The sequence below is a fragment of the Lycium barbarum genome, chromosome 2, assembly GCF_019175385.1.
Source record: "Lycium barbarum isolate Lr01 chromosome 2, ASM1917538v2, whole genome shotgun sequence".
Lineage (NCBI taxonomy): Eukaryota > Viridiplantae > Streptophyta > Magnoliopsida > Solanales > Solanaceae > Lycium > Lycium barbarum.
This window is the reverse complement of record NC_083338.1, coordinates 6605159-6666106: the sequence shown is the minus strand read 5'-3', so window position 1 is coordinate 6666106 and position 60948 is coordinate 6605159. Positions and strand designations below refer to the sequence as shown.

The 60948-nt window shown below is 34.7% G+C and overlaps 2 protein-coding genes and 1 pseudogene across 2 annotated transcripts; all 3 read right to left on the bottom strand.

Annotated features, from left to right (window-relative positions):
• Positions 1 to 4462: 4462 nt before the first annotated feature.
• On the bottom strand, positions 4463 to 6130 carry LOC132626005 (pollen-specific leucine-rich repeat extensin-like protein 2). The gene is made up of 3 exons (XM_060340702.1): positions 5581 to 6130; positions 4845 to 5060; positions 4463 to 4712 (listed from the first exon to the last, which is right to left on the bottom strand). Exons 1-3 carry the CDS (start codon positions 6091 to 6093, stop codon positions 4683 to 4685), a joined length of 759 nt encoding a protein of 252 aa, XP_060196685.1. The 5' UTR covers positions 6094 to 6130; the 3' UTR covers positions 4463 to 4682.
• A 13054-nt stretch (positions 6131 to 19184) lies between these two features.
• Positions 19185 to 19676, bottom strand: LOC132628296 (probable pectinesterase/pectinesterase inhibitor 47; annotated as a pseudogene).
• A 28696-nt stretch (positions 19677 to 48372) lies between these two features.
• LOC132626004 (chitin-binding lectin 1-like) lies at positions 48373 to 50055 on the bottom strand. The gene is made up of 3 exons (XM_060340701.1): positions 49465 to 50055; positions 48729 to 48944; positions 48373 to 48594 (listed from the first exon to the last, which is right to left on the bottom strand). Exons 1-3 carry the CDS (start codon positions 49978 to 49980, stop codon positions 48586 to 48588), a joined length of 741 nt encoding a protein of 246 aa, XP_060196684.1. The 5' UTR covers positions 49981 to 50055; the 3' UTR covers positions 48373 to 48585.
• Between the last annotated feature and the right edge of the window lie 10893 nt (positions 50056 to 60948).

The following is a 60948-nucleotide window of genomic DNA, read 5'->3' as shown; positions in this document are numbered from 1 at the left end:
TAATTTTTTTTATTATTATTGATTACGTGGCATATTTCTTTCGGATGAAATTAAAACCCAACATACCCAAATTTATCATAAAACATAACAATTATTATTTATATACAAGAAATAAGAGATACCCTCTCGTTTGGAATACATACTTTTCTTAAATACTCAAATCAACCAACTTTTTAACCACGATAAGCGTTTATATAAAAGTTCATTCTGCCAGTAAGTATATTTTACTTAAAACAGATCTTATTTTGAAGGAAAGCATGTCAATTGTTTCCTGCAAAGTCACATGCAATCCATAATCTTTCAATTGTATATGTATGTTGATCAGTTAATTTCTCAAACAATTTTTTTGCATAGTAATCGGACACTATATATTCGAGTGCTGATCTAAAAATAATTTCAAGAATTTGACAACAGTCCCCCCCCCCCGGTTTAATTACGGGAAAAGAACTTACACCGCAGCCATAACGGAGGAAGACGCCAACAAATAAAATAATTGTTATGTTTTATGATAAAGTTGGTAGGTTAGGCTTTAATTTCGTCCACTATGAATATGACAAATTTAGCCTCAATTGTCACTTTAAAAGGGAAAAAAAATGAGCCAAAAAGGTGAGCGGAAGGATATTTTTAGCAAAATAAGTGGATGAATGATATTTTTAGACCTTTTGAGATAGTTAATGACATTTCTGATCATATTCCGTATATTAAATTAAAATTTGAACTCAAATACATTGTTTGAGTCTAAACTAGTGGGGGCCGAACCTGTAACCACACCTCCGCCCTTGAATGAGACGAGTGAAAATTTTACTTTCTTCGTTTTAAATTTCGTGACGTAATTTAATTAAAGTGAAATTTTCCGACCCAAATTCGTGACCAAAGTAGATAGCGCATTATTGTTATTATTACTACTATACAGTTAGTGGTCGTTTGGTTTAAGGTATAACATGGATTATACCGGTACTAATTTTTATACCACGTTTGGTATAAGGTATAGATTTATCCCGGGATTATTTTATACCTTGTACCAAACGTGGTATAAAAATTAGTGCTGGAATAACTCAACTTATACCTTCTTAACCCACTTATACTGGTATTATTTTATACCATCTTTCAGATGGTATAAAATAATACCAACAGATGGTATAAATTAGTCCCGGGATTGTAATCCCGGGACTATTTTGACCTCAAACCAAACGACCACTTAGGGTTAAAAAGTACACTTATTTTTATTGGTCGTGTAACATATTTCAAAGAATTTTATAATGTCTTGAACCACTTTATCGATTGTGTTTGAGGTGTTGAATTGGGTGGACTTTTGAAACAATTTTCAGTATTAAAATATTATTGAATCACTCAACTATCACTTCAAAAGTTTGTTGATCACTCATTCTATCTGACTCTTAATGTATCATAAATGGCACAAGCGTATAACAATAACTTCAGCCAACCAAATCATGATAGCCTTTTATGTTTATCATCACTGTCTTGTTGTTATTGCGACCATTATAACTTTAAATGGGTGAAAATGACCTTATTTCCCATTAGAAAGTTGTCAGAAATTAATTTCTATAAGTAGTAAAAACTCATAAGGTTTATGAGATTTAGAAATTTTTGTTAACGATAAAAGATTTATGGAGAGTTAAATTTAAATACAAAGAAGACGCGTAGCTAACTTACATTTTCATGATCGCCCTGAAAATAACTATATTGAAGATGTGAGTATTTATTTTAAAAAAAGGGTAAAAGTGTAAATATACCTCTCAACTTTGCGATTTAGAGCAAATATACCCTCCGTTAAAAAAGTAGTGTATATATACCCTTACCGTTACAAAATGGTGCAAATATACCCCTTTCGCTATCGAGATTTTTTTTTTAAAATCATTTAGCTTATCTTTTAATAATATAAAATGTCATGTGGCTTTAAAAAAAAAGTCTACTCATTTTTTTGAGTAGACATATTTTTCTAACGCCACATGATAATTTTTTTTTCTGGTGAGTCGAGTCTGGTTCGTTTAAAAAAATATCACCGTGGTTTTTAAAAAAATAAGTCTACCCATTTTCTTTTAAACGAATCAGATCCGACCCACAAGGAAAAAAATTATCATGTTGCTTTAGAAAAATATGTCTACTAAAAAAAATGGGTAGACTTTGTTTAAAGCCACGTGGTATTTTTTTAATTAAAAAATAAATTAAATGATTTTTTTTTAAAATTCCATCAACAAAAAGAATATATTTGCATCATTTTGTAACGGCAGGGGTATGTTTACACTACTTTTTATAGCGGAGATATATCTGTTCTAAATTGCAAAGTTGAGGGGTATCTATGCACCCTTTTTCCTTTAAAAAAATGATCTTTCTTCTACTGAAGGTTCATATAATGTATGAGCTTTCAGTTTTAAGAAAGTTTTTAGCTGAATCAATCGGGAGACACCCGTGGTTGATAATATTTTTTCACTTAGATACTTTAACTAAATCTTGTATTAATTTGACATCTGAAATATAATTCGACTGTGCCATTAAGACACTTTTTGCTGACTTGAATTGGTGAGTTCAATACACTCACGTTCAGAGCGCGAAGGTTTTTAATTTAGCCAAAAAAATAATAATTAAATTAAATCTCCTCTTCTTCTTCTTTTTCATCTTTCTTTGCTATAATTTCCTCCACCATACACCCCTCTTCAGTAAGAAAAATACAAATTTATAACCATAAAATAACCAAATTTGAAAAGAACCAAAAAAAAAAAAAGAAAAAAAAAAGAGATGGAGATTGGTGGTGACTGGCTGGTGAATGTAAGATTCCATATTTAAAATTAAAAGAAACTAAGACTAGAACAAAATAAATAAATATCTAAATAAGAGCTAAATCTAATGAAAACCAAAGGAGAAAAATGAAGAAAGGTGGTTTCAGTGGGCCGGCACCGGAAGTAGTGCCGTAACGGGAGGTCCTGGGAAGAAAGGGGAAGGAAGGTGGGGCACATGGGGGTGGGATTTAGAAAATGGCAAAATAACACTGTATATTAATTATGGCAAAATATCTACCTGGTTTAGTTCATCCTTATTTTATTACACACTATAGCCATTTTTTCACTCTTCTATTTTTTTCCTTCCTCCGCCATCTCCGGCGAGCTCCATTGAGCCCGACCAGCTCCTCCATCACGAATCACCACTGTACAGCCTATAAACACCCCTTATACATTATGTATAAACCCCTCTCATACATAAACACCTCTTGTATAAGTTTGTATGATATTGTATACTAGTCTTATACATTATTATACACTTTTATAAAATGTTTATATATTGTCTACAGTAGGTGTATAAAGTTGTATATCAGTTAAAAAGTGGCTATGCGGGTGTAATTTAAAAATATAACTACACAAATATAATTTTGTATGCTGAATCGTACATTACTGAAATTCCCCCTTAGAAAATAGGTACTTTTACTTTTTTTCTCTTTTTTGCTGAAAAATAGTTTTTTCTTTTCTTTTTCCTTTTTATTTATTTTTAAATTATTATTTTGTACCTCAACGCCGCATGTTCTCTTTTAGTTAGTCATCAAGCCATGTCACCCGCGTGTGCATTACACACACTTTGTAATTTTGGCAGATTGTAAAAAAAGTGTCTAATGAAATAAATTTGATATAGTTTGAGTGCTCAATAGGGTACAAGGTTTAGTTGAGGCGTTCAAGTGAAAAATCTTGACGACTACGAGGAGACGTCGATGAGTTTGGCCAAAGTTTTTCTCTTAAATGAGTCATATGTAAGGAAGTCAATACGAAAAAGTTTCGGGAGTTATGAAAGAAATTTCTATTTATCAAATTAAACTATGCAAATACAATCTATTAAAAAGGCATAGTCGTTAATGAGTTTTCATATTTTGTTTTTCAACATTATGAAAATGCGGGATCAACTAAGCGTTTTCTTTGTATATAAATCTAGTGATCCATTAGTCCTTTTTTAACCAAAAAAAAAAAAAAAACTTTTAATCTCTGATCGTTAATACACCCTCTGGATAAAAAAAAGTGTCCACTTAGTCTCTTTTTTGGTAAAAAAAGTATTCACTTATTAAATCAAGAAACAATTAACCTTATCTTTCCAGATTTATCTTTATAAGTGTTATGTGATCAAACCTCAAAACCTATTTAATTAGCGATAGTTTAATCAATTTACATATTTTCTTCTGAGAGTGATCAATACTTTTTTAAGGGGTGTATAAATAACTAAGTGAACTTTTTTATTTTTTATCTGAAGGAGTAAAAAGGGTGAAACTCACAGACCTTACAAGATTTCTCCATTTATGAAATTTAATTTCTGACAAATCCATTTGTTGGAGCGAGGTTATGTTTCACTCCATTATTATTGGAATGGGGACGACATTATTTTTATTGCCTAACAGATTAGAAACTTTTCTTCTACAGCTGTCTTTTTCATCTTGAAATAGTATAATACTTAAAAGTAGAGAACATTGGAGCACGAAATGAGTACGATAATACTCTTTTATTAGTACAAAGATTTTGATAGATACATATCACAATAATTATTACTAAAACACAACATTACAAGTGTACCCCTAAAAATTTAAAAGTCTTACAACAAGGAAAAGTTAAAACATAAATAACTAGAGACTTCTCAACAGAAAGATAAATTAACAGTAAATGCAGCATTAAGCATTAAGCACCTCATTTTTACTCCTCATCCTTGGGTAGCTCAATCACCTGAAATTAATTAACACAATGCAGCATTAGGCATGTGTCCGTATATGAAAGAATTACTAGTATTATTAAATAAGTAGTAATTTTTTTTTAATCAAAATTTTAAACAACAAATAAAAATGGTAATTAACTTACTTGTACTCTCTTGCAAGGGCTATTGACATCACAATAAGCTTCTAGAGTGATTAAGACTTGATTATCTAAATTCTCAGCATACTTATAGCAAGGGCAACTAGTGCCGAGTATGCTCTGGAATGTCGGGCAACATTCATCAATTGAAGTTGTGTTGAACATGCAAGTTTTTATCCTTTCTTGGTTACTAGCCGAGCAGCTTGATTTTGGAGTCGGAGGCTGTATTCATAAATGAAAGAGCTACTTCACTAATTCGAAAAATAATTTTAACTAGATTTACAAGAAAAGAAATATACAAGATACTTTAACAAAAAGATTTTTCAAATTAGAATTTAAAACTTGGAATAAATAGAAAAATCGGGAATAATCATTCAATTGATACAAAGTTAATGATTAATACTAACACCTCTAATTTATATATTTATTTAATTCAACAAGAAAAGAAAAAGGACAATATCTTATCTTCAAAACGTGGCCCTAAGTAATCTAGTCTGATGAAGGACCCCAGCACATATTCTTCTAGTCATTTTTATTGCAGCTAAGCAAATCGTCTCAAAATATTTATCATTTTAAGAAATTAAAAAAATATTTAAAAAATTAATTCTTGACTTCCACCCTTACAATTTCAAGAAACTATATAATCATAGCCAAATAATACACCTTAAAAAAATGATTGTAGATAGTTAATTTTTTAATGAGTGTGTCAAAATCTTAAACGATACATAAAAATTGAACTTACTGACACGCCTGTACAAGGGCTATCGACATCACAATAAGCTTCAAGTGTGATCAAGACTTGATTGTCCAAATCCTCAGCATACTTATAGCAAGGGCAACTCGTGCCGAGTATGTTTTGGAATGTTGGACAACATTCATCAATTGAAGTTGTGTTGAACATGCACTTCTTCACCTTTTCCTTGTCACTAATTGAGCAGGTCGAAGCAGGTGTAGGAGGTGGTGGAGGTGGTGGCAAGCGTCGTGGTGAAGGTGGTGGTGGACATGGTGGTGGTGGTGGTGGTGGGCATGGTGGTGGAGGTGGTGGGGGGCATGGTCGTGGTCGTGGAGGAGGGCATGGATATGGTCGTGGAAACGGGAATGGCCACGGCAAATAACATGGGATATCCCATGGAAAGATTTGTAACGCGTTCTCGTTATCAGCCACGGCTACTTCTCTCGCCACGACCACTTGTTGGTGGCTGCAAAATAAAATTGCAGCCACTATTAACATCATGAGCATTTTCATGGTAGCCATTTTTGCAATGAAGAATGGTTTGTGTCCTCCAGTGAAGAGATATGACATCTATTTATAATAATTTTTTGGAGTTACTATGGTAGGTAGGTTGGCTTTAAAATAAAGGGGTAGTTCAGATTTTTAATATCACATGATACACATGCAGAGAAAAATTAAATTATTGATTAATTTCATAATGGTCCCAACGACCAGTATCCGTTTCTTTTTTGAGGTACCATTTAAATATTTGTGAACGATTTCACTCCCATTTATTGCAGATAAAAAGTATTATTAATTGGGGACAAAATATATATGGAGTACAATTTACTGTTACAGAATGATGCTTTGATTTGTATAATAGTAACATTTTGGTATCATGTAAATTTTGTTTACTCATCTGTTTCTTTCACATACACACACACACACAAAAAAAAAAAGAAAAAAGAAAAAAACCAGTAAGTTGACTGTAAAATGTAAATCATGTCAATAAACAAGATAAAGGCTTTCAGTCTACTTGTTTTTTTTTTTTACTCGTTTTTTAGTCCGATTAATTAGAATTTGAAAAGTTTTATTTTGAGCGGTAAAACGCTCCATATCAAAAGTGATTTTTATTCTCAGGTTTTGAACTCAAAAAATCTGATTTTGGAGGAGCATTGATTGCTCCCGTCCGCCCAGGGGCGGATGCAGTAAGAGGCCAAGGTGTTCACCCGAACACCTTGGACAAAAAATTACAGTGTATATTTAGGGTAAGTTTTTTGTGTTCATGTACATATATTAACTTTTGAACACCCTGAACATATATTACAGTGTATATTTAGGTCCAGTTATTTTTTCGAACACCCTGAGTGAAAATTTTGAATCCGCCACTGTGTCCGCCACAAATTTCACTCAACATTCGTACTAAAAGAAAATTTGGATGCATTAAAAAAAATCGTTGTCTTGTCAAACAAAAAAGTCATTGAGCCTGTTTGGATGGACTTATGCCTATAAGCTGCAAACAACTTATAAGCTAAAAAAAATAAGTTGGGGTAGTCTAACTTACTTTTTTTTGGCTTATAAGCTGTTTTCAGCTTATAAACTGCTTTAGATAAGCTAAGTCAAATGGGCCTAATTATTTTTTTGAGCTTATTTTAAGCACAAAATGACTTTAAGCTGGCTAGCCAAACACTCAAAAAAGCTGAAAGCAGCTTATAAGCAACTTATAAGCCAATCCAAACGGGCTCATTGTCTTCTTGTGCTTGTCAAGCAATATTTCCTCTAATAACAGAAACTATTTTTTCTTTCTTGTATGTATATGAACTACTCCCGATGTCTCAAAAAGATTATTCTCTTTTCTTTTTAATCTATCCCAAAAAGATTGTTCCCTTTTATATTTAGAAATAATTTAACTTTATGAGATGATTTACTGCCACACAAATATTTAAGGCTTGTTTTGGACCACAGATTTCAAAAGTCTTCATTTATTTCTTAAATTTTGTGTCAAGTCAAAAGAGGACAATCCTTTTGAGACGGAGGAAGTAACTTTTTATCTTAAAATAAGAAAAGGATAAATAACAATAAAAAGAAGGGAAAAGGACACAAATGGCCATCCGACCCAAACTATTGACAACCGGATGACTCAAGAAGCTTAACAGATATTTTTTAATCTTTTTAAAATGGTTCCAATTTAGCCTTTTTTCAACTAATTTAAGCGTATGTATAGAAATTGTATTATTGTTGTATAGAAAATCTATCATATGTATAGAAACTGTATCATTGTTGTATATAATATGTATCCCTACAATATGTTTTTAGAAAATGTATCATTGTTGTATAATTTCAGTTTAATAAATGTATAATCAACGTATACTTACTCATTATACACATATTATATTATACATGTTTTGGATATTTCTTGAAGGCTCAATCAACGTATACTTACTAATTATACACATATTATACATGCTTGGCGATATTTCTTGAAAGTCCAGTATGAATTTTTTTTGTCGACTTTCAATGGCGACATTTCGATCTTTAGTTGCCACAAAAAAGTTTGATCTTTTTGTAGCGAACCTTTAGTGGCGGATTTTTAATCTTAAAGTCGCCACAAAAAAGTTCGATCTTGTTGTAATGAACCTTTAGTGGCGAACCCCAAAAAAAGTTTGATTTTTTTTGTAGTGAATGGGCTGCTGGGCTAGCGCCTGAGAATAGTTTGGGCCGAAAGGCCAAATCGCTGTATTAAGCCCAAACATGAGCCTAATAAATCCCTAATGGCTAGGTAGTGTCCTTTTCCCTAATATATATATATATAAAAGCATCCGAAGATGTGGCCTAACAATAAAATGCGTGAATGTTATACTCCATCCCTTTTGATTTACGTAATTTGATCTGGCTAGAAATTTTAAAACGAAGGAAGATAAAGCATCTAAGATATCGCCTTACAAACGTATATATATATATATATATACTCCCTTCGCTTCAATTTAGGTGCATATAATTAGATTTGGCATGAGATTTAAGAACGGAAAGGCATTTTTTTCGAACTAATAGTTTTAAACATGTTAAAATATTTATAAGAATTTTGAATTTTGCTATTTTAAATATGTCATAACATTTGTGTGTCTATAAAAGCTGCTCATTAAGGGTAAATTAGGACGTTTAAAGTAAAATGTTTCCAGATATAAAAATATATATTCGTTTGAAATGGATTAACAAATAAATAATATCACATAATCAGGAACAAAATGTAAGGAGTAAGAGAGAAGAGTTCAAATTGCAATAGACTAAAACTATTAGATAATTCTTTTTTCTATTTATCTAATATTAGATGATTTTTCCGCATTTATTTGTACTTTCGCGAGATGACAAATATTTAAGAAAATGGTTAAACTATGTGTAAGCTGATCTAAACACATCATTATAATAATAATAATAATAATAATAATAATAATAATAATAATAATAATAAAAGAAAAATTGAGGGAATTAATGAGTAATATAATTTTCTTTCATTAACATTAAGACTTTGACATATATGTCAAATTTATTGACGTAACATGATATTTGGCACAAATATCATATTTTGTGTCATATTACATCCTAATCTTATGACTTTTATCGCTTAATTCATGTTGCAATCGTCGTATTTGAACTTATGTCGTTGTATTTCATGTGTATAGGTACAATGACGACAAACGATGGAAACTGTGCTTAAAATGATTGGGTTTCGTAGCATATGACGATTAGATGAGGTGACGAGTCGAAGACCATAAAGGATGAACTAAAAGGAGATTAATTCGACTGAAGAACCTCGCTTTTCTTCCGCATCGCGGGAAGCCTCAGAGCATCAGGTCTTCCAGTCGCATCGCGTGAAGAAAGCGGACCAACCAACTCAGTGATCACCATCTCACGATCCTTCCGCATCACGGAAGGAAAGCGAGAACCCTCAGTACATTGCGCGATCTTTCCGCGATGCGGAAGGAAAGCGGGGATCTGCGGAAGTTATCCCAATTCGACTAGGATTTGGATTCCTTATTTGTTATTTTTACCCTAGCCTATATATAGACGTTTTAATAGCTGAGAACGGTGTGCTGAGATTATTCAAGGATTTGTAAGCCACCGTTCTATTTTTTCTCTCTCTAGGTTATTTTAGTTTTCAACTTTTTCAACCCTAGTTTATTCATGGCTTCTTTTGTCTATGATCGAATCATGAGTGGCTAAACCTCTTAATTCTAGGGTTGTGGCGAAAGACTTGAAAGTTGATTTGATGACAATTTTTATCTATTGATTTTCCATATTTTGGGTTGCTTATTTATTCTTGATCTTAATTGTTTGATTATCAGGCCAATAGTTAGACACTATCTGTGGTGCGTGAATTGAACTTGAGAAAGGGAATTCACGTACGTAATAAGAATAAATAGAGTTTGTTCGATTTAATTGTTTCGCTAGTGAGGATAGAGATGTACCCTTTAGCCCTACTTAGTTGAATACGGAGAAATAAACGCGTTCTTGTTACCTCTGATGACCATAGAGATATAGGCGTTATAGTAACATCTACAGGCTTGTGAATAGTTCGAGAGAATATCATAAAGCATAATTAACCCGTTAACTAGTAACTCAGGAAATAAAATAGGTGAAATTGTCTGAAGATGAATTGGATTGTCGAAATCCATAACCCTAGATCTTTCTCTCATCTGATAATTCTTACAATCTTTGTCAACATAGTCCCAGTCACAAAAACACCCATCACAAATTGTTTACTTTTCAGTTTTAGTTTAGTACAACAAACATCTTGATTTTCACTTTCTTGAATAGTTTCATTCGAATTTGAATTAGCTTAACAGTAGAATCTAAGTCTCTGTGGGATCGATATCTGGACTTAACAGTCTATATTACTTGTACGACCACGTATACTTGCGTATGCGTTTGGGAGCAACAAGTTTTTGGCGCCGCTGCCGGGGACTTAGAAAAATTTACTGTTTTTCTAATTTTTTTTTTTGTATTCAAGTCTTTACGTTTTCATTGTTCTACTTGTGTCACTTAAGGCTTCTCTAGTTTATGCCAAGCACTAGAAGTTCAGGAAAACCATTAGCTGATCTTGATCACGAAATCGAAAGAACATTTCATCGACAGAGAAGAATGGCTAACGAAGAAACAAGACTTGCTCTTGAACAAACAGAAAGGGATAGAGCCAGAAACGGCGCTGAACAGGGTGAAAGAGCAGCTACAAGGGCACAAGAACAACAGATTCTTTTATCCAGTTATGCTAGGCCCAGTCTGGCAACTAATTGCTAAGGCTATTGTTAGGCCTGACATTACTGGAAATTTCGAGCTAAAAGAAAGAACAGTGCGGCTGGTGCAACATACGTGCCAGTATATGGGTAAGTCTAGTGAAGACCCGCATAAGCACTTGATGCAGTTCGTGGAGTTGAGCGAAAATTTCCAATATAGAGATGTTCCCGATGATTATGTGAAGCTGTCCTTATTTGCGTTCTCACTGATTGGCGAAGCAAGGGAATGGTTGACAAATCTACCTGCAGGTTCTATTACTTCTTGGGAGATATTATCAAATAAGTTTATCGACAGGTTCTTCTCACCCAAGAAAACAAAGGAGCTGCGAGGAAGAATTGCTAACTTCACTCAGAGAGATTCCGAATCTCTACCACACACTTGGGAAAGGTATAAGGGCTATCTGCGAGATTTCCCCCATCACATGCAGCCAAAGGAGATCATTGGAAACTATTTCGTAGAGGGTCTTAACCATGAATCGAGGGCCCTGTTGAATGCTTCAGCTCAAGGGCAGATCTTGAACAAAACATATGAAGAGATGGAAGATCTCTTTGAGATGATGTCTGAGGGTCATCATGAGTATCATGAGAATAGCCGGGGGTTACCACAAAAAGCTACTGGGGTTCTTAAAGTTGATGATGTTGCAGCTACTCGGGCTGATATTGGTACTCTCACTAACGTGATGTTGAGGGTGTTTCCTCAAGCTCAGCAGATTCAACCAGTTCAACATATTCAGCAGGCAGCATATGTAAGTTGCGGTGAACCTCATGATTATAACAATTGTCCATTGAATCCAGAGTCCGTCTATTTTGTGGGACAGCAAAATCGCGGTATTGGTAATCGGGGAAACTATTATGGAAATAATTACAACACTCCTTTTGGGAAGCAGGATTTCCACAAGCCGAACAATTATCAGCAACCTCAAGCTCAGCCAGCTAACAATTTATAGGAGATGATGAAGCAGCTCATAGCTCAAAATCAAGTGATATAGCAGCAAAATCAGAAAATTCAGAGTGAGATGCAGAAATCTATTCACGAGCTTGAGCGTCAGATGGGGCAGATGGCTCTTATGCAGAATGTCAGACCTCCGGGTGCTCTTCCGAGTGATACTGAAAAGAATCCAAAAGAATGCAAGGCAGTCACCTTGAGGAATGGTAGAGATCTAGAAGAAGTGCTGCCGAAAAATAAGAACATAGCAGAGGTAGAACTTATCCCTGCTAAGTGAGCTGAACCAAAGCAAACACTTGCAGAGCAACATGTAGAGGAAGTGGTGCGACCACCTCCTCCCTTTCCACAGCGACTTCAGAAACAGAAGGCAGATTTGGCTTGCAAGAAATTTCTTGAACTCTTAAAACAGGTACACATCAACATACCTTTGGTGGAGCTTCTGCAAAAAGTCCCAAAATATGCGAAATATATTAAAGATGTGGTCGCGAACAAACGGCGTTGGACAGAGTTTGAGACTGTTGCACTTACTGAGGTGTGCAGTTCTAGAGTGAGGAGTAAAATCCCTCCAAAGTTGAAAGATCCGGAAAACTTCACAATTTCAATTACGATCGGCAACATTGAAGTTAGGCTAGCATTGTGTGATTTGGGTGCTAGTATTAATTTGATGCCCACCTCTGTGTTCCGAACGTTGGGTTTGGGAGAGCCTAGGCCAAACACTATTACATTGCAGTTAGTTGATCGATCTCTTACTTATCCTGATGGTATTATTGAGGTCGTTCTTGTGAAGGTAGGCCTATTTATTCTGCCGGTTGATTTTGTGATACTTGATTATGAGGCAGATAAGAGTGTTCCTCTCATCATGTGGAGAGGATGCTTGGCTATTGTTGATGTTGTGATCCGAGTGAAAGATGGGAAGATGTCCATGACGGTTAATGGGCAAGAGGCGACTTTTGATGTGTTTAAAGCTACCAGACTTCCAGCCCATTATGAGGAGTTGAAGATGATTTCCGTGGTGTAACCCGAGCTCACAAATTCCGAGTTAGATCACTTTCTAGCCTCGCGAGATCCTTCGGAGACAGATTTGGTGTATGGGGAAGATTTGAAAATTGATGCAGAAGTGGAGGAGTGTCTTAGCATTCTTGACACTTCATGTGCTTATCTATGAGCAAGTACACCGTTTGAGGAGCTAGACAGACCAGAGTCATGGAAGAAGCCGAACCATCTATTGAAGAGGCTCCCGTTCTTAAGTTGAAACCATTGCCTCCTCACCTTCGCTATGCTTTCTTGAGTAGTGGAGACACATTGCCCGTAATCCTCTCTGCTTATTTGACTGATGTGCAGGTTACACGTTTGTTAGGAGTGCTAAGAGATCGAATCCGAGCCCTCGGGTGGTTGATAGCTGATATTCGAGGTATTAGTAGCTCGTTTTGCATGCACAAAATATTATTGGAGGAAGACAGCAAACCCAGTATTGAGCGCCAGAGGCGACTGAACCCGATCATGAAGAAGAGAGAACATTTTTGTAGGAACCCTAGCCTCCAACTTGTGGGAGCTGCCAAAGATAATGTGATATTTTGCCCTAGTTTTCTATTTATATGAACTGGGATGGAAGGCATCGTCAAAATCCGAGTTCTGGTTGAAAATTGCCGAAAATCCTTCATCGCGATCGCGCCATGTGTATGCGCGATCGCGTGGATGACGTCAGCTTCCCCTGCTCCCTTAATCGCGATCGCGTGTAGATCCTGCGCGACCGCGTGGAATTAACAACGCGCGTAGGCGCGATCGCGTTACATTCCAGCGCGATCGCGTGGAGTACAATTCCCGCGTGGGCGCGATCGCGTGGGTACTCTGCGCGATCGCGTAGAGTATTTTTCCACGGCTCTTTTCCAGAACTTCCAGTCGATTCCAGTTTTGCAACTTTTTTGCTTGTTTTCCACACTTAGGCTCTAGGGACCTCGTATTACCTGAAACATGACAAAAACTACGTAAAATGACATAGACTTGCTTAAAAACAAGTAAAACTTATAGTTAAAAAGCATCGATTGTGGTGTAAAATCACGCCACATCAGTTGACAAGGCGAAGATTGAAGCAATTGAAAGATTACCACCACCTGTTTTAGTTCGGGGAGTGCGCAGTTTTCTTGGGCATGCAGGATTCTATCGACGGTTCATAAAAGACTTCTCTAAAGTTGCTAATCCAATGTGCAAGCTTTTAGAGAAAGATGTGAAGTTTGTGTTTAATGAAGCCTGTCTGACGGCTTTTGATGAGCTGCAATGAAGGTTGGTGTCGGCCCCTATTATCATCGCACCCGATTGGTCTCTGCCGTTCATTTTGATCATTGTTTTAAAAGGCAGTGTCAGGACTCGCCGCGGGGCAGGGCAGTGGCAAAACGCCCTGGGGCTAACGTGCGGGGCTTAGTTCCTATGAGGCTTACGCCCTAAGCGCCCAATCGTACGCCTTAAACACGCCTAACGCCCAACGCCCAGGGCTCGCCTAACTTCCTACACAAATTATATTTTAAATTCCTTAATTAAAATCATTCACCCTCATAATTGTTTAACAAAATAATGATACTTAATAGTTTTTCATCTATAGAAATAGAAGATTGAGTGTAACTCATATAACAAGTCGTAGTATTGGATATTTACTATTTGATAACGTCGTGAGGGTGAATATCACTTTTTTTTTTAAAAAAAAAAACACATAGCAGAATTGTACATTTTCACTTGTCATTGGTCATAAGTCCTATGTATCAGAATTATCATATAATTTTATTTTTTGTTGATGAAGAAGTTATGTTTTAATTGTAATATTGATAAATTTTATTGATTATTTTCTTATAGGGAGATAAAATGAATAGTATGATAGTAATAGTGTTTTAAGAAACTGTGTTTTTTCCCGTATTTGAAAGTTAAAATGTTAGAATTGTTTTGCATTTCATAATAGCTTTTATTTCATTGTATTGTTTATACTTGTAAAATTATGTTATATATAATTATAAGTTATAAGCGGTGTATAATGGGCTTTGATCATTTTTTTTGTGAGAATCAAGCGCGCGCGCGCTCTCTCTCTCTCTCTCTCTCTCTCACACACACACACACACACACACACATATATATATATATATATATATATATATATATATATATATATATATATATATATATATATATTTCATTTATTTACAGTTTTCTTTTATTTTTTTATGTAATTTTACCTATTTAAAATATTTATTGTAATTATATTATTTTAAGAAATAGTAAAAATTAAATACCCATGGGACTTACGCCCCGTGCCTCGAGGCTTACGCCTCGTCGAGGCGTATGTAAAACGCCCTGTCTTACGCCCCCGCCTTTTAAAACACTGATTTTGATGTGTGATGCAAGTGATTTTGCTGTGGGTGCTGTCCTTGGTCAGAAAAGGGACAAGTTCTTTCATCCTATTTATTATGCCAGCAAGAAACTTGATGCAGCCCAGATGAACTATACTGTCACAGAGAAGGAGTTATTGGCGGTTGTCTACGCCTTTGACAATTTCCGATCATATCTGGTGGGCACAAAGGCGATTGTCTATACTGATCACACTGCAGTTCGTTATTTGTTTGCAAAGAAGGATGCAAAGCCGAGGCTTATTCGTTGGGTGTTGCTGCTGCAAGAGTTTGACATCGAGATTCTTGATCGAAAGGGCATAGAAAATCAGGTAGCAGATCACTTATCGAGATTAGAAGATCGGGGGCATGTGGATGAAGCAGTGGCGATTAAGGAGACTTTTCCTGATGAACAACTCTTTGCTCTTCAATCAACTGAGGTGCCTTGGTATGCAAACATGGTGAACTTTATAGTAAGTGAGATTTACCCCCCGGGTGCTAATCACGAGAAGAAGAAGCGGATTTTGCATGACAGTCGTTTCTATGTGTGGGATGAGCCCTATCTCTATCGGGTTGGCACAGATCAGCTAATCAGAAGGTGTGTTCCAGAGGAAGAGGTCTCAGCGATTCTTGAGAAGTGTCACACATCACCCTATGGAGGACATCATGCTGGTGACAGAACAGCTACAAAGGTACTTCAGTCCGGGTTCTACTGGCCAACTTTGTTCAAAGATGCTCATGAATTTGTGTGAGCATGTGATAGCTGCCAGAGAACCGGAAATATCTCCAAGCGTCATGAAATGCCTTTGAAGGGCATCTTAGAAATCGAGCTGTTTGATGTGTGGGGTACTGACTTCATGGGTCCCTTCATACCATCCAAGGGGAATAAATACATATTGGTTGCTGTAGACTATGTCTCGAAATGGGTGGAAGCCATTGCACTTCCCACCAGTGATGCTAGTGTGGTGGCGCAATTTCTGAAAAAGAACATTTTTACAAGCTTTGGGACCCCTCGGGCCATCATCAGTGATCAAGGTACGCACTTTTGCAATCGGCTCTTTGATAAATTGCTGCTCAAGTATGGGGTGAAATACAAGATAGCGACTGCTTACCACCCTCAGATGAGCGGTCAAGTGGAGGTATCGAACAGAGAAATCAAGGGGATTTTGGAGAAGACTGTGAGCATAAGTAGGAAAGATTGGTCATTGAAGCTTGACGATGCTCCGTGGGCATACAGAACAGCTTACAAAACTCCAATTGGCACATCTCCCTATAAGCTCATCTTTGGTAAGGCATGTCATCTACCAGTTGAGCTTGAGCATAGAGCATATTGGGCGATCAAGAAGCTGAATCTAGACATGGTTCAAGCTGGGGAAAAGAGACTGTTGCAGCTGCACGAGTTGGAGGAATTTCGCTATCATGCTTATGAAAACGCAAAAATGTACAAGGAGCGAACTAAGAGAATTCATGACAGGCGCATCCAATCTCGTGACTTTGAGCCTAGGCAGTTAGTCTTGCTGTATAACTCTAGGCTGAAGATCTTCGGTGGAAAGTTGAAGAGTAAGTGGTCTGGACCATTCGAGGTGGTTCGTGTGACTGCACATGGAGCAGTTGAGCTAAAGAGACCCAACTCGGATGAGACCTTCTTGGTGAACGGACAAAGAGTGAAGCATTACTACAGGGAGGTCACTGACCGCGCAAGAACCACCATTGATCTAGAAGAGGCTTGAGGAAATCCTACGTCGTGCCGCGACGTTAAATCAGGCGCTTCTCGGGAGGCAACCCGTGTAAAAAAATAAATAAATAAAGACAAAAAAGGTGTCGTGCCACGACCTTAACTAAGGCGCTTGTTGGGAGGCAACCTAAATTTTTTTTTGTATGATATAGGTCACGTTTGTTCATGTTGCAGGAATTGGGCGGAAAGAAGAAAAAATACAAAATGCCCAGTGATTTGCGCATCGGTCCCGCGATGCGGACAAATCGCGCATAAAAATCAGAAACCTTCAGTGATTTGCGTGATCCATCCGCGATGCGGACCAATCGCACAGGGTTCTGCAGCCTCGCGCTTTCCTTCCGCGATGCGGACGGATCGCGCGGGTCGACCCGCTTTGTATTTCTTTTTCTCTTATTTGAGTTATAACTGTCCCCCTCTCCTTATTCTCATCAGAAAACATTCCCCCAACTCACCCCATTCCCTCTCATATGAAAAATACCCATCCCCATTCCCTCTTTCAAAAAAATAACTTCAAGTTGCTTTAATCCATCCCCCATTAACATCACAAGGTAAGTGTTCATCTTCCATTTTTTTTCTTGTTATTGATGTTTGTAGTTGTAAAGTAGGGATATGGGTATGGGAAAATTTTGGGCGGGGATTGGTATTGCTTGTGTGATATGTGTGATTGTGGGTAGAATGTGACTCCCATTGCACAAGGGAGGGTTCTTCAACCCACCATTGTTATCAAAAGTTAAGGAACGATTTTACGCCCACAAGGTGTTCGACAAAAGTCCTAAACAAAGTTTTTGTGAAATTGTGAAGTCTTGAGTAGCAATGGAACATTAACCGAGCATAGGAACCCTTGTGCATCTCCTCTCACCATAAAATTCGAATTGTGAGGGAGGATTGGAGAATTGTGATTTTTCCATCCCAAGCCCTACAACATGAAAATAGCTTATGTTGTTTTTGTTTGTTTTGGCATGTAGGAGTGGTTAACTTCTTTTGATTTTTATTTTCGTAATGTAGTTTGAAATAAGTGTGGGGTTGTGCCACGACCCCTTAGTTACTGACCTATACCTCTCGTTTGGTAATGCGTTGTTTTGCAGGCAAAATGGTTCACGCCAAGTCCAAGGGCAAAGTTGTTGCCTCCTCCTCCCAAGGCACAAAAAGAGGAAGAGCACAAAACCCGTCCAAAGCGACGAAAGGGCAAACATCCGGAAAGGGAAAGCATCCCGCGGTTGTCATTCTGCCGGCATCTAAAAAGACAACCCACCCCCGTCTCTCGGGGGAAGGAGCAGAGTGGTATGCGGGGTTTGACACCTCGAAGGGATACAATCATGAGCGAGCAATCAGTCGAGTCCCTTTGAAGAAGAATTTTCGGGATATCTACAACCGTATAGTTTCCATGGGATGGACGTCTGTGTTCGAACAACCGAGGCCTGTGAACATTGATTTGGTCATGGAACTTTATGCTAGCATGCCAATCCGTAGGACTCCAGATTCTGTGTTCATTCGGAAAAATTGGGTGACATTGAAGGCATCAACCTTGTGCGAGGCAATTGGAGTTCCGGATGTGCCTGTTGAGCCATTACTAGAATTCATCAAAAGGCTACATTACAATCAACCAAAAAGAAAACACAACGTTACAAATGTACCCCTAGAAAGCGTAATTAACAGCAAATTATGTAACACAAGATCTGGAATTAAGCAATTAAACGCTTCATTTTTACTCCTTCTTGGATAGCTTAATCACCTGAAATTATTAATTAACATAAAAAGCATCACAACTACTTCACTAATTAGAAAAAAAAATTAATTAGAATTTCAAAAGGAGAAATATATAAGATATTTTTAAGAAAAGATTTTCCAAACATATACATGTGCAATTTAAAACTTGCAATAAATATAAATAAAAAAACAAACATTCGATTGATACATAGTTAATGGTTAATGTTGACACGTCTAGATTTGTCTATTTCTATTAATTCAAAAAGAAAGGAACATGGACAAGATCTGGTCTTCAAAGTGGCCCTAAGTAGTTTATGATGAAGGACCGATATTTTTATTGCTATCCATCTGGTCGTTTTTATTCTGTCACTCTAGCTAAAAAAAAAAAAAAGTTCCAAAATATTTCATTTTAGAAATTAAGATTTTTTTTTCAAATTTCACAATCACTACTCCACGAAAACAAATAATCTTTAAAAAATAAGGATGATTTATACTCAAATAATACACCTTATGAAAATGATTATAGACAATATATTTTTAAACGAGTCTGTCGAAATTTTAAACGACAGATAAAAATGATAACTTACCTACACGTCCTTACAAGGGCTATCAAATTCACATGACGATTCAATAACCTTCACCCATTAATCGTTCAAATCCCAGCCATACTTATAGCAAGGGCAACTACTGCCGATTATGCTCTTGAATGTTGGACAACATTCTTCAATCGGTTCTTCGCTGAACATGCACTCCTTCACCTCTTTTTTGTCACTAGCCGAGCAGCTCGTGGACGGAGGTGGGCTCGGTGGTGGACGCGGTGGTGAGTGCGGTGGTGGAGGCGATGGCGAGCACGGTGGTCGTGGTGGTGGTGCACATGGTCGCGGTCGTGGTTGCGGTCGTGGCCTCGGAGGAGAGCATGGTCTTGGCCACGGATACAGATACGGCCAATATTGACATAGAGCATCAACTAGGGAGTTTTTTAACTCGTTTCCGTCATCGACCACGACCACGTCGACTTCTCTCGCTACCACCGCTTGTTGGTGGTTGCAAAATAAAATTGCAGCCACCATTAACATCATGAGAATTAAAAAAAAGTGCTCACCATAGAGTGCTCACCTGAAGGGCAGAGGCTATGGCAGAGGTTGTAGCGGCTGCGGGTTATCCTAGGGTTCCAAAAAAAAAATTGAGAATCTTCATGGTTGTCCTTCGGGATGGCTCAGTTGGTTTGGAGGGTGGTTATCCACATGGATGACCCTGGATCGATCCCCCCTCAATGCCTTCTGAGTCGAGCCTGTCGCATAGGGCTTGCCTAGTGCGGTTTACATTTCCTGTGTGGTTTGCAGGCTATTACACAGTGGGGGGGTTTACCCAGTGCGCACAAAGTGCTCACCCGAAGGGCAGAGGCTGTGGCAGAGATTGTAGTGGTTGCGGGTTATCCTGGGGTTTCAAAAAAAAAAAAAAAAAAAACAACGTGAGAGTCTTCATGGTTGCCAAATTTTTCAGTGATAATTGGTTTGTGTTCTACATTCAAGAGATATAACCCATTTATACATACAAATTCAATTTTTGGTGTTATTATTGTATGCATGGTTTCGATAATTATCACATGATAAACACTGCAGAAAATTTAAAATATTATCCAACATTCCTTTCAATATGGCCAAGTGGCCAATGTGAATTGTTTGACATTCACGTTGATTTTATTATATATATAGCGATTGAAGTACTTCATTTATTCTTTTTTACTTAGGCCTCATTTGTTTTTATTAAGATTAAGACTTCCGAATCTGAATGCGAATCTGCTTTTAGGTCTGAACACTGAATGGTTAAGACTATTTGTTTTTCAATAACTGAATGTGCATAATGTATTTATTTAAACATAATAAATATACAATTCAAATTAAAAAGTAACTAAATAGTAGAAAATCAATACAAATTTAATAAAATAAAATATTATTTGATTAAAAAAATGAAACATTTATGTTCACTAGTAATGGTGGAGATGTTTTGTAGTTGTGGTGGGTGGTGAGTGGGGGTGAAAGGGTGAGTGGGTGGTGGGTGGTTGGGGTGAGGGGTGGGAGGTAGGGGGGATGGGGTTGGTGGGGAGTGGGGGTGGGGTTTGGTAGGAGGTGGGGGTAGTGGGGAGTAGGGTGGGTGGTGTGGGGTGGGGGTTGATGGGGAGTGGGGTTGGTGGTGGGAGGTGGGTGTAGTGGGGAGTGGGTGGTATGGGGTAGGGGTTGGTCGTGGGGAGTGAGAATGGGTGGTGTGGGGTGGGATTGGGGTTGGTGGTGGGGTGGGGTGGTGGAGAGTGAGCGGTTGGAGTGGAAGGTGGGTGGGTGGAGGGTGGGGTTGGAGTGGAGAGTGGGTGGGGGTGGGGTTGGGGTTGGAGCTGGTGAAAAAAAAGTTTCATACAAAAATATCTCTTAATGATATTGACTTGGTTCAAGATCTTAATGATTAAGACCTATTCAGACCCAATAAGTGCTTAGATCTTAATGCAAACAAATGCACATAATGGCTTCAAATCTAAACCATTCAGATTCAGACCTCCAATAAGTGCAAACAAATGAGGCCTAAACATGTTAGCCTTTTATACATACATCCTTCACGAAAACACTAATAATATCTGATAAGAGTTTTTTGACTAATCTTTCCTTATTTTTCAACTAGTGAATTTGACCGCGAAAAAGATATCATTAAATTAAAAAAAATATATTTTGATAAACTAAATAGTACCAAAATAGATGAAAATTTCTTATGCATGTGAAGAGTGTGTGTGTGTAAATTAATTCACAAAGCCAATATTTTCCTTGAAATTAGATGTTATACGGTCCGAATCTTTCATTATTGTTTTTTTTTTTTTAAAAAAAAATGAAAAGTTTCTTCTTTAAAATATGCGTGTGTGATAAATAAAATGAAAACTAAAGTAAACAAAACTACCAATTTAGTGTTGGTTATACTCACTCAAATGTTTTTAAATTTTACAATTTCTTTTGGGGCCAAGTGAACAATCCACGTACAACTAACTTTATAATTTGTTTGTTACAACTTCAGATATTCTAAAAATAATTATGTGACTTCAACTCGAATGCTCATTCGTAGATTTATATTATCTACCTTATATTTAAGCCTAAAAAGACCTTTAACATTCATGAAAATGACAAAGGCCTTGAGAACGTTAATTTGAGAAAATAATTGTAAGGCTAATGTGCTAATAGAGAATAGTCTCATTACTATTAATCATTACAAATAGCATGTGGTACAATAATTTAGGTGCTTCATCAACAATCAGTTCCGAAGGGAATCCGCGACTTTTGTAGCACAAAAAAAAAAGTTGAATCTAACTAACGCAAAAAAAAAAAAACATTTATAGGTTTCATGCACAAATTTAGTGCGTGAAAGGACCAAACTGCAAAAATACAAGTTTGGCCTTTCACGCATGAAATTCGTGCGTCAAGGAGGCAACAAAAAGTCCCCCCCTCCTTCCCCACCAGAGTCGCGAACCTTTCACTTCCCCAAATGCCCCGCCATTAACGCCCCATTTCAGTGGTCCCCAACCCCCCAAAACGTCTTTTTCGTGTTATTTTTCAACCCAAAAGTTAATATTCTTGGTATATTGAAGTGTAAGAACAAGTTTCTAAGGTTAGATTTTCGAATAGAGCGGCGCGGAGCTCATTTTGAAAACTCAAAAACACCTTCATTCTAGGTATTTTACTACGAATTTTTTATTACATTGCTAAATATGTTATTACCTTAGGTATGGTGGGAGTGTTCTGTGGTGGATTGCGCATTTCTTTTGTGCGTTTTTGGGCAATCCGCACCAACCACGCGACTGCCCCCCTTTTTAAATAAAATTTGTTTATCTATTGTTAATTAGTTAATTATTTATTAATTATTTATTTAGTATTTGTTAATTGTTCGATTAGCGACTTAAGTATTTATTAATTGTTAGACTAGCTATTTCAATTGTTAGACTAGCTAATTATTTATTTAGTTTTTGTTAAGCCAATTGTTTATTTATTAATAATTTCTTAATTGTTTCATTAGTTAATTAATTGTTTATTTGTTAAATATACGATAATAATTTATTAATTTTTTGATTAGTTACTTAATTGTTTATTTATTAAATATGTGATAATAACTTGTTAATTATTTGATTAGTCAGTTATTGTTTATTTATTAATTATTTATACTAATTGTTTGCTAACTAATCGTTAATTATTTGACTTATTAATTTTTAATCTTTATATTTTAGGATTGAAAACCCTTAGTTTAGGATTCATAATCCGTAGCTTAGGATTGAAAGCCCTTAATATAATTTTCGATAAAAGATTACATAACTAATATTACTTGTTAATGATTGATTTAAAATATGTAAAACAGATGGGTCACCACAATCCTTAATAAAATTTTCGATAAAAGATTAAATAACTAATACTACTTATTAATGATTGATTTAAAATGCGTAAAACAGATAGATCACCACCCTCTTGATCCGGGGCCCTTCGACCGAGAGTTACTGTATCTTCAGCCCGAGCATACACTACAACAAATATGATATTTAGCTACGAAAATAATAGCCACGACGCAAAATTCATCACTAATTATTCATTTTTTGTGACAAAAGTTACATTTCGTCCTTAAATACATGAGGCACATGTTTTTAGTGACGAAACACAAAATTTCGTAGCAAAGTTTTGTCCCCTAAAGTTTCCCTCCTAAAAAAGAGTTGGCGTCATTTATTGAGTACTATTAGCCACGAATTTAAAGTTATCGGTGACACATTATTTTGTCATTAATGATGTACCCAATTTGTGGCAAACTGATTTTCGTCCTAAAATTAATTAAATTTTGGAGACGAAAAATTTTTGTTGCAAAAACTGTGTTGATACATTAGCGACAAATTAGAATTTGTAGTTAATCATTGTAAGTTTTAGCTACAGAATTTTATGTTTAATTGTGACCTTAGTTTTTGTCACTAATAACATAAACAATTAGTGACAGACAATTTATTGTCTCTAATCAACATGCGATTTAGTGACAACAAATTTTTGTCACAAAATATGTAATGTTTTAAATAGTGACGATTTAAAAGTTGTAGTTGAATGATTTAACTATTGGCGACAAAAAAAATTTGTAGCTAAAATCAATGATCTTTGTTTACGATTGTTTATGGTGACAAGTTATCGATGTTGTCCTGATCATAGCGAACATTTTTTGAAAAACCAGGATATTTATGAAAAAAGCAAAGCGGGGAGAAGAAAGGAGGAATGAGATGATGTTTCAAGTTGGAAAATCAGCCAAATTCAGGCGTCACTACAACAAATATGATATTTAACTACGAAATTCTTAGCTACAACATAAAATTCGTCACTAATTGTTCACTTTTTGTGTCAAAAACTAAATTTCGTCTTTAAACACATGAGCCACATATTTTCAGTGACGAAACACAAAATTCGTAGCAAATATTTTGTTCACTAAAATTTCCCACCAAAATATGAGTTGGCAACAATAGCCACAAATTTAAGTTATCAGCGACACATTATTTTGTCACTAATAATGTATCCAATTTGTGACAAATAATTATTTGTCTTTAAATTAATTACATTTTAAACACGCAAAAAGTATCGTCACAAAAATTATGTTCTTAAAATAGCAACAAATTAGAGTTTGTAATTAAATGTTGTAAGCTTTAGCCATAAAATTTTATATTGAATGATGACCTCAATTGTTGTCACTAATAATATAAGCAATTAGTGACGAACAATTTATTGTCTCTAATCAACATGCGACTTAGTGACAAAAAAAAATTGTCACAAAATATGTAATGTTTTAAATAACGACGATTTAAAATTTGTAGTTGAATAAATGAACTAGTTGCGACGAAAAATATTCATAGCTAAATATAAAGGATCTTTGCCAACGATAGTTTATGATGACAAGTGACAACTAACAAATATTTTTTTCAAGTGCTCTTCATAGGAATAAAAAATACTAAATCATAGAATAATGTGGTAGCGCCCAACTACATCTTATGAGAATTAAAGGCAAGTATCAATGTAAGCATAAAACGTAATGTGAGTCGGGGTCGTGATTCCACACAGAGAAATTATACAAAGATAACGTCAACTTGCGCAATTATACGAAGATAACGTCAATTTGCAAGTCTAGACTTTGTAAAAGGTGTTGGATGTTTTGTGGATCTTTGATTAAACGTTTACCACTAATGTGAAAATTAAAAAAAAAATAAAAATAACCAACTAGGATTTCAAATAATTATGATAAAGGCACTGTAGTGTTCAAAAAATAAACATGTGCAGAGCGTTCGTGGAAATATAATTATTAAAATAGCTACAAAAAACTTTCTTATTTATAATTGTAGTTTACTTTTGAATAATTATATTTTAATATATTTACTTATTGACATACCTCATAGGGTGAGAGTGTAGAATTTCTATAGTATATGGGGATTAAGTGTTTAGATTATAAAATTTAGGAAGCGTATCAAAAACTGAGTCATATAATAGAAAAGTTATTATTAATATTCAGTATATCTTATTAAGTGATTAATTTCTGTTCATTTGCTTTTATAAATATTATACATGTTTCAAAACTTTCTATTTTTAAATCAAAAGCGCGAATAAAGATATCCACCAAAAATGTATATCTTCTTTACTAAATTTATAAAATAAATATATATAAAAATTCTTATTTATACATAATTGTTTTTGAATAATTATATTGTTATATATTTAGTTATTGATATATCTCATTGGGGTATAAGTATGATCTACATAGTATAGGGGTATAAGTGTTTAAATTTTAAAAGTCAGGGAGGTGTATTCAAAACTTAGTCATATTATACGAAAGTTACAACTGATAGTTGGCATATCTTATTAAGTAATTAACTTGGAATATTTCTTATTTATAACAAAGATACATGTTGCAAAAAAACTCGTTGTTTTAATCAAATATTTGAATAAAAATATCCAACAAAAATATTTATCTTCTTTAAATTTCATAAAAATAAATAAATAAAAAATTCCTTATTTATAACTTTAATAAGTATATTTTAATATATTACTTTTTTTTTTGGTAACTAAGTTTTTATATTAATCACCAAAGTGAATTACAAAGCTAGGCATAGCTACACACAGCTTGTCGTTCTAAATAAACACTTGAGCAACAACATACAGAAGCTAAAATTTGAAACTAAGTACTAGGGGCCTAATTCTGGTTGGGGCTCGAACGCAGGTGACATAGGCAATCTATTTTGCAACAATATTCCATTCCCGGCTCCTTTTCTCAAAGATTCGTCCATTTCATTCCATCCATATGCCATACACAGTCTCAGAGTAAATCATTCTGAAAACTTCTGCACGTTGAGGGTTTCCCTTTGAGTTTGCAATCATCCATGTAATGTGCTGCTCCCAAGTTGCAAATGTGCAGGGCAGCAGTCCCTTCGCAGGAGTTTTAGTTTGCACACTTGAGTTATTTAGAGGATTTGGTGCTGTGTCATGTTGATTCTCAGTCACTTCCAAATCAGGCATCTTATCATGCGGTGCTTCCTCTGGTAAAGGTGCTACAGCAGCAGGCCCAGGAGCAATTGGTCCTTTAGAGATCCATGTAGGGACCAATTTCTTGGGGGCTTCAGTAGTTTTCCTCCTGCCTTTACCTTGAGGTTGGCAGTGTAAAATTTCTATAGTATATGGGAGTGTGAGTGTAAAATTTCTATAGTATATGGGAGTGTTTAAATTTTAAAATTTAGGGAGCTTATCATAAACTGAGTCATATTATAGGAAAGTTATTACTAATATTCGGTATATCTTATAAAGTAATCAATTTGTGCCATTTCTTATTTATAAGAATACATGTTTAGAGAATTTTGTTGTTTTAATCAAATGTGTGAATAGAGATATCCCACAAAAATGTTTATCTTCTTTATTTCATAAAAATAAATATATAAAAACTTCTTATTTATAATTTTAATTTACTTTTGAATAATCATATTATGATATATTTAGTTATTGATATATCTCATAAGGGGTGTTAGTGCATGATTTCTATAGTATAAGGGATATAAGATTTTAAATTTTAAAATAAGGAGCGTATCTGAAACTGAGCCATATTATAGAATAGTTATTTCTAATAGTCAGTGTATCTTATTATGTAATTAGTTTGTGTTCATGTCTTATTTATAAAGATACATGTTTCAAAAAATTCGTTGTTAATCAAATGTGTGAATAAAGATATCCAACAAATGTGTTTGTCTTCTTTATTAAATTTCATAAAAATAAATATATAAAAATTTCATTTTCATAATTTTAATTTGCTTTTGAATAATTATATTTTAATAAATATAGTTATTGATATACCTTGTAGAGGATGAGTATAGAATTTCTATAGTATTGGGAGATAAATTGTTTAAATTTTAATATTTAGGGAGTGTATCAAAAATTGAGTCATATTATAGAATAGTTATTACTAATAGTCGGTATAAAGATACATGTTTTAAAGAATTCTCAGTTTTAATCAAATGCATGAATAAAGATATACAACAAAAACATTTATCTTCTTTATTAAATTTCATAAAAATAAACATATTAGATGCTTCTTATTTATAATTTTAATTTGATTTTAAATAATTATATTTTAATATATTTAGTTACGATATACATCATAGGGGGTGTAAGTGTAGAATTTCTATAGTATAGGGGTTATAAGTTTTTAAATTTTAAAATTTAGGGAGGGTGTCCGAAACTGAGTCATATTACAGAAAAGTTATTACTAATAGTCGGTGTATCTTATTAAGTAGTTAATTTGTGTTTATTTATCATTTATAAAGATACATGTTTCAAACAATTCTTTGTTTGAATCAAATGTGTGAATAAAGATAGCCAACAAAAATGTTTATTTTCTTTATTAAATTTCATAAAAATAAAGAAATAAAAAGCTTCTTATTTGTAATTTTAGTTTTCTTTTGAATAGTTATATATTAATATATTTAGTTATGGATATACCTTATCGTGGGTATAAATGTAGGAGTTTTGTTTTGTTTGTTTTTTTTTTTTTTTTTTTTAATAGTATTTGAGGTATAAGTGTTTAAATTCTAAATTTAGGGAGTGTATCCGAAATTGAGTCATATTGTAGGAATGTTACTACTAATGGTCTATATATCTTATTAAGTAATTAATTTGTATTCATTAAAATAATGATTCGAAGAATTCTCTGTTTTAATCAATTACATAAATACAGATATCCAACAAAAATGTTTATTTTCTTTATTAAATTTCACAAAATAAATACATACAAATTTCTTATTTATAATTTTAGTTTTCTTTTGACTAATTATATTTTAATATATGTAGTTACAAACATGGGGAGGTGTAAGTGTACGAATTTTATGTATTGGGGGGGGGGGGGGGGGGGGGGGGGGGGGGGGGGGGGGAGGGGGGTTATAAGTGTTTAAATTTCAAAATTTAGGGAGCTTATCTGAAACTAAGTCATATTATAGAAAAATTATTATTAATAGTCGATATATCTTATTAAGTCACTTAATTTGTATTCATTTTATTTTATAGATATACATTTAATCAAATGCGTGAGTAAAGATATCGAACAAAATGTTTATCTCTTTTTACAATTTCATAAAAATAAATACATAAAAACGTCTTATTTATAATTTTAATTTACTTTAAATAGTTATATTATAATATACTTAGCTACAAATATACCTCATAGGGGTGTAAGTATATGATTTTTATAATATATGAGGTATAAATACTTTTTTTTAATTTACGGAGTGCATCTGAAACTTAATCCCATTATTTATAAAGTACAAAATTTTCTCAAAATCTTTTTTAATTAAATTTCCACTAAGCTTGCTTAATGGGAGATTTTATTATTAATAATAATAAATGTAAGCACCTAATGTTTTACCAAACACAAATTTTTACATCATTTTTAGTGTTTAAATATTTCTTTTAGGTTTAATTAAATATTTTAATTTTTATTTCATTTTTAGTAAGTCTTACTTTTAATATTTGAAAATTACAAAAATAGAGTCACATTTTAGGATAAGTTTTGTTTTTATTTTTCAAAAGAAAAGAAAATTTATAAAAAATATATTTTTCATCTAATTTAGATTTTAATAAATAAATTACTGATTTTAATATTTTTCTTAGTTATATTTTTGGACTAGCTATTTGACGTGTTATATTTTTTATTAGTTTTAAAACAATTAGTTAATATTTGTATTGTCACATCTGAGTCTGAGTCTTTGAAAAAAGGCAAAAAGGACAAAATAAACAAAAAGACAAAAAAAGGGTTTATTAACCTAAAACTTTCAACTCACCAGCCCACCATTATACCCTACACCCCACGTTTTTTTCTCCCTTTCACCTATCCTAAAACAAACATTCTTTTTCCCTAAAACTCTCATGAGAAACTTATCTCCCCTCTAACCCACTCCTTCACGTTCCATTTTTCGAGCAACAATCACAACACGCACAACCAATATATATAACACAACACACGAAGATACAAAGAGAGACATAAAAATAAAATAAAAAAATACACAAAGAATATACAGAAAAAGGCATTACACACTTTTGTGAGAAAAAAAAAGTACCCACAACAATCAGAGATAGCATTGGCACTACTAGAGATCTTAATTCACGAAAAAAAATCACGATCAGTTAGGCAAAGGAATAAATATATATAGCTAAATATAGAGGACATATTCTAAGAAAAACACCACCATAACACCTCGCTTTCTATCAAAAATTCGGGTTCCGTTCCAGGTTCGCGATTCAAGCTCCTGTCGCTATTTTCGTTCTCCGGTCAGATCGAGTACCCCCGGAGTTTGCTGTAGTTAAGTTCTTATTATATTGAAGAAGTTTTCGACTCTAAAAGGTCCAACGTAATTTTCTCTGCTTTAGAATTCCTGAAATAGTTTTATGCTTGGATATACTTTGATGATATTTCATTGATTGATCTGTTAACTTGCTTACTTTAATTTGAAATGAATGGCACCATATTGTAGTGAAGTAAAAAACCCCTTCTCTTTACTTTTTGAATGGCTCATATAGCTTTTTTGAAGGTATTCAAATTCATTTATATGGATGTCATTTTCACAGACGGGAATATGGTGGGGTTAAGTGCAATTGGTTGGCTGGGTGAACAACGATGATCAGTCTTCGACCATGAAGAGGTATTAATTTTGCGATTAAAGATTGAAAATAAATTTTATTTAGATGGTGATATCAAAAAGTGCACTAACATTATATGTTCTTTTTTTTGTTTCACACAGGTACATGATGGTGAAACTAATTCAAGAGTAAAATCATTGGATGAGTGGAGCTATGTTAGCATACGAGGAAGAAACATATTTTTGTCTTTTTAATTTATCAATATTCTTGTATTGTAATTATACTTTCATATTGAATAGATTTAATTTCATTATTGTTTCTTTAAATTTAAGGAAATTGTAATGAGATGTTGTCTCAATATAATTTTAGTCATTTTTTCTGAAAATTTTTGTCAGTACTTTGCATGTTTTGTTACGTTATTTTCATTTTGTATATTATTAAAGAATAAAATACATGCTTGCTTAATTTGTACAATGGATTCTAATTTTATTCTAAAATAATTACTATATTATACTTTTTAGGAAAATCATATTTTAATCACCAACGTATCAGTTCATCACAAATGGTTATATTTGGCGATAATAAGTTGTCCTAAAATCACTTTGAGTACGAATTATCTTTGTATTTGATGAAAATTATAATTGTCACTGATAATCACATTCTTTAGTGACAATTTTGTTTTGTAAGTAAAATCAATATTTTTAACGATGGCATGATAGCTTTTAACCATAAAATTGTTTTTGTCACCAATTTATGTATTTAATGACGAAATATTTTTTGTATATAAAGATCGTTTTTAGTGACGAAAATTCATTTTTTCAGCTACAAATTACATATGACTTTAAAGACAATTATGATCGTCACTGATTAAAATAATAATTAGTGACAAGGTTGTTTTGTCGGCATTAATTGTCTTTTTAGTGACAAAAAAACACTATCAACCACAAAAATTTTATACTTTTTTTGACGAACAAGTTTGTCATAAATAGTATGAATTTAAGGACAAAATTATTTTTTGTAGTTAATAAACCTTATTTAGCGACGAAGCACTAAGTTGTCTTTGTATACTTTTAGCGACCCATGTTTAGGGACGAACGTTTGACGATTTTTTTTCCGTCACAAAATATTTTTTGTGATGAAATATGAATTTTAAGTGACAAAATAGTTCGTCACTGATAACCAAAGTTGTTGTAGTGATAGGTCGCAACATATATGGACATCCAACCTGCAGCCTGAGGCTCAGGTCCGTACCCGGTTAGGGGACTTAGCGTGAGAGATCTTAGCTGCTCGCCCCCCCCCCCCCCCCCCCACATCCTCGTGTCCTGGATATACTACGTCGGGGCAGTATCTACCGGTGCGTCGAAGTTGGTCGGGTACAGCACGATAGGTCGCTAGTGACGGCATTGATTGAGAGGTGGCGACCGGAGATGCACACATTTCATCTCCGCACCGGTGAGACTACCATTACCCTTCAGAATGTGGAGGTCATTTATGGGCTACAGATTGATGGACGCCCATTGTATATTGAGGAGCCTCCTGTGCTGCCGCCTTACCGGGATGAGTTGACTAGGCTTACCGGTTTCGCGGCTCTGGATGGCCATATTTTCGGCTTTTGTTGTCGGCCCTTTATGCTCACTTGCGCCTCACAGACATGCAGCATCCGATTGGAGAGGACACGCCTCAGGCTAATGTTGATCAACGTGCGCATCTATACCTACTCATCATATTCGGGGCCATCCTGTTCCCGAACACTTCGGGTTCGCATATGAGCTTGAGGTGTATTCGGTATATCGACGATCTCGCCGAGATAGGATGTTATAGTTGGGGCGCTGCTGTGCTGGGCTACATGTATCGAGGATTCTGCCGATGTTCTATGGGCACGAGGGTAAAGGTCCTTGCATTTTGCTCGCTCCCTCAAGTAATATATTTAAGTGTGTGTAATTAAACACAAAATATATTTTTTTAAAACGAAGACTGATAAAATATTTTTAAATGACTATATCAGATATGGGTGTGGACTAGGTTGAGACCTTTTCAGCCCATACCAGCTCACCCTCCCGCTGACTATCTTACTGTGCCGATGCCATACACGCGGAGATGGTCGCGAGACGTACGTCGACGTGCGGAGACGCACCACAACCTTCTCCCATTTAGGGATCAGCTAGACCGCATGACGGCGCAGACGGTATGTTCATATTTTGGATCCACAGAGCTTGACCACATAACTACTATTTTAGTCTTTTATTGTTAACTAGTTCAATTCTTTTTACAGGCTTTTATATGGACGCCGTATGATCATATTTTGGATGAGCTGCCGGCGTTTTGTAGGGCTGGTCAGCACATGTGGATGTCGCGGTGTCCATTGATACATATGGATATTGTTGAGTATCACGCGCCCGACCGCGTGTTACGGCAGTTTGGGTATGTGCAGAATATACCCACAGCTACGGATTGGGAGCATGACCACTATGTGAGGGACGAGCGTGCGGGCGTTGATGATGCATGGCGACTCCATATGCAGCAACAGGTCCAGAGTTGGGATATGAGAATGACGAGCCTAGCGGTAGTCGGACATGACACTCCGATCCATGTGTACATGGAGTGGTACATGCGGATCACTCACATCATTATTGGCAAAGGCGTCGTCCAGAGGGCCTGGGATATGTTAAGGTTTCACTATTTTGGGATGGAGATATCGTCGAGGACAATTACTCCGTTCGTTAGAGTATCAAACCAAAAGCCCATGTTAAATTTCCAACAACTTTAAATTATGAAACACTAGTCAGTTACATGCACAAAAGAATGAAAACTACACCCACAGAGTTTGGAATCTCACTAACTGGTAGATATCCACAAACAATATCAAACGGTGTAGTGCGTTATGGCATGCACAATATCAACGATGATGAATCTTTGAGTGATTATTTGGGATCGCCGGAAGAATATCGTGATTTAGTATCCATTAATGTTCTTGAGATGTATGTTAAAAAGATACCTCGAGAAGAAGTCCCTCAAGTCCAGCCTATTCATGGTAATACTTATGGGGAATTTAGTTCTTATGGAGACATTTTGAGTGGTCAAGTGCCGCTGGAAAATCTAAGCCAGCAATTTAATTAAGCTTACAATGAAAATTGGTAAATATGGATTTTTCATATTATTATTATGTGTAGCAGCACGTGTTTGTTGTATGAATTGGTAAATAACCAGTTTTCAAATCTTTATAGGAACTATTCTCAAAACTCGCCAGTGGTACCAAATATGGATGTTGGTCAATCCTCTCAGTTCGGTGGAGTTGATCATTCTCCACACCATGACAATGCTTAGGAACAACAGTAAGTTCATTACCTTGATATTAAATTATTTGTATATATATATATATATATATATATATATATATATATATATATATATATATATATATATATATATATATATATATATATATATATATATATTTGGAAAATCTTCATTATCAAGTACATTCATCCTCCTACACGAAAAGTAACATATTTTAAACACCAACATGAGTCATCATCCAGTGATGACGATGAAATAACTAATAATGCAGAGGTAACCGATGATGAAGATGATGATAATGTTCAAGTTGGTATGACCAACAATATTTCTCAAAGCCAAAACAAACAAGAACCAATGCACCACCACGTACCACCACCGATGGCTGAAAACCCAACTTCTAAAAGCCCAATTCAGTGACATTCTAACAATATCCCTTATCTTGACAGCTTGCAGGGTCGTGATAATGTATTTGTCTTCACAAGAGAAGATGATGATAGTCGCCTAAAAACCTGGATTGAACCAAAGGATCTCAACAGAGATCGATGCTACCTTGCAAAGGGAATGTTGTTCGCATCCAAAAAGGCGTTGCAACGGCTGTCAACATTTATTGTTTTAAGGACATGAGGGAGTTTAAGGTTGATCAGTCAAACACAAAGATATGGAGGCTAGTTTGTATTCGACGGTATCAAGGTTGTGAGTGGTTGCTTCGGGGAATTGTTAAGTCTGATGGTATGTGGGCTATCACAAAATTTCGCGAAAGACACACTTGTGATATGGAAGAAAATTGACCAGATCATTATAATTTAGATACAAACATGATTGCTCAAGTGTTACTTAAATACGTTGCCGAAACGCCAAGTACATTATATGTCTTATATCAATTGAAAGATCATTACTAAATATTGTTTGTTTAAACTTGTGTAGGTTCCCCATCAAAGATTGTATTCGAAATGTTTAAACCGTATATGGTAAAACTATAAGCAACAAAAAGGGATTTCTCGGGCGTAGACGCGCTTTTGAGATGGTCTTTGGAAATTGGCATACCTCTTTTCAATCGCTGCCAAGGTATATGGCGGCTCTAAACATTTTAATCATGGTACTGTTGTAGAGTGGCGACTTATAGAGGGTAAAATCTTCAACTTCGTATTTTGGACATTCAAACCATGCATTGATGGTTTTGCTCACTGCTGACCAGCGATATCCATAGATGGTACGCATGTATATGGTTCCTTCGACATCAAGCTCCTAATTGCAATAGGAATGGATACCAATGGGTCAATATTCTCTCTTGCTTTCGCAATTGTCACTAATGAGAGCAACAACACATGGGGGATATTTTTGACCCATTTGAAAACTCACGTTGTTAAGGATCGTACCGGCATATGCGTGCTGTCTGATCGTCATAAAGGCATATTGCACAATATGGATAATTTACCGGGGTGGCAGCCTCCCTTTGTTTACCATCGCTATTGCTTGAGGCACTTGAAGGCAAATTTGCAATCAAGGTTTCACAATGGCACTCTAAACAAATTGATGTGGGGGGCTGCGATGGAGCATCAACAACGAAAATGGGCTGCAAAAATGGATCTGATCAGGGCAGTGAGTGAACCTGCATACGTTTGGTTGATGAAGCTCGAAGTTGAAAAATGGACGTTTCATGCTGATGGAGGCAAAAGATGGGGCATGCTCACAACAAACAGCTCAGAGTCTTTCAATGGCTTGCTGAGATCTGCTCGAGGACTACCTGTCACCACAATGGTGAGAATGACTTTTAAGCAGGTTGTGGAGCGATTTGTGGTTAGGACAAGGCAGGCCAGAGCGATATTAGCCGAAGGCGGGACATGGATGCCAAAGCCTTTCATAAATATGGAGCATTATAGAAAAAAATGTGAGCATCACCAAATGACCGAGTATGACCAACATGTGTATGAAGTTAGGACGGGTTATTACAACGGTAAGGGTGGAAATGTGCATACCGTTTATGAGGCAACAAGAACATGCACTTATGGTAAGTGGCAAACGTACCACATGCCGTGTTCTCATGCTGTCAAGTGCTTTGAGGGAATGAGAAAAACGGTAACAAGTTATGTGGCGGGGGATACAAGGTCCACAGTTATCTTAGAGCATATTCCGGCCAATTCCACCCACTTGGTAATGAAGCTTATTGGCCAAACGAGCCGTTTTCGATGGTTGCTAACAAGGATTACATCAGTAAATTGGGCATTAACTCATGGAGTCGTAGACCCAACCAAATGGATGTTAGTGAAAGAACTTACTCTCGCAAGTGCTCTACATGTAAGCAATATGGCCATGACAAGCGTTCGTGTGGGCAACAAGGCCGTGGTGGTACAAGCACGTCTCGAACTAATAGAGCCTCTAGAACTTGAAGCTTGTATTGTTATTGTAATTTATTATTGTGTTGCTTTGAATTAGTATTGTAATTTAATGATCCCAAGGGGGAGATATTGTAACATCCCGTATATCTGAATTAGGTATAAATGTACGAATCTAGTATAAAGGTGATATCTTAGCTATACGAATCTATTTGGGATGAACTCGGGTGATAAACAGTCGTTTTGAAGTCAAACCAAAAAGTGAAGTTCTTAAGGCCTTCTAAATTCGTCTAAGTCTAGGATAGTCTATACTTATGGCCTGTTTTCGGGTACTTGCGTTACGAATTTGTGAAAGCTTCATCCTTGAAATTTTAGCCCTTTGAAATACCTTTCCAACGGTATATTATGGGGGTCAAGGGGACATCTGTACAAAAAGTTATGGCAATTTTACTGGAGTACAGAGCAGTCCGTTCACTGGTCATGTTATATGAACTACTTATACGGCCCATATAATTTTATACGGACCGTATAAGTCGTCCGTACTTCACGAAACCTCAACCCGACATTCTGTTTTGTGCCATGATAAAATATGGTCATATTATACGGACCGTGTAACTTTATACGGACCGTATAATATGTCCATATAATTTCCGCCTCACTTTTGTATAAATTCAAGCCTTGAGTTCTTTTATTTCATTATTCACAATTCCAAGCCCTAACAACAATCCAAAACATCAAGGTAAGTCAATCCAAACCCTTCCAACTCAATTCTAACATATACTTTAATAATCTAAGCAAGAAATCATTGGTCCTAAACTAGGGTTTTCAAGAAAACCCATCTCAAGGTTCAAGAATTCAAGATTTTGGAAATCTTCTTAAAAGTTAAAATCTTTAATTCAAGTTTGGAGCATTACCAGGTATGTAGAGTTACTATCTACGTATGGGAACATCATTGTTCTTCCCCACGCCTCAAAATCCATAAATTATGATTCTCTACTAAAACTAGGGTTTCTATACCATGCTCATATAACCCTAGGTCCATGTCCATGATTATATTATGTATGAATTGCTATTATTCTATCATTGTGTTCTTAATAACTCCATATGATTATTGAGAATCAGTCCATAATCCATGAAAACCCATATCTTATATTCTATGGGTTCTTGCATGCATGTTTTAGCTAAAATGATTATTTCATGAATATCCTACATGTCTACATGTTTTCATGCAACTATATTATATAATTACTTTCGTGCTATGATACAAGATACATAAATGCTAAATACAAGTTATTTCATGAAACCACGTTTACAAGTTATTTCATGATATCCATGTACAAGCAAGTTATATTCATGAAAACCATGGGCAGCAAGTGCCACTTATTTTACATGTTCATGTTTTTGGGAGTTGCATTAATTACCGAGAAGGCTTCAAACAGCCTGAAACTACGTAGCCACCGTAGGATGAGGATTGCTCCACCCATGCTTAGGACGATCTCTCATAATGACTGGATCCTTTCATAATATTATTACATCTCATGTCCCTAGCAAGGTATGAGTGTTCTGCTGGTAGGACGCAAGTACCAGACCATGTTGTCGGTTATATTTACTGCTCTCCCTACTCACGATACTTTACACATGTTATATATGTATATGTACTCATGTTCATGATCATGTTTCAGCTCAGTCTCTGTTATGTTATTTTCATGTCCCATGTTATTTCTTCAGTTGCTTTACATACCAGTACATTCAATGTGCTGACGTCCCCTTTTATTTGCCCGGGAGCCTACATTTCACGATGCAGGTACTGATTTACAGGACGACACATTTGCTCAGTAGGATAGCATTCGTATCAGCTTATTGGTGAGCCCCATCTCATTCGGGGTTTAGTCAACTCTTTATTTAATGATTAGCTATGCATCTAAGGTATGTTGGGGGCCTTGTTCCAGCGAGTATGTTTTCCATGTTCAGACTTATGTTAGAGGTTTCATAGACTAGACAAGTCAGTTATGTCATGTCACACTTTCGGAGTCGTATAGCCATTTTGGCTCATTCATGTTATTTCCGCACTCATGTTTAAACAAGTATTTTGATTAAGTATTATGACATATTGCATTTTATAAAGGCTCATCATGCATCCACATTAAATTCCGCTCATGTTTTGCCTCATGATGATTCAGCAAGCCATGTGGTTCACTCGGTCACATGCAGTAAGGCACCGAGTGCCGTGTTTTGCCCAGGCCATGGTTCGGGGCGTGACATATCTATCCATCTACCCTTTTCCATTTCTATTCTTCATCCACCCGTTATTTTGATTTTTTTGTTCTTTTGTTTTTCTTGAGTTTCCTAGGTAGAATCTTATTATTTGGTATCAGAGCATATGCTAAGAGATTATTCCTACAATTTCTAATCCTAGGCTCAAAATTTGAAAACCCCAAAAAAATCTGAAAATAAAAAAAATTGAAAATTACAATTGTGGTTAGATTTGAGTGTTTTTGAAGGTATATTTGAGTTTGTTGTGGTGGAAAACATCTAGAAACGAAATTTGAAGTCATTTGGGTAAGGATTGAAATTTCCACCATTAGAGGTTCAACAAAGCTTGAAGAACTCAAAGTGGATCTTGTTAATTTGGATTGAAATTGACTTCAATAGGTATTGAGCTTTATTCTCCTATCAAAGAGGAAGCTATACCCGAAAGTTGGAGGAAAAACGAGTTGGAATTAAGGTACTTGGAATTTTGAATGTTCTTCATGTTCTTGAGGACATTCATATATTCATCTTGAGGAAGAAGGACAAAAACGAAGGTTTGATCTAAAATTTTCGAAGTCCAAGTGCAAAAGGTGTTAAAACAGCCCAAAAGGGTAATTACTAGGTTTTGTGTGTCCAAGGAAGTCAATAAGGTCAGGAATCCAGCCCAAGATCCAAGAAATTCGAGTACGAGACATCATCAGGGGAACTGGTATATGGTCTATTGTGCGGACCGTATAAAATTCTATGGGATGTCAAATTGACGTCAAAATCCACCCAACAAAGTTTCTTACTGTGACGCGTTGACGGTACAATTGTACGATCGTATAAATTTCTACGGATCGTCAAATCTCAGCGTCAAAATCAGGCTAGAAAAGTTGCTTACTGTGACGCGTTGATGGTATAATTATACGGACCATATAATTTCCTGCGGAGCGTCAAATTTCCACCGTAGAAAGTACAAATTTTTTAGAATTTTGACGATACATTTCGACGGTACCTCAAAATTTATACGGACTGTATAAAACCTGATTCCCAGCCGTATAATTTCCCGATACGAGGTAAGCTTTCATATTATTTCTTTGATTTCCCAAGCCTCAAATCTTGTTCTCAAATCAATTCACTTCTCAAAAATTTCTTGAGCCTTGATTGTAAGTGATTGTGTCCCTATTCCTTAGCTAGGGAACAAAAAAAAAATAGTATAGAATTTTAAAAAATTTTGTTATTTCAAATTGATACGTTGGATCAATTGAGGCTTCAAGACCCCGTTTTCAAGTTATCACCTACCCGGGCCCGATATTTTATTTATTTTCCATTTTTAGCATTCCATTTTCTTGTGTCTCTCAACTAGTAGCCATTTGGTAGTTGTTCCTACTTGTGTCTACGAGTTCTTGTGTCCGTATTTCTTTCGTGCTAATTTATTTCAAGCTTTTCTTCGTTTTATTTCGTTGAAACTTTATTGTCTCTCGTCCGTTTGCTTTGAGTCATCCGTCATTCATCTAAACAAGAATCCATTCTACCACAAACGATAAGCAACCGGGTGAATTTGATTGATTACGCGATTCATCAACAACACCGAAAAAGCACAGAGTGTGGTAAGGTTGAGAGTTCATTACGAGTGACGTGAGGCTTTTATTACTAACGTTGTGTGCTAGTTTTGCAGGTTTAAATGTCAGTTCAAAATACGCAAGAATTCCCTAACATGGAGGGAATGGAATTGATTCTCCAAAGGATAGCGGCGATGGAATCCAAGCTAGAAGCTAAGATAGATGTTATGGATGGGAAATTACATGGTATGGATGAACGGATGGTGAGTATTGAGAAAGTTCAAATGGAGGGTTCGAGTAGAATGGGCACTCCCCGTTCTAAGAATGAAGGTGATGGGGATAAAACACAAGATACCACACCAACCATTACCCCGGGACAAGCACATGCCTTGTGCAATCCAAACACCACAACTACCTCAACCCAAAGAGCTCCACCATCCCAAACAACCAACCTTCTACCCTAAAACTCTACATTGCAAAACTCCAATCGACAAACCTACCCCCAAGTTTACCAAAACAACCCGAATGAGGCAATCCCTCAAATATTCCTACCATAAGCACCCCAAGCTCCACCCCAAGTCCAAATATAAGATCCCTTCCTTAACCAAAACCAATACCACAACCAATTCCCAAACCAATACCAAAATCAATACCAAAACCCATATCCAAACCAATGGAAATATGTCGATTATGAGGAGCGGTGATGGGATGAGACCCGACAAAGAGGAAGGCGTGGAGGGATGAATAACCAGGGAAGGGGAGGAAGAGGAGGCTTTGAGAGATTTTCGGGCCATGATGCTAGGTTCCAAGGTCATGTCGACCAAAGAAGGGCTCAAGGGTATGAAGACCGAAGGAGGTGGTAAGAAACTGATCGGACTTTGAACACAATCAAGGTCAACCTCCTTACTTTCCAAGGAGGTTGCAATCCGAAAGAGTTCCTTGAGTGGAAGCTACAAAGTGAACGCATCTTCCTCAAAAACAATGTGTCCGAGGCCTTAAAGACAAAGTATGCCCTCACTCAATTTGAGGGGTATGCTTCTACTTGGTGGGAATCTAAGAAGTTACAAAGGGCTCAACAAAACATCTATTATTTTCCAACTTGGAACGACTTGATCGAGCTTATGGAAACAAGGTGGCTTCCACCCACATATCGTCAAGATGCACTCAAAAGGGTGAATTTATTGAAACAAGGGTTGAAAAACGTGGAAGAGTACTTTGATGAGTTTGAGGACTTGCGGATGAAAGCCAAGTTAGAAGAACAAGAAGAGTGCACCATTATAAGATTCGTAACCTACTTGAACCTTGACATTGCTAAACCCATGCGGCTCAAGACTTATAATAGTCTAGAAGAGGCATTCCATGATGCATCCAAGGTTGAAGCGGATCTAAAAGAAGAGATGTCTTACAAAGACAAAAGAAACTCATCTTCAACTTGGAACGAAGGGAAAGAGAAGTGGAAGCCGTCCACTTGGGAGAATCCCAAGATCACTACTCCCACTCCTCAAGCTAAGTTTGAATACAAGGCTAGAGGAGACGACCAAGCCAAATGATGTAACAACGCTAAACCTAACTTCCTTCATCCATCTGTCATTCAATGTTTCAAATGCCAAAGTAGAGGACATATTGCAAGTGAGTGTCCCAACTGGAGGACTATCACTATAGTGAGGGATGGGTATCGGATCGATGATGAAAATGAAGGCGGGGTTGGTCATGATAAAGAAGGAGAAAGTAGTGAGTGTGAGGGTGATTCCAAGGATGAGGTTGAATTGAGATATGAGGAGGCTTTGAATCATGCTATTATTGCTAGAAGGGCCATGAAAGCTCTAGCTAGAGAAGAGAGTGCCCAATGGGAGAACTTGTTTCATGCTAGGTATAATATTTTGGACAAGGTTTGTTCCTTAATCATTGATGGTGGGAGTTTCACTATGCGGTTAGCCAATTCTTGGTTGAAAGTATGAAATTCCCCACAAGAAAACACCCTAGCCCCTATAAGCTTTAATGGTTCAATGAAAGTGGAGAAATGCGAATGACCAATTAAGCGATTATCCAATTGAGCATTAGAAGATATGAGGATGAAATCTTATGTGATGTGGTGGCAATGCAAGCGTGCCATATTTTGCTTGGAATACCTTAGCAATTTGATGTGGATGCTCAACATATTGGGCGGATCAACAAGTATTCTTTTATGGTCAAAGGTAAAAATTATGTCCTTGCTCCATTGACTCCCCATGAAGTGCGTGAAGACTATAGAGTCATGAAAGAGCTACGTGAAAAGATGAAAAGGGAGGAAATGATTGTGAGTGAAAAGGAGACCTTGGTTGCTCAAGGAGGACAAGGTTCGACCCAAGAGAAGAGTAAGAAGTGTATGGTCGCGAGAGGAATGTTAGGAGGAGAGAAAAGGTGTGGTGAAGAGAAGGACTTGGTGCCAAGTCAAGCTAACTCCTCTAACCTTTCTATTTCTTCTAGTTGTCTTGTTCCTTTTGTAGGTACTTATATGGATGATCACCCCAAAGAGGATATGGACTCGAGTTTCCAAGTTCCTTTGGAGGGTGAAGTAGTGCTACCCTCTTCCAAAGAGGAAGGCCAATATGAGGAACTTGACCAAATTGACAAAGGTGATGTGCTTCAACAAAGAGGTAACAAAGCTAACCCTTCTACTTTAACAAATGTGGATCACTTTGTGCTTGATGAACAATTGAGTAGAGGTAAAGTTTTGCCTTTTGTCGGAATTAGAGACCCTTTGTCAATTGATGATGCATTGGTGAAAGGTGCTTACATACTAGTTGATCCTTTTGATGACTATATTGACGCTTCTTGCAAGAGTAAATAGTGTCCATCTAGTGATAGCACTTGTGTTGATATAGGTCCTATTGAGAGTGAACTTTCTTATTTTGAATGTGATCTTGTAGTTGGACCTACTCTCTTCAAGGATGATAACTTGCGTGATAGTAACATAGTGGATGATTGTGAAATGCATGGCTTTGTGTATGGGGATGTTGAAAATGAAGCCCTTCTTGAGAATAACAAAGTCACTAAAGAACCATTATGGTATGATGATCCATTTCTTAGTAAGCAAAACCTCCTCTTGAGGGAATTTGACTTGATTGCTAAAATGGATTATCTTGAAAAGGAGGGTAAAACTTGGATACAAATTGTTAACAATATCTTGTGTGATACATTTCCTTATGACCTCTTTGCTCATGAAACCCTTTGTATGTTGTTGCTTAAGTTTATGATGGGTTTGCAAGAGGAATGTGTAGTCTATGACTTGAGGAATATCTTTGTTTATGATCCCGGTGTAGTGTCCTCTTGTTATTCTTGGTAGTGAAACCATTGTTTGAGGAGACTAATGTAGAGGGTTGGGCTCTACGTTAGAATGACCTTACTTTACATATTACACTTAGTCAAAATGAAGGTAGAACTTGCTTGGAGAGTGAGTTATTTCTTGAATTTTGGGGAATTCACCTTGTTGAAATTCCATATATGCACTCTCTATGCATGATTACTATTGATGTGTGGTTGTACCACAAATTTGTTCATCCTTGGCATGATTATGTGGTTATTATTGTGTGTACTAACCCTCAATCTTTGAGGAGAATGTTGTCTTCCATTTTCCTTTGGCTTTTGCAAGGTTCGGATTCGAGGTCGAATCCTTTTCAAGAAGGGGAGGATGATATGACCCTACTAGGCACACCTCGCTTGAAGGCTCACATTGAAGACCAAGGCATGGGACTCCAATTCATTCAAGTTAGGAGGATGACCAAAGGAGCATTAGAGACCCATGGAGAGGCACATAATCCCCATAAGAAGTCCTATGAAGTATGGAAAGTAGCTTGGAGAGGAATAAAAGAAGAAGCTACAAGAAAGAAGGCCAACACTCAAAGTGGCTAGAGTCGCAAAGGGACAGAAATACAAATGTGGCTATACGTGCAAAGAAGGGACATAGGTGCAAAAGGGTCACAATTGCAAGCTTGAGGATTGGATGATGGCTATATGTGCAAGAGGAACCTTTTTCAGATTTCAAGCCAACATCCAACTAGTCAAACAAGACCCTTGCCTCATTAATGACATTCTTGTAATAACTAGCCTAGCTCTTAAGTCTCTTTAGTATAAATACTAGACTTAGGTTATTTTCATCTTTAGATTATGTTGAATGAAGAAAATTCTTATGAGAGATTGTAGTTGATAGTCTTAGATTAATATAGATTGTTTGGTTGGTTAACCAAGTGTTGCTTCCTAGTTGTGAAATGAATTGCTTATTTCCATCGAATTCAATGTTGCTCATTTGTGAATTCATTTGAGTCGTTGGTTGATTCGAATTGCTTAGGTTCTAGGGTTTGTAAATTTGATTGGAAGGATTAGGGTTTGATATACCCTTTCTTGTCCATAGATTTCTTGCCCTTGGGTCAAGTATCTATCCATTTACCCTCTTCCATTTCTATTCTTCATCCACCCGTTATTTTGATTTTCTTGTTCTTTTGTTTTTCTAGAGTTTCCTAGGTAGAATCTTATCAATTAAAGAAATAAAGACCCACTTCATTAGCAAAAAAAAAAAATGTTCAATACATAAGCAAAACAAGAGATTTAATTCAACACCTGATAATGAATATTGTGATAAACACACAAACACATAAGAAACAACATAAATTGCAAAAGTAAAAGAAAATGATATTAAATGTATTGTAATTTCACGGTACATCACCCTGCAAAGATGCCAAAAACTTTGATGACATGAAATTCTAAGGTCATCCATAAAAGAGTTAAATCTCACATATCCCAGATAAATGCATAATTAGGCGTGTATAATAAACTATAAATAGAAATAGAAAGTACTTTAAAAGGCAGATTATCCTTAATGCTTTAGCCATAGCTCAAAATCTCTTTGATAAACTCATTTTTATCATTATTTCTGTTTTGTGCTTCAGCACACGCGTCTTTTATATTTAAAAAGACGAGTTATGGAATATGAATACCTTGAAAACTGAAAAGTCTTAAAAACTGACATCTTTAGTTTTCTTATTTCATTAATTGAGTAACTACCGTCCCCTAATTAATTGAGTAATTATTTAGACATTTTTAGACTTTTTAAATTAAGATTAGCCAAAAAATAATGAGAATTAGGCAAAAAAAAGGGAAAAAAAAAAAGATAAATGTGATTCTAGGCCACAGAGAAGTGGCACATCACCTTTATTATATATATATATATATATACCAGTGAATTTGTCCGCGCGAAGAAGAATCTTATTAAATTAATTAGATAATCCTTTTTTTCTTTCTAATATCTGAATATTTAAACTATAAGCAAAAAATAGGTTGTACACACCCAATTTTTTTTTACCCTTGCAATTTATATATGTTTTTAATGAAAAATGGGATTTCTTAATTGTAAATTCACTACCGATAATTTATCTGTTTTGAGAAAATAATAGACATATTTATTTTTAATTTCAAAATTTTTACATAAATTTTATAACTCCATAAATAAATATTATACTTTTATTTCTCATACATTTAATGCTTTGATGGTTTTGCTCGTATAATTTAAGTAGGTACATATTTGATTTTGTTTCTTTAAAATATTAAAAAATATTATTTTTAAAGGTTATTACGACCTCACCCCTTAAACACGATTCCAACATTTAAAATGCATCGAACTACCTAAAGTGATTTATCTTTTTTTTTTTTTTTTGACTAAAATATTATTTACAATAAAATGTCATATTTTAACACGGAAATGTCCTATCTGTGGTTGAGAATTTGTGTATGCCGTCGTTGGAACATTGAAATTTGTTATGCCTCTAATCCTAGTGCTTAGGATTCGACTTAATTTATCCCACAATCTTTTTATTGCCACAAATAAAACTTTTGAGTTCAAATAGAGTGAACAATTATAAATTGATAGAGATGCTAATTAATAAAATCTCATGTCATGCATTAACGAAGATCCACAAAAATCATTGCGAGTCCACTCAAGTATAATAATTCAGAAAATGAAAGAATTTTTCTTATGCCATAAATCTAAATTCTCCTTAAAGATAAAATCTAAAAATATTATGCAATATCTTAAACTTTATGTAATGTATAAATTCTTATAATTTGAAACATTTGTGTTTCTTATTTCTATCTCTTCCTTCTTTCTCTTATTTTTCTCTTTCCTTTATTTCATTCGTTAGTTTTGGTTAAAATGTTTTAAACTCTATGAGTTCAATCTTTTAAGATTATTAGTTTAAACTCGTTGTATTTTTAAAAGTTATAGATTCATGTCTACTATTTATTGCACTTTTAATAAATTCTTACGCATAAAGTTATACTCCGCCTCGAAAGTTTGGGGTTCAATTGAACCTCCACGTATCATGCTGCATTCGCCACTCCAATGAACATCCTAAAAATATTCCATTATTAACCTGTTTGGCCAAGCTTCTAAAATCAGCTTATTTTAAAAAGTACTTTTCAAAAAAGCACTTTTAGCGAAAAGCAGTTTGTGTTTGGCCAATTAATTAAAAAAGCACTTTTGAGCAGTCATTAGTGTTTGCCCAAACTTTTAAAAAATGCTTCTATTTGTATTTTTCTCAAAAGTACTTTTCAAAAAATAAGCTTGGCCAAACAGGCTAATATGTCAAAAAGCCATCTCAACTAATTACAACTTTTCATCACCTTCTTTCACATTTTTTTTTTTTAAATTAAAAAAAAAAACCCCAATTTTTTGTGCGGACACATCTTTTTCCTTCTGTAATCTTTTTATGGACTTATCACTGATGAACACATCATCTTTTCTTGTTTGTTGAGTGGCACAAATTTCAGACTTTTCAAAGAAATTCTGTGCTCTATATATTCTTCTGGTGGCCATAACCTTAGCTTCACATTTGCCTCGTCAAAACACTGATTTCATTTTTTGGCCATACTTTTCAACCAAAACTTGAGTGGAAGATATTTTTACTCTTCAATTTTTCTGTAATTTTTAGAAGTGAAGAGAGGAAATCTCCATTTAAGGTAGCCATATTTAATTCTTCATTAGTGCATTAAAAGCTCATTTTCATTATTGCATTAAAAGCTCAAAATTGATAATATTAAGTTGTAGGACGTGCGTGACTTTTGGGTGGAGGTATAACTAACAGATCGTGGGAAGTGGTTTTGGGTTTTAAAAACAGCACATAAATGAACAAAAGTAAGAAAAAATTCAAAAAATTGAGAAAAAAAATAAATGTGTTTCTTGACCAAAGAAGCATGCCGCATTATTTTGTTTATGTCTGACTTTATATTATATATAGATAGATGTTTAAGAACACACTTATAATTTTATCGGTTATGTAACATATTTTAAAGAAAATTATAGAGTAATCTCTTGAACCACTTTACTAATTGTGGTTGAACATATTGTTTCAACATGCATCCAATTTAAGAGTTGTTGTTTAAAAGGCAATTGAATTATTAGAAATAGGTAAATAAAATCTTTATTTTTAATCGAAAAAGCCACTTATTTTTTGTAATAGAAAAGTCAATTATCTTTTGCTATTTCATTCAAAATGTCACTCAAACCGAAAAATGATACCTCTAATCCCTTTCTAATGATGTTTACACCCGATTTTTTTAAGTAGAGAAAAAATAAAAATAATTGATTCAACTCATTTTAACCATAAACCTCATATTCAACCCAATACTTGATCCGTAAAATTTATTTATATGCTAACAAAAAAATCCGAAATTACAAACTTTGTACTTGTAACTGTTGTTTGGTCAGTTAAATGCATTTATAGTTAAAGTTCGTACCCGAATTCTACTGCTAATAGAAAAAAATCCTGTACGATCCAATATTAGGTCACGAAACCAACACACGCGTTCATATTGTATTGTGTCAATTATTCATAATTTTCTTGTAAAAGAAATTTTATTAAAGTCCAAAACTATGTTAGTAATTTTACATGGGAAATTCTCACATGAAAGAAAACTCACGATCAGTCACCAACTCTTTATTTCTCAATGAAAGATGGTTATAGAATTCACAATACACCAATTAAGTCAAGTTTATTTTGGCTGCCAACCAGGGGCGGAGCCAAGTGCAACCGAGGGGGTTCGTCCCCTCGGCAGAAAATTACAGTGTATATTGAAGGTTAAAATTATTTTTTTATGTATATATGGTAAGTATTGAACCCCCTTGGCTTCTTCGTATGTTTACTTCTTCATATTTTTGAACCCCCTACCAAAAAATCCTGACTCCGCCACTGGTGCCAACATACCTAACCAAGAATACCTCTTGTTCGTCCATCAGCGGGACCCTCTCTACTTAAGCATTTATGACCAAACATTTAGCATTTTTAAACAAATAAAAAGAATTTATTTAGCATATAAAAGGATTTCACTATTGAGTATTGGATCAGATAGGAGGTTTTAGTTAAAATGGGTTAAATATAGGAGTTTGTAGGTTAGATAGGTTAAATTTACTGTTTTCTATTATTTTACTTAAAATTAAGTGTACGTCATCAAAAAGTGACCGATAATATCATTCACTGACTTGAGTGACTTTTTGAGTCAAAATAACAAATTAAAAGACAAGTTATTTTTTAAAATAAAAACTAAATAAATTCATAAACCTATCTCCAATAATAGTTCAGTGGCCGTTAAAGCAACTTTTGAATGAGACGCACGTCGAAATAATATTCAGTATTAAAATCTTTAGTGACTCCAGTTAACAATCACTTCAGAACTTTATGTATGACCAATATATATTTGTATAATAATCAATGTCTTGTCGTTCTTGTCGAGCCACTAGAGAAAAAAATATATCTGGCAACAAAATTATTTTTGATGTCACAAATTCATTATTATTGGCAAAAGTACTTTTGGCAATAATTTTTTTTGGTTGCATAGAATTTTTCCAGCATTTGTTATTGCAACAACGTGTAACAATTTTTTTTTTGTCAAAAGTATTTTTTGCAACAATAATCAATACTATGGTAACAAAATTAAATTCTTTGACAATAAAAAAGTTATTTGCCAACAATAAAATTAAGTTAATGCTAAATATTAAATTTTTTATTGTCATTTCTATACTTTCTTGTAGTGAGCTTTATTGTTTAGTAGGTTAGAAACTTTTCTATAGTGTCTTCTAACAACTGTCTTTTTCTTTTATTTTTTTATTTTATCTTGATATAGATAAGAGAGTAAAGAAGAAGAAATAGTACTAATACTTAAGAGTAGAAGATATTGGAGCACAAAATATATTTTTATTAGGACTAAATTACTGAAACACAACATTGCAAATGTACTCCTAGAAATTAAAAAGTCTTACAACAAGGAAAGAGTAAAAACATAATTAGCTAGAGACTTTTCAACAGAAAGAGACATTAGCAGCAAATAATCTAATACACTATCTTGAATTAAGCATTAAGCACTTCATCTTCACTCATCTCGGATAACTTAAATCACCTGAAATTAATATTAACATAATGCAACATTAGGCATGTATTCATAATTGAAAGAGCTACTAATACTGTTGAATAGTAATTTTTATTTATTGAGAATGTCAAAATTTTAAACGACAAATAAAAATGATAACTTACTTGCACACCCTTGCAAGGGCTATCGACATCACAATAAGCTTCAAGAGTGATCAGGACTTGATTATCCAAATCCTCGGCATACTTATAGCAAGGGCAACTAGTGCCGAGTATGCTCTTGAATGTCGGACAACATGCGTCAATTGAGGTTGTGTTGAACATGCACGTTTTCACCTTTTCTTGGTTACTAGCTGAGCAGCTCGGTTTCGGTGGCGGGGGCTGTATTCATAAATGATAGAACTACTTCACTAATTTGACAAATAATTTTAACTAGAATTTTCAGAAAAGAAATATATAGAAATTTTTTCCAAATTAGAACCTAACATGCAATAAATAGAAAAATCGGGAGCAATCATTCAATTGATACAAAGTTTATGATTAACATTGGCACATTAAAATAATATATATTTATTTAATTCAAAAAAGAAAAGAAAAGGGACAATATCTTATCTTCAAAGTGGCCCTAATTAGGTAGTCTATGATGAAGGACCCCGTCACATATTCTTCTAGTCATTCTTTTATTTTATTTTTCACATTAGCTAAAGATTCGTTTCAAAATATTTATCATCTTAAAAAGTTAAGCAAATATTAATTTTTTTTCCCCTTGATTTCGCCCTTACTATCTCAATAAAATATACAATCATACTCAAATAATACACCTATTAACAATGATTGGAGATAGTATTTTTCTTAACGAGTGTGTCAAAATCTTAAGCGATAGATAAAAATGATAACTTACTGGCACGCCCCTGCAAGGGCTATCGACATCACAATAAGCTTCAAGAGTGATCAAGACTTGATTGTCCAAATCCTCAGCATACTTATAGCAAGGGCAACTAGTGCCGAGTATGCTCTTGAATGTCGGGCAACATGCATCAATTGAAGTTGTGTTGAACATGCACTTCTTCACCTTTTCCTTGTCACTAGCCGAGCAGGTCGAAAACGGTGGAGGAGGTGGCGAGCGGGGTGGTGGAGGAGGTGGCGAGCGTCGTGGTGGAGGTGGTGGTGCGCATGGTCGCGGTCGTGGTCGTGGCCTTGGAGGAGGGCATGGTCGTGGCCTTGGAGGAGGGCATGGTTTTGGCCACGGATACGGCCACGGCCAATATTGACATAGAGCATCAAATAGGGAGCTTTGTAACTCGTTACAATGATCTTCCAAGACCACGTCGACTTCTCTCGCCACCACCGCTTGTTGGTGGTTGCAAAATAAAATTGCAGCCACCATTAACATCATGAGAATCTTCATGGTTGCCATTTTTCACTTATGAATTGATTTGTGTTCCTCAATGAAGAGGTATAACACATCTATATATACAATTAAATAATTAGAGTGAAGACATGGTATGTATGATTTCAATATACTAAAGGGGTAGTTGATGATGAGTTTAATATAAAAGATATCCCTTCTTTTCGGATCATGTCTGATAATTTTTGTGATAAAGTACTCATAATTTTGTATACCATTTTCTGAATTGTTGCATACATATTAGAAATTAGAATAGGTTCTGTTTTCCAAAAAGTATTTCCCCTTAATTTAATTTTACAAACATAAATGAACAATGATTATTAAACTTTATGATTTGCAAAGTAGCTACTGAAATAAATTAGTCAAAAAAAATAGGTAATTCACATCAATATTCAAAAAAAGTAATGATACTATAAATTTCTGTGGCTCCGGAGAAAGATAGTTGGATGATTATTTAATATTGGAGTACCAATACTATTTATTCCTTTTTAAGCATCTTACTTATTAATACTCAATAATTTCAGCAATAAAGTAGATCTGACAAAAGTACTCCGTGAAGGACACATTATTTTTCAAAATGCCAAATATTTTAAAATAATATAATTATAAATTTGAGTCGTGAAATCTATCATTAATGCTTGTGTCGGGATAGATTACCGACGTCACACTCCTTTGAATTGCATGAATTAGATTATGAAATATTCTATAGCGCTATAGTAGAACTCTAAGTTATTTTAGTGGGCATTTGGACATGATTATATTGGACTTTGAAGGACAAAAATATATTTGGAAGTTGTTGTGTTTGAACACAAAAGAAATTGAATTGGGACGGACGGAGTATATATATCTTATAATAATAATATTATAAGCTTCCTAATAAATCTAAAACTTATTCTTAATTAGTAGATATCACATGTATGGATTTTTTTCTTATATCACGTTGTATCTTTAATTAAGTCTACATTAATATCAAAAAAATTGTAAAACCTTCGAGATCATATCCTTCCATATGATTTTAGATCTATCCCGTTTCGTTTAACCCTTTCATGTACTATAATTTTACACGTACAAATCAATATATCTATAAATCAACATAGAATATGTTCAAACATATCTCAACCGATCTTTTCGCATTTTAAGATATTTCAAACCACATTCTTAAATGTGTGATGGATAAAACGTGTGGTAGGTGGGAAAGAAGGAAAGGACACAATGGTAGGTGGGGAACGTAAATAATTGCTATAATAACTTAGGGGTAGTTTAGTAGAAGGTATAAGCTAGTATATTTTAGGATAAATTTATACCTTGTACCAAATAAAGTATGAAATGTATCTCATGGTATAGTTGAGATATACCTTCTTATATCACTTATCCTGCGAATATTTAATACCATCTCCTAGATGGTATAAAATAGTCCCAAGATATGGGATAAATTAGTCCCAGAATTATTTTGGCCATGCACCAAATGACCACTAAAATAGTTCAGACCAGGACAATAATGTAGGCTATTCCCCGGAGGATCCGTTTGGTGTGAAGGATGAGCAAAAATAATTTCGGGATAAAATTTATGCTTTCTTATCTCATTTTTAGTTGAAATAACTAATTCCGGAATTAGTTATCATGGGATTGTAGCCTTATTTTATCCCACATTTAAGGTGGAATAACTAATCTTGGGATAAATTATGTTGGTATTAGTTATTTCGGGATAAATTATTTTCCAACCAAACGAGGCCCCGTACATTATGAAGTAATTAAAAATAGAAAGAGACCTCACATTCAATTTCAATCATGGTGAACTAAAGTTGACTTTCTGACAGATGGATTATGCAATGAACGAAATGATACTCTATAATTAATTACAGTTTATTTAAATATATTAAATGATTCTATAAATTTTATTTGGCAAGTTGGTGTAGGTTTTCGATGAGATTCTTAATAATATCCTAAGTTTTTATAGTTTATCCAAAAAAAAAAATCTAAAATAAATAAAATCAGATAAGCTTTGTCATTTGAAGCCTCGATTCAAACATTGAAATTCTTGGATAGTCAGGAAAAATTTAGCTTAACTTTTTTTTTTTTTTTTTTGCTTTCATTTATAGTGAAAGATCGTATTAGGCTGGTCATAATATTTAATATATATAAACAAAATTTGGTTAATAACAAACTCTTATAATAAAAAAAATATATAAAAATATTTTCTGAGAAGGAGCTTCAGTGGTTAAAACTAGGATATGCAATCAAGTATTTGATTAATGGAGACCCTGTAAAACAATCATATAACAAAAAACATTTTGTAATGAACCATAAAATCGATATATCAGTGAAATGGGGTGTCAATTTAAGGCCCAACCATTTTTCAAAAAGTTGTCCTCCACTTCTTTTTTTCTTCTTAGTGTAATGTTTCTTGAATTTATATTAATTGAAGGAATCTTTGAAGCAGTGAGACATGAATTTAACTATGAAAAATAAGTTTAAGTCAAGTCGATGTTGTTGAAAAACTTTGAAAACATTGAAAATGACCATTTTTGCAAGTTCGAAGAAATAAGTCTTGAATTTCAAATTTCAAATTGCGTTTAAATCAAGTGAATGCTGTTAGGAAAAGTTTAGAAACACTGGCTGAAATTAAGATCAAATTTAGAAAAAACTACTTTTAGACTATATTTCACTTACATGAAAAATAATGATTTCATACGTCCTAATTTATAATTAAACTTTGACTGGGTATGAATTTAAGATACTAAAATTACTTATATATTTGATATAAAAATAAAAATGTTAAATAATGGTGAAGTTCTAAAAAAAAATTACTTACTTGACTTGTCTACAAAGCAGTCGCATCAATAACCAAATTAAGTTAATTTTTCAAATGAATATCCCAACAAAATCTAAAATATAAATATGAAAAACGAAATTGAAATATATCAAGACAAAATAGGCAGGTAAAAAGTGAGTGTGAATGAGCAAAAAGAAACTTTTCCCATGTCCTCAAATAACTTTTTATGACATTCACGTGGCTTAATAAAATAAAAAGAAATAAAACCACGAAGAAAATCTGTAATTTAATTTAAATTTTTCTCATCATTCATGAATATATTATATTAGTAGCAAATCTTCCATACACGATATGGATCTACAGTTGTCATGTTTATTCCTCAATGTATTTCACAGTTGACTAGGCCTAAATTACAATATGCAAACATTAATTGAAATATCCTTGTAAAGTGAAAGAAAATGCAAACATTAATTGAAATATCCTTGTAAAATGAATTGAATAGTTATCGTTATTGAAGTTTACTAACGACCAAAATGATAATTAGCAAAAAGAAACCCAGTTATTAAAAAAAAAATGCATAATAACCGATTAAAAATCATTGCAGGTCTTTTACCGACTGATATTTTTAATGCCGGGGCTTTTTCTCAGTTGTAATTGTCCAATAACGATTGAATTAATAATTTTAGCTGTCAAAGTTTCCCTCGCTAAAGATTTTTTTTCTTGTAGTGTGCACTTTTCCCTCGAGTTTAAACCTAATCAAACTTCAAGAATTTATTAAGTTTACAATATTAGAATGAAATAACATTTCTCCAGATACTATGAGTGAATAACTATTAAATATTATTTTGTTGGATATCAAGCTCACGAGGCTTGATAAACAAAAAATATATGAAAGCCACAAAAAGAATCTGTCATTTTTAGTTTAAAAAAGAATTTCATCGTTTCATCAATATTATATTAGTTGTAAATCTCCCCCATATGATTTGGATCTAGAATTGTGATATTTTTATTCCTCTGTGTCACATCAAGCATGTAATTGTTGACTTAGCTTAATTTATAATATGCTTTTTAGTGTAAGGCAATTAGTTGGGTATCTCTGTTAATGGCGTTGGCCGACCATCTTTTGATTTGTTTGTTAACCTTTAATCAATGTTTCAAAACTTTGAGCCCAGAGTATATCGAATACAGTCTCCTGATCCCACAAAAGTAAGGATAAAGTCTGCGTTAGACATCACTTATGAAATTACATTGGGTATATTGTTGTTGTTATTGTTATTTAATTACAAAAATATTTTTGCTCTTGTATTCTTTGTTTGAAAGCCCAGAAAGCTTCTTTTTCATCTATTGCGTTTTTTCTTTGAGTTTGAACCTAATCAAATTTTAAAATTTGTAAGTTTGTAATATTAGAGTGAAATATAGTACTTAATATTTTTTGAAATATGTGTGAATTAATTTTATAATTATTTTGTTATATGCGAAAAGTGAAACATTGTTAAATGAGTATTCGCTCATGGTACCTCGTGATAAAATATAGTCTGAATTTCTCGAGCAAAATACATACGATGAGTTAAATAAAGATTAATATTTCAGTCAAGATACCTCCTGATATAAGTTTCTTAAAAGATTAATTCACTCATGATACCACATGATAATATATATAAGTTCAAACTCCAGAACTGTACAGTTGAAACTCAAAGCCAATGTCTTGGAGAGTCGGAGTTCAAACAAGTGTTGTCATAAAAATAAAAATAAAAATAAAAAAAAGATCGATCTTATAGAAGTGAAACTCCAAGACAGGCGAAAATGTCGGAAGTTTGGCCTTGGCAAGCTAGACTTCAGGCAAAAATGTTGGAAGTTTGCCGCTAAACTTCAAACGCAAATTTTTACAACTTCAATCATGTATGTCTAAAGTTGTTTCCAAGCTAAACCTACAAATGACATAAACGGGTTAATCACACAAATTCTCCTATTTCAAGGTGGTCTTTACTTTTTGCCCCTCAAATTCGTGGTCTTTAATTTTTTCCCTTCAACACTTTTGGCACGTGAAAAATTAAATTTCAGCCGGCATAGTTAGCATTTAGTTTCGGCATATGTATCATAACATCTCATAAGTTATGCAGGACAAGACAAAACTTTCAACATTCAACATAATCCAAAAGTGAAAAAAAGCATAAGTTTAGATTTCACTCGGCATAGTTAGTATTTAGCTTCGACATATGCAACATCACATCCATACAAATTATGCCGGAAAATGTAAAATTTTCAACCCTCACCTTAATCTGAAAATGCTACACAACTTACGCTGCATAACTTATTTCGTATAGAACCTGTACCGAGCGAGTCAAAAGTTCAGTTTTCAAAGATAAATAAAATAAAATTAAAGACCAAAGATATGAGGGCCAAAAATTAAAGACCACCCGTTTGAAGAAAATCCGTGCAAAACTTTGGATATACACCATGGTTTATTATGGCTTAAACAGCAACCCAAAATGGGCAATTCGCAGAATTACCCTTCTTTTGGGGTGGTCTTTAAATTTTGCCCCTCATATTTGAAATCTTTAAATTTTGCCCTTCGGCTAAACCCCATGGGTTCCAGGTTCGAACCCCCACACAGTCAAAATTTTAAAAAAAAATCGCAAGACAGTGTTTAAATTTCGCTATGCCCCAATCGGCATACACTTGTGAAGGAATTACCAAAGTTATGCCGGACCCGGCATACTTATGCCTTATGGGCAGACATGGCATAAGTATGTCGGGTCCGGCATAACTTTGGTAATTCCTTCACAAGTTTATGTCGGGTCCGGCATAAAAGTTTGCCCATTAAAAGTATGCCCCCACCGGCATAAACTTGTTAAGGAATTACCAAAGTTATGCCGGACCCGACATACTTATGCCTTATGGGCAGACTTGGCATAAGTATGTCGGGTCCGACATAACTTTGGTAATTCCTTCACAAGTTTATGCCGGTGGGGGCATACTTTTAATGGGCAAACTTTTATAGTATGTCACATAAAGCGGAATGTTTTCTTAAGGCATAACTAAAAGTTTGCCTTATAAGGCAAAGTCTATACCTTAAGAAAAAGTTCTGCCTTATGGGGCATACTTTTAGTTATGCCTTAATTAAAAGTCTACCCCATAAGGCATAGTTCCTTAAGGAAAAGTTTTGCCCCATAAGGCATAACAAAATTATGCCTTGAGGAAAAGTTATGCCCCCTCCGGCATAACTTTAGTTTTTCCTTAAGGACTTTATGCCGGATCCGGCATACACTCCCCCCAGCCTTGCCTTGCGAAATTATTTTTTTATTTTATGCCTGAGCGGGGGTTCGAACCCAGAACCTCAGGTATCCAAGCGAAGGGCAAAATTTAAAGACCACCCCAAAAGAAGGGCAATCCGTGCAAAAAAATGACCCAAAATTGGCTGTCGATGCAGTTCTTTCAAAACCCAAAGCATAAAATAGAAGCCCAAAAGAGTAGCCCAATCAGGTAATTGCACGGTATGTCCCTAAAATGGAGTAGTCTTTAATTTTTGTCCTTCAAAATTGAACTTTTGCCTAGTGGGGTGTAAGTTCTTTCAATTTTTTGAGTGGATTGCCCTTCAAAGGCACTGGTCTTTAATTTTTCCCCCCTCAAATTGCTGGTATTTAGTTTTTGTCCTTCGCTTAAAACGGTTGCCAAAAATACCTCGAGGTTTTGAGTTCGAACCCCTGCTCAGTCAAAAAAAAAAAAAAACCGTAAGTCAAAACTTTGCAAAAAGTCTACCTTATGCGGCAAAGTGTGCCTTAAGGCGTAACTAAAGTCTGCCTTATGCGGTAGACGTTGCCTTAAGGCATAGCTAAAAGTTTGTCTTATAAGGCAAAGTATGTCGTATCCTGTAGACTTTTAGTTATGCCTCAAGACAAAATCTACCACATAAGACAGACTTTTCGCGAAGCCTTACCTTGTGATTTTATTTTTATTTTTATGACTAAGCAGGGGTTCAGACCCAGAACCTCAGAGTATTTTAGGCGAAAGAAAAAAATTAAAAACCACCTTGATATTATGATGTGTAACTTATGTCCCCTCTAAGCATAAGTTTGATTTGGAGGGCCCAATCAACTTTAGCATACAGACCACACTTAGCCCTAAATTGTGCCTTGTAACCCAGTCTGAGTCCAAGCCCAAAAGGTCCATGAGGCATTTGAAATGAATGAATTTTCCTTTCTAATTTCTATTCTAAATTAATTGTTATAAAGATCAAAATGTCCTTGTCTCTATCGCCATTAATGGCTAAACCAATTCTGCTATTTGTTTCAAAGAGAGAATCTTCTATTTGACTATTTTTTTCAAAATAACGTTTGATTAAACTCCTTCCATTTCATAATCAGTGGTGTTTTTAGCTTATGCACACTCATCTTCTATTTGAGTATTTTTTTCAAAATAACGTTTGATTAAACTCCTTCCATTTCATAATCAGTGGTGTTTTTAGCTAATGCACACTCTTTAAGAAATTTCTCACTCCTTGAATATTAGAAATGTTTTTACTAGCTTTTATCCCTAATAAAATTTTACACTTTCTAAATTACCTCTTTCCTAGAAAGCAGGGGCGGACCCACGTGCAATATACCCGTGCTCAAGCGCTCATTAACCCCGACGTAAGATACGTATATTTATATTAAGGGTGTCAGTAGGTTCGGGTCAATCCCTATCTCGTCCCGACTTCGGCCCGATCCGAGGCAATTTAGGGGGTAGGGGGAAGGGTAGTGGGACGGAAGGGTTGGAAAATCCCTGTCAGTCCCGGTCCGATTAGGCCCGGTACCGGACCGGCTAACCCAGTCCCAACCGGCAGATTATTATTTTTTAATTGAATCTGACTGTTTAAAGGGGCCCTTCCCCAAGAATATGAACGTAGGGACTCCAATGGCTGAGTCCAAAATCAGAACGGTTGGAGTCCCCCTTCCCAAAAAATAAAAAAAAATCACCCCCAAAGTTTAATAAATTGCATTTTAATCCAAATTCTAAACTATAAATACCTCTTCATTCTTATTCATTTTCACTCAACTCATCCATCAATTATCTCATTCATTTTCACTCAACTCATTCATCAAATATCTCTCTCTCTCTCTCTCTAATATTTGTTATCAATTATATCTCTCTCTAATATTTGGTGAAATATTATTATTATTATTTTGGTGAATTGGGCAATATTTGAATTTTGGAGAAACTTTCAAGCTTCAAAAAACAAAATTTCAATTTCAAATTTTACGGTTAGGTCTGCTTTATGCAGACGTTCCATTCTTCAATTTATTTAATTCTTGCATTTTATTTGCGTCTTTTTTCAAATAATTTTTCATATTTTATTTTATTATACTTTAAAATATGTCTAAAAAAAATTAAGATCCCTGTCATAGGTAAAACTGTCGATATCCCTAACCCTTTTAGTCGTAGTAGTAAGGGTAAATGTGGTTCTTCTAGTAAATCTAAAATTCAATTTAGAAACAATACGGACAATTTCACTCATGTTGATGAAACTGATTTTAGTTCTTCCCCCGGTTTTCCTCCTATTCCAGAAGATTTAGAATTACAAAATGAAGCCTTAGATAGAGCTTATGGTAATTTAGATTTTGATGAATTTGAAAATTTAGAAGAAAAAGAAGAAGGAGAGGAATTAGATTTAAATGAGATACCTACTAGCCCCGTTACCGAAGCTCCAACTTGGACTACATCTCAGTCTTGAGCTGGTCTTCCCCCTAAACCTCCTACTCGGGGTACGACTAAGGCGCAACGTCCTAGAACTAGTCCCGTATGAAAATTCATGACTTTAGATGAAGCTAAACAATACGCTGCTTGTCACAAATGTAAATGAGTTAAAAAACACGGAAGTGGTAAAGGGGCAGGTGGGACGGGTGGTTAGTTAGACACTTGAGAACATGTGTTGGAAAACCATACTTAGATGCTCGATTAGCAGCCGGACTTAAAAACACACCAACCAGTGCTAATAGTGTCTCTCCCGGTGGATCCGTTGGGGGATCTAATATGGTCAACAAACTTTAAATCCTTCTAACCCCGTTGTCACTCAAATTGCTTATAATAAAGATAGAGATCGTGAAGAACTAGCTAAAATGGTTGCGGTTTGTGGCTTGCCTTTTAGTTTTCCTTCTAACCTCGATTTTGTGCATTATATTAGAGCTATCTATAACCCTACTTTTCAAGGTATTCCTAGATCCACTGTTAGAGCTGGCGTTTTTAAATTTCAAAGTGATTATTGTCAATATATACGTTGTGTGTTCCATCACTTAGATACTAGAGTGTCTGTCACTTCTGATATAGGTCGGAGTGTTAATGGCAATGACTATTTATGTGTTACGGAACATTGGATTAATCATAATTGAAATATGCAAAAACGTATACTTTGTTATAAATATATTGATGAGAAAAAAATAGGTTCTTATATTTCTACAAATGTTCAAGACGTTTTGCAATTATATGGTCTTCTTGACAAAGTATTAACTTTTACATTTGATAATGCTTCTTCCATGACTAAGAGTGCTGAACTTATGGCTATAAGAATTTGCCCAATTAACCTTAATATTTTTCATGTCCGATGTGCATGCCATGTTTTTAATTTAGTTGTAAAAGATGGTCTTGATTTATTTGAGGGTTCTCTACAAAAAATACGATACGCTTGTCAATATGTTTTTAGCGCTCATAAGCAAAGTAGAATTAATTTGTTTAAAAAATATTGTGTTTGAGCAAAATTTGCTTGTTAGAAAAATTCCAAAAGAAGTTTGTACTAGGTGGAATTCTTTATATGAAATACTACTTGTGGCTCACCAATATAAAAAACCCCTTCAACATGTTTTTAATGCACATCATTATCATCCCAATGAACAAATACAAGATAGTGATTGGAATGAAATTGAAGGGCTATGTATTTTTTTTAAAAAATTATCTTGCAACAAAAGCATTTTCTGGTCAATACTATCCTACAATTGCACAAATGTTATTTTATATTTGTGGACTTACAAAAGTATTTGCGGAATATAGAGAATCAAATGAGCATGAGGAAGCCGTTGATGAAATTATTCTCAAATTTAAAAAGTATTCTTTCCCTATTCCCGATGTTTATTTGATTGCTTGTATACTTGACCCGTCTTTAAAATTAAGAGGTGCTCAGGGACTTGTTGACAAAATTTATTTGCAGTTAGAAATTCCTCCTAACGAAAATTCAAATGTTGAAGAGTGTAAACGTAGCATAGAATTAAAAGCTAAAATAATGTATAATAATTATAAATCTTTGGAAAGTAGAAGTGGAAATCAACGTCCTTCACAAAAAAATAAGGCTAAATTTGGCAATAGAAAATTTGATAAATCAATGAATACTGCATGGCTTGGTATTGCTTCTACTCAAAATGAAAGTGATCTTGAATCTTATCTTAATCAGGAAAGCATCATTGTGGACGACGACGACAATGAAGATATTTTAGGATGGTGGAAGGAGTGTGGCAAGTCATTTCCATTACTCTAAAAAATGGTCGAGATATCCTAACTATTCAATCGTCATCAGTAGCTTCGGAGGCATTTTTTAGCGCGGCAACTCGGAGACCACTGACATTCATTAGTACAAGATAGCTTGGAGATTTCAGTCTTATTCAGGGATTTGATCAACGCAGAAAGAAGAAATTGTGGGCTACCAAAATTAACCCGTCAAGAAGAAAAAGAATATGAAGAGATAATCAACACTAACAGCGATGATGGCATGGAGCTTACGGACCGTCAAGCAGCAGTGCCAATTCCAGAATTGGATGCAACGGAAGTGATACGACATTCAGAAAAAATGTACATAGATCCGTACAAGTTTTAGTGTGATAATTTATAATTAACTACTTAGATGCCTAGTTAAAACAGAAACTTTCCTAGAAGGTGGTTGTGTAGATTATGTGCTCTTCTTGTATTTGAGACTTTGAATCAAGTTTTATGAAATTTAAAAGATCTATTTTGAATAAATAAACATAAAGTTCTTACTTGAAATTATTTTTCTTTACATAACTATTAAAAAAAATGCAATTCTTTATAAATTTTATAAAGACTTGAAATTATATTTAATATTACGTAATAAATTAAAATTTATAGCCCTTACAAAAATACATTTAAAGACTTTAAAGTTATAAAAAATAAATAGTTCATAAATGTTATTAATTTAAATTTTAAGTTTGAAGCTTTATATT

What these genes read in the sequence shown, in the direction of transcription:
- LOC132626005 (XM_060340702.1), bottom strand. Translation starts at nt 6,093, where the DNA reads ATGGCTACCATGAAAATGCTCATGATGTTAATAGTGGCTGCAATTTTA. An exon ending in GCCCTTGTACAGGCGTGTCA is followed by an intron (nt 5,061 to 5,580) that starts GTAAGTTCAATT and finishes TTATGAATACAG; the next exon opens with CCTCCGACTCCAAAATCAAG. An exon ending in GCCCTTGCAAGAGAGTACAA is followed by an intron (nt 4,713 to 4,844) that starts GTAAGTTAATTA and finishes AATTAATTTCAG; the next exon opens with GTGATTGAGCTACCCAAGGA.
- LOC132626004 (XM_060340701.1), bottom strand. Translation starts at nt 49,980, where the DNA reads ATGGCAACCATGAAGATTCTCATGATGTTAATGGTGGCTGCAATTTTA. An exon ending in GCCCTTGCAGGGGCGTGCCA is followed by an intron (nt 48,945 to 49,464) that starts GTAAGTTATCAT and finishes TTATGAATACAG; the next exon opens with CCCCCGCCACCGAAACCGAG.